This window comes from Salmo trutta, chromosome 3 (genome assembly GCF_901001165.1).
Source record: "Salmo trutta chromosome 3, fSalTru1.1, whole genome shotgun sequence".
NCBI classification, from domain to species: domain Eukaryota; kingdom Metazoa; phylum Chordata; class Actinopteri; order Salmoniformes; family Salmonidae; genus Salmo; species Salmo trutta.
Window position 1 is genome coordinate 42,541,719 of NC_042959.1, and position 71,760 is coordinate 42,613,478.

Consider the following 71,760-nt stretch of genomic DNA (forward strand, 5'->3'; position numbering starts at 1 on the left):
GCTAGATAGCATTTGGATGATCCAGAAGAGGATTGAGAGAATGTCATATGGTCAGATGAAACCAAAATATAACTTTTTGGTAAAAACTCAACTCGTTGTGTTTGGAGGACAAAGAATGCTGAGTTGCATCCAAAGAACACCATACCTACTGTGAAGCATGGGGGTGCAAACATCATGCTTTGGGGCTGTTTTTCTGCAAAGGGACCAGGACGACTGATCCGTGTAAAGGAAAGAATGAATGGGGCCATGTATCGTGAGATTTTGAGTGAAAACCTCCTTCCATCAGCAAGGGCATTGAAGATGAAACATGGCTGGGTCTTTCAGCATGACAATGATCCCAAACACACCGCCCAGGCAACGAAGGAGTGGCTTCGTAAGAAGCATTTCAAAGTCCTGGAGTGGCCTAGCCAGTCTCCAGATCTCAACCCCATAGAAAATCTTTGGAGGGAGTTGAAAGTCCGTGTTGCCCAGCGACAGCCCCAAAACATCACTGCTCTAGAGGAGATCTGCATGGAGGAATGGGCCAAAATACCAGCAACAGTGTGTGAAAACCTTGTGAAGACTTACAGAAAACGTTTGACCTGTGTCATTACCAACAAAGGGTATATAACAAAGTATTGAGATAAAATTTTGTTATTGACTAAATACTTATTTTCCACCATAATTTGCAAATAAATTCATTAAAAATGCTACATTGTGATTTTCTGGATTTTTTTTCCTCATTTTGTCTGTCATAGTTGAAGTGTACCTATGATGAAAATTACAGGCCTTTCTCATCTTTTTAAGTGGGAGAACTTGCACAATTGGTGGCTGACTAAATACTTTTTTGCCCCACTGTATGAAATAGACTCCATACCCATCACCGCTACAATGGTGTAAGCACAAATGCACACGTACAATGGAACATTTAATGATTATTTATGCTCGGATCACTCAAGGGTCCGAACAAAATACCGGCCTTTGACTTTACAGCTACAGTACTCACCAGTTTTTCCACAGAGGTCCATAGGTCATCCCTGTAGACTGCCCGAAGCTGGTGCCTTGCAGCTGTAGACTTATCATGTAGTTATCAACTTAGGATAGTGCCCTAAGCAACACACCGTGAATTGGGAGCGTCCTAGATATGACATTAGACAATGCCATGATAGGGTCATTTTGCTAAGACCTTGGATGTACAGTTGAAGTCAGAAGTTTAAATCAAATCAAATGTATTTATATAGCCCTTCTTACATCAGCTGATATCTCAAAGTGCTGTACAGAAACCCAGCCTAAAACCCCAAACAGCAAGTAATGCAGGTGTAGAAGCACGGTGGCTAGGAAAAACTCCCTAGAAAGGCCAAAACCTAGGAAGAAACCTAGAGAGGAACCAGGCTATGAGGGATGGCCAGTCCTCTTCTGGCTGTGCCAGGTAGAGATTATAACAGAATATGGCCAAGATGTTCAAATGTTCTTAAATGACCAGCATGGTCAAATAATAATAATCACAGTAGTTGTCGAGGGTGCAACAAGTCAGCACCTCAAGAGTAAATGTCAGTTGGCTTTTCACAGCCGATCATTGAGAGTATCTCTACCGCTCCTGCTGTCTCTAGAGAGTTGAAAACAGCAGGTCTAGGACAGGTAGTACGTCCGGTGAACAGGTCAGGTTTCCATAGCCGCAGGCAGAACAGTTGAAACTGGAGCAGCAGCATGGCCAGGTGGACTGGGGACAGCAAGGTGTCATCATGCCAGGTAGTCCTGAGGCATGGTCCTAGGGCTCAGGTCCTCTGAGAGAGAGAAAGAAAGAAAGAGAGAAAGAGAGAATTAGAGAGAGCATACTTAAATTCACACAGGACACCGGATAAGACAGGAGAAATACTGGAGGCTGAGACAGGAGGGGTCAGGAGACACTGTGGCCCCATCCGATGATACCCCCGGACAGGGCCAAACAGGCAGGATATAACCCCACCCACTTTGCCAAAGCACAGCCCCCACACCACTAGAGGGATATGTTCAACCACCAACTTACCATCCTGAGACTACAAATTATTAACATGGAACAGGCGCTAATAGATTTTTTTTCTCATGCTTATATGATATCTAATTTCTATTGAGGGAATTCATTCTGTATATATTAGCAAAGGTTATGTGAGTAAATACGCTCAAGGCCGTGAACCCACTCTCAGAGGGATATGCAAAAAACACATGCGTATTAATACACACTTGTATATGTGTGAAATAGGAAAAATATCAGCACCCACCAACCCTCTCCATAAAGGATACACTTACTCTACAAAAACTGAAGCTGTGGCTCTTAGTGACAAATTTGTTTTAAGAGTTTTTATGTGCATTATCATCAATGAACAGCTTTTATTAAAGCTAATCTAGTACTTTTTGGGGAATAGGTTAGGTAGTTTAGGCAGCACACTACAGCTCACTACCTCTTCCACACTCCATTCCCTCAGTGGGCAACAGCAACCTTAACTAGGTGGTGAGCCTGGTTGATAAGCACATCAGGTGCTGCCAATTAAGGATCGTCAGTCAGTGTCCCAGCTTGCGAGCCTGCTGGTTCATTTCGTGGCCATGAGGCCTTTCGTTTGGATTTTAAATCCTTAGTTTAGGCATGCATGTTTGTAGTTTTCCTTTTTGTAAATATCTGCATCCGTCACTATCTGAACATAATATTCCGCTTGAGCTCGGCCAACCCAAAATAGGTCAAGAGAGACAGAGCTGCCCCTGGACCAAGGTAAGGTTCCTGTCTCCCTAGGAACATGCACTTTCAACACCTAGGCACTGATTATTCACATAGATGCACATCTTAAATCAGGTTACAGACCAGTGAACTAGGTTTTGTAACATACTGAATACAAAATGTAGTCATCTAAACCAACCTTAAACTTGACAAGATATTAGCATACTTCTCCAATCAACTAGCTAATTGTTTGGATTTGACTACTAGCTTAGATCTCTCATCTCCTGGACCAAAGATTAAGAAGTGGCAGCAACTTTCCTCCACTACAAGGATTCCTCAGATGTTTTGAACAGATTTAAACAACCCTGTAAATATTTCCACCCACAACTGTGGACATACATTGTCACTGGTGATGTCCCTGTCTCTGACTTGGATGTCATCAAGCTAGGTGTCTCTTACAAGTCTCTGACCCCTCCAACTCCTCCCCAAAGAGGGACATTAAATTCCTCAACCTAAGGAAACTTAACTCATCCCTCTTCCAGGAACACATCCAGCTCACCTTTGAGTTTAATTGCAGTGAGCTGGCCCTCGATGACATGGTCAATCTGTATAAGAGCACTCTGAGTAATACCCTGAACATCCTTGCCCCTGAAAAAAACATGTGAAGTAACATTCCAATGCTCGTCCTCTTGATTCACTGATGAACTGTGCAGGATGAAGACTCATTGCTGTAAGCTTGAGAGACATTGGAGAAAAGGATGGTCTCACTGTCCCCCTATAAAGACCACCAGGCAAGCTACTCTGCTGCCTTAAAAGCAGCACAATTGGCAATATAACAGGTAACCCCAGAACCCTGTTCTCAACCCTTCAAACTCATCCTCTCCTGCAGCCTCATCTGAGCAGTGCAATCACTTCTCAGATGTTTTTTCAAGACAATGATTGACACCATCAAGGACAAACATCATGGCCTCTAGGACGACCTGCACCCCACCTCCTCAACACTCAACCAAGACTGCCCCACCCATCAGCAACTTTACAGAAGTAATTTCCTCTGCTGTGCAGTGAATCATGTCTGAAATGAAGGCCACCACTTGCTCCCATAACCCTACCCCACATCCCTACTCAAAACATGCTCATCTAGCCTGCTTATGTTTGTCACCACCCTGATCATCAAGTCCCTGCTGACCGGAGAGCTATCATCGATCTTCAAAACAGCAGTCACACCCTTACTGAAGAAACCCAACTTTGACCCGGATATCCTATCCAACTACAGGCCCATCTCCAACCTCCCCTTCTCCAATAGGAAGCAATACATCACTATGGGAGAGTCCAGATCTGAGTAGACTGCAGACATGCGGCATCCCACAGGGGTCAGTGCTGGGGCCTATCCTGTTTTTAATTTACATGCTCCCTCTCGGGCCAAATCCTCAGACTATTAACAACTGCTACGCTAACAATACCCAGGTTTACATTAACTCCACACTGGACACATCTCTGCTCCAGTAAAACTCAGCAGCTGCCTAGGGCATGGATGAGAGAGAACTTCCTCCAGTTGAACAGTAGCAAGACTGAGGCTACGCTTATTGGGCCACCCAAGCAGGTCACCAGTGCTGGAAACATTTGCCCTACAATCAACGGCCAGACCATCTATCTGTCCTCTCATCTCCAACCTGGGAGTCAGGTTTGAGCCTTTTCTGTCTTTCGATGCCCACATAATGAAATATTTTTTTATTTTTTATTTCACCTTTATTTAACCAGGTAGGCAAGTTGAGAACAAGTTCTCATTTACAATTGCGACCTGGCCAAGATAAAGCAAAGCAGTTCGACAACATACAACACAGAGTTACACATGGAGATATGTAAAGTATACTGCTCAAAAAAATAAAGGTAACACTTAAACAACACATCCTAGATCTGAATGAAAGAAATAATCTTATGAAATACTTTTTTCTTTACATAGTTGAATGTGCTGACAACAAAATCACACAAAGAATCAATGGAAATCCAATTTATCAACCCATGGAGGTCTGGATTTGGAGTCACACTCAAAATTAAAGTGGAAAACCACACTACAGGCTGATCTAACTTTGATGTAATGTCCTTAAAACAAGTCAAAATGAGGCTCAGTAGTGTGTGTGGCCTCCACGTGCCTGTATGACCTCCCTACAACGCCTGGGCATGCTCCTGATGAGGTGGCGGATGGTCTCCTGAGGGATCTCCTCCCAGACCTGGACTAAAGCATCCGCCAACTCCTGGACAGTCTGTGGTGCAACGTGGCGTTGGTGGATGGAGCGAGACATGATGTCCCAGATGTGCTCAATTGGATTCAGGTCTGGGGAACGGGCGGGCCAGTTCATAGCATCAATGCCTTCCTCTTGCAGGAACTGCTTACACACTCCAGCCACATGAGGTCTAGCATTGTCTTGCATTAGGAGGAACCCAGGGCCAACCGCACCAGCATATGGTCTCACAAGGGGTCTGAGGATCTCATCTCGGTACCTAATGGCAGTCAGGCTACCTCTGGCGAGCACATGGAGGGCTGTGCGGCCCCCCAAAGAAATGCCACCCGACACCATGACTGACCCACCGCCAAACTGGTCATGCTGGAGGATGTTGCAGGCAGCAGAACGTTCTCCACGGCGTCTCCAGACTCTGTCACGTCTGTCACATGTGCTCAGTGTGAACCTGCTTTCATCTGTGAAGAGCACAGGGCGCCAGTGGCGAATTTGCCAATCTTGGTGTTCTCTGGCAAATGCCAAACGTCTTGCACGGTGTTGGGCTGTATGCACAAGCCCCACCTGTGGACGTCGGGCCCTCATACCACCCTCATGGAGTCTGTTTCTGACCGTTTGAGCAGACACATGCACATTTGTGGCCTGCTGGAGGTCATTTTGCAGGGCTTTGGCAGTGCTTCTCCTGCTCCTCCTTGCACAAAGGCGGAGGTAGCGGTCCTGCTGCTGGGTTGTTGCCCTCCTACGGCCTCCTCCACGTCTCCTGATGTACTGGCCTGTCTCCTGGTAGCGCCTCCATGCTCTGGACACTACGCTGACAGACACAGCAAACCTTCTTGCCACAGCTTGCATTGATGTGCCATCCTGGATGAGCTGCACTACCTGAGCCGCACTACCTGAGCCACTTGTGTGGGTTGTAGACTCCGTCTCATGCTACCACTAGAGTGAAAGCACCGCCAGCATTCAAAAGTGACCAAAACATCAGCCAGGAAGCATAGGAACTGAGAAGTGGTCTGTGATCCCCACCTGCAGAACCACTCCTTTATTGGGGGTGTCTTGCTAATTGCCTATAATTTCCACCTGTTGTCTATTCCATTTGCACAACAGCATGTGAAATTTATTGTCAATCAGTGTTGCTTCCTAAGTGAACAGTTTGATTTCACAGAAGTGTGATTGACTTGGAGTTACATTGAGTTGTTTAAGTGTTCCCTTTATTTTTTTGAGCAGTGTATAATTTTTCCTTCTAAAAAACATTGCCCGGGTCATACCATCACTTTCCCAGCCAGATGTGTAGAAACTCATCCACACCTTTTTCTTCTCTCAGAACGACTAAGGCAACATGCTGTTTTGAGGGGGCCACACTACAGAGGCTCCAACTAATCAAGAACAGTGCTGCCAGGGTCCTGACTAGGACCAAGAAGTCAGACCATATCACCCCGATCCTGGTCCAACTCCACTGGCTACCGGTCAACTACAGGATCGACTTCAAAATCCTCCTGCTTGTATTTAAAGCCTTGAACGGATTGAGCCCTACCTATATCACCGACCTCACCTCATCAAGCCACCTTGCACTCTCCGCTCCAGCCAATCCCTACTGCTTCAAGTCCCCAAGACACGTCTCTGAACTATGGAGAACAGAGCCTTCTGCTCCCTTTACCCTCGCCTTTGGAATACTCTCCCTGTTCATCTGAGCTTTTAAAACGGGCCTTAAAGCCAAATTCTACAGACTCTTTCTCATAGTCCTAGTCCCAATCTGAAATGTATTTAGTGCCATCCCACTATTGCTATTTTACCTGCCTTGATTCTAAATGTGTTTTATTGGGGAATGGCCGTGGATGTCCGGCCTTTTCTGTGCCTCCTTGGGGACCAATGGGGGACGGAGAACCCACATCAATAGAAACCCTCCGAGCAGGGTGGGATGCTGGAGCCTCAGACACCCTCGAGGCCTGATGTGAGAGGGAGCCCAGGGGTAGAGGCTTTTGGTAGAAACCCCCTGGATCCTCAGGAGACAGGGTAGATGATGGAGCAGGAAAACTCTGGAAGCAGGTGAGCGAAATGGTTGGTCAGCAGGATGTCCAGCTCAGACATATTCCTCAATAAGCTGAGTTTCCACATTGGAAATTTGGCCAGTCAATTTTATCCCGGAACTGTGCAAAATAGATGCAGCTCCTACATGGGAAACGTTCACCGTAGCCTCGGAAGGTGGTAGCTGCCAATCTGGAAAAATCAGCATGATCATTACACAGGTGCACCTTGTGCTGGGGACAAGAAATGGGCAGTTTTGACAACGCCACAGATGTCTCAGGTTGAGGGAGCGTGCAATTGTGATGACTGCAGAAATGTCCACCAGAGCTATTGCAAGATAATTTAATATGAATTCCTCTACCATAACGTAGTTTGAGAATTTGGCCGCATGATTAACCGGCCTCACAATCGCAGACTACGTGTAACCATGCCAGACCAGGAGCTCCACATCCAGCTTCTTCACCTGTGGATCGTCTGAGGCCAGCCACCCAGATAACTGATGAAAGTGTGGGTTTGCACAACCGAACAACTTTTGCACAAACTGTCAGAAACCATCTCAGGGAAGCTCATCTGCATGCTCGCCATCCTCAGCCGGGTCTTGACCTGGCTGCAGTTTGGCGTCGTAACAGACTTCAGTGGACAAATGCTCACCTTAAATGGCCACTGGAACGCTGGAGAAGTGCGCTCTTCACGGATGAATCCGTTTCAACTGTACCAGGCAGATGGCTGACAGTGTGTATGGCGTTGTGTGGGCAAGCAGTTTGCTGATGTCAACGCTTTGAACAGAGTGCCACATGGTGTGGTTATGGTTTGGGAAGGCATAGGCTTCGGACAATGAACACAACTGCATTTTATTGATGGCAATTTGAATGCAGAGATAACGTGATGAGATCCTGAGGCTCATTGTTATGCCATTCATCTGCCGCCATCACCTCATGTTTCAGCAAGATAATGCACGGCCCCATGTCCCAGTTCTTCCATGGCCTGCGTACTCACCAGACAGCTACCACTTCCAATTCAAATGAGCTCGAAAAAAAGTGAATGACATTTGTTTTGTGTGACTATAGAGACACGTTCTAATTGAGTGAGGCGACAACCCGCCCGCCCGGCTTCAGTTGGGTCATTATAACTAAAAACAATACATTCTAAAATAAACCTTAGACACTCTCCTTTGAGTTTAGACCGTTTGTTTTTAGACTATCCATAGAAAGGCTTGCTGTCCGTGGTGCTGAAATCAATTGCTGAAATGCTGCATCTATCAACCAAAAACGCTAATTATTTGTGATGCTTTATTACACAGTATCTCTTTAGTAAACAAAAAATAAAATAACATTTCATTAAAAACCCATGCACAAACTGCACCCTGTACTTTTTCAGAGACAAATTGATATAATGGAACTTTCAAGTGAATGGAATAATCAATGCTGGATTGGGGGGGAGAATATTAAAATTAATTTTCTGAGTGAGATGGAGTGCAAATAAAACGCGCAAACCTTATTGCCTAGCACTAACAGAGGTGAGTAGCCAGTTGCTATCTAAAACGGCACTGTCTATTTATGAAGCAGGCAGAAAATATGGACACGCTTCAGAGCTATTATTATTGCCCTCATAGTATTTTGTGCACACATCAGGTCTTCAGTAGAAAGTGTCAGGTCAAGTCCATGGTAAGAAGTTAGAGTGCAGTGCCAGGCCCATAAGCCAATAGGAGATGAAGTACCCTAGAATCCATCGTGTGGGGATAGAGCATGTCTTCCAGCGGGACAGTAGATGAACAACGGGGTTTTGGGGTAAGTACAAGAAGACAGTCCTGGGTGTCCCCCGCTGCTGCCCCTTATTGGATGTGGGTGGTGACCTTCGCTGAAGGAGAGGCTCGTAGAGTAAGAGCAGGTGGGCACTGATCCAGAAAGGTACAGGGGAGGCGGAAGACAGAAACCGGGTCAAAACCTGGAGAAATCAGTAAAAGAGAACATTAATTGACTAGATGAGCTGCCTGTATTTCATAAATCTTCAAACACGCAATTTGTTTAACATTGTGATTGTTGTTCCCCAACTAGACCTGTTAAAATCCCCTTACATAAACATTTTCCACTGATTCGTTCCTTACCTGCACATGCATGCAGAATGTTCCAAATCCCAGGAGCATTGTAGCATGCACCACATATAAAAACACCCTGGGGCTGTAAAATCCAGGTGTGGGTTTGTCTGGCCGTTTGTTTGCCCCTCTGTCCCACAGCCCCAGTCTCAGACACCTGGCTGGGTTATCCCTATAGTACATGTAGGCTGCCACCACGCCCAGAGTTGCCATGGGCAGCGCCAGCAGGAAGTTGGGTATCTGCTTAAGCTGGAAGTAGCGCAGGAAGCCCACATCCCAATACACATCCTGGATATGGGTGTAGAGCAGGGGGAGGGGTCGCAGGCACCAGAGGGGTGGGGGTGCGTTTGTCAGGGACCCTGTAGCCTTTATCCACAGCAAGCTGGATGAGGGCAGGGTAAACCTGCTCCAAGGAGAGGGAGGGTGTACAGAACGCCCTGTACCCATAGTACTGGAAGACCAAGAAGGGGAGGGCAATAACTGCTGTGCCCAATGCAGCCGTGAACATGTGACGAGCGATGATCCAGATGTAGTGGAGGCATTTGCTGTGTCTGTTATTGTCCTTACGCAGTCCCCAGATCTTGTAGAGGGCCTGTTGCAGGGGCAGATACAGCAAGAATCCTACATTCACAAGTCCATTGGCTCGTGCAGCAGTGGCTATACTCAGAGCCAGGCAGGCTCGGAGGGTATATCCTCTCTCCAGGAGAAAGAGGCCCCCGAAGGTCAGTGCAGCAAACAGGCTCTCTGAGTAACCAGCCATCATGAAGACATTGGCAGGGGTGAGACAGTAGAGCAAACTGGAGACTAGAGCAAGACGCCGGTCCTGCAGCACCACACAGCCGAGTCCATACAGTGCTACCACACTCAGCAGGAAGAGGGCGCTGTTACCCAAGGCAACAGCCAGTAGCAGGCGTCCATGCAGTGTAAGACAGCCACTGAGGGGCAGTAATATAGTCTCTGCAAGGCCCCGCAGTATGACAGGGAACAGGGGGAAGAAGGCATAGTTGTGCTCATACAGGTAGCCCCTCTCAGCAATGAAGAGGAAATGCTCTGCATCCCAGTGGGAAAGGCCCCCTAGAAACCATTGCACTGCAGGGTCCAGAAGCAGAGGCTCCTCCTCTGCACGTGGAGTGAATGCATCAGCTTCGTGATCTGGGATTGCAGCATTTAGGAGAGCCTGAAAGGGAGGCATAGCAAACATGAGATGATAAGCACACACCAATGACACTTTTCTAATTGACTAACATCCAAGTCTTTAACTTTTGTAAATAAATAATAATTATTACTGACCTGTATTAGTAGTGACAAGCCTCTTGTGGTTGCGGCGAATTGCAGAACCGTCTTCACGTCCATCTGTCATTACTATGAACAGCCTTACCCATAACAATATCTAGCGCGAGCTAGCTTGGTGTGGATGGAACGAAGGCAACACAATTTAACCTCTACAAATACCTGAAATAGACGGTGGCAAATGACAAAACGTTGACATTCATTTACACAGGGCCTATTTTTTTGCTTAATTTTTTTTTTTTCACGTTACACATCTTTACCTTTTTGATTAGAGAAGCCAGGTCAGAACCATAGACCATAAGGTCGGAAACCTTCACAATCTATTGTTGGAACCAGTTGGTCCGCAAAATGTTACTTCCGGGGTAATTCTTCATTTCAAAATAAAAGTTGGAGTGAAAAAAGCGATCGTCTCAAGCTGTTAAAAAGGGGAATAATATTAGCTTTGAATGATGTTCAGTTATCATTATTGCATAATGAAATTCTACAATAACTTATGAACTTTCACACATCAACTAATTATGATACCGTATAGATTTATCATTTATCAACAATGGACTACTTTGTCTTGATTCAAATCCTAGAAACTAGTCATAACCAAGGAAGCTGAGACAAAGGGGGATTGCACACAAGTGTGCACGATTTTATCCCAGCCCAATACTAACAAATAACCTGATTCAGCTTATCGATTAGTTGAACCAAGTGTTATAGTACTGGGCTGGAATAAAAATACATGCACACCCAGTACGTTCACAGAGCCAGGGATTGTAGAAAAATTGTACATCTGAGAAAGACACTGCAAGTCCAATGGAACAAAACCAAACATCTTACGAAGATTTAATGTACATTTATTCTTACCACGTGGAACATATAGTATAAAGATTTCATACTGAATAAATGATATTCATTGAACCAAAAAAAGGGAAAAGGAGGAATTTACATGTTTTTAGCTACATAGCCTGAAATACAAATATCCATATCGCTGGAGAAAAGAATTGTCAAATGTGTTTCTCTTCATCTAGAGTTTTTTTGTTGTACCAGGAGAACAGATTTGATCCGAGTCTGCCGTAAGGAGCCGTGGAGTGAGAGGCCGGAGGAGAGAGGGTCTATCAGCAGGGACTGGATGACAGGAACCAAACTCATGGGTCACCTTCCATTATCAACAAAAAGTGTGGGAATAGTGACAGAGAAAGGAAGTGTAATGTACAACATCATATATATACACCACAGCAAAGCTGCATCTTTAGTTGAAAACCAGTCCTAAGAGGTGATTTATTTTACAAGGGTCAATTCATACAATCAAGGGCTAAAGAGAGGAGGTAAGGGTGTTGTAGTAGGTTCTCGGTACTTTGGGGAAAGCCTTTTTAGCTTTTAACGTCAAAACTAAAATTACTTTTTAAAACTCTAGTAGAGCTGCATTGTCAACGTTTTTCTGTATGAAACTTGTTTATAGAATGCCTGACACTCAAGAGCAGTACGGTACAGAAAATGCCCTACAATCTACTGCACAGGCCTCCCAGTGAAGGTTTTCTCAACAGCCAACTGAGTTGTAGGTTGACTGCTAAGCATCCAATTAGACACTATACCATCAGATCAGGCTGTTCCACCTCCAAACATGAACCAGAGTCTGACTCACTCACTGTGCTCTCGAGGAGAGAGCAAGGGCACACATTATGCACAAACTTACTGTAAACAAGACAGCAACTTTGGTTACAGTTTGTTTTTCAGCTATTTATTCATCTTTATTAAAAATACATCCCCCCCCAAACGTGTGGAACACTCCTAAACCCGGGTTCCCGCTCTGTCATCTAGTTGGCATTAATGTTGCAAGTTGTGTCAGTTTGTGGAGTCTCTGGTTTGTAAATCCACCACTGCAGCTTTGTGACGTCCCTTCTCCTTGAGTGAGAACAGCGAGAGAAGGCTCAGAGAATGGAATCTGAAGGGTTTGCATAAATTAAAAACAGTCACTTGAACTTCCCCTGCCCCCTACACACATACAAGCCAGGTTGTAACCAGGGGGTGACGAAACCAAGAGGAGGTGGAGCCAAAGCTCCCTACAGCTGTCATGACTGGCCAATCAGAAAGAGTACATCGCAGATGACGTGAGACACCACCGAGTTCATGAGAGGTGACACTGAGAGGTCAAGGAGGCGTGACTCGTAGAGTGTGAACTCTGAGTGGTTCTCCTCCACCTTGGCTAAGGCGTGCAGGGCCCGGGCCGCCCGCCGCATCATGTCATTACTGGTGGGCTCAAAGTGCATCTCCTGCAGGTGCAGCAGAGAGCTCTGGCTCTGTTGTAGCTGGGTGGCCGCCAGGCTGTCCTCCAAGAAGCCCAGGAGGTTACCCACGCTTCCCTTCTGCACGGCAATGGCGCGCGCTGCCATGCTGTCTCCCTGGGCCAGGTTGGCCAACAACACCACCGACATCTCCCTGCAGACGGCCACCTTTCTCTCCCCAACCAGCCGCACCAAGGTCCCATACAGCTTCTCTAACCGACCCAACGGCGGCGTGGCCAGGACCAGGTCCACATTGTTGTCTTGGACGCTCAGCTTACTGAGAGTCTCCAGGACCAGTCTCTGGGGGGACATTGCGCTGTGGGGCCCCAACGTGGGGAAGGGGTCCTGGGCCTCGGCCGAAGGGCACACCGCCCAGTGGAGGAGGCCATCCAGCAGCGGAAGGCAGATGCTCTCGGGGTAGATGGAGAGGTCCAGCTGGCCAGAGATGTTGGCAAGAGTGACCAGGCAGTTCTCCCTCAACAGCGACAGGCAGTCCCACCACCATTCGTCCCTCTGGCCAAGGCAGTCATCAGACTCCTCCTCCTTCTCGTAGGTGAGCGGGGCCTGCTTCCTCTCAGGGTGGCGGTGGTGCAGCAGCACTAGGCGACCCAGCAGCAGCATGAGGCCAGGGTGTTTGGACATCTCCTGGTCGTTGCCAGGCACGAAGGAGAGGCTGCGCACGATGTTGGAGACGCAGATGCAGCGGCGGGCTAGAGCGTCCTGCCAGTTAGCCAGCGTAAGCAGTGGGCCCTCGTCCTTGCTGTGAGGCTCGTCCTCCACCACACGCTGGGGGACTTGTTGACGAGGAGGGCCGCTCGGTTTGTCGTTCTCCTGCTGGCTCTGGGGCTCTTCCGTCTGTGACGTTTCCTCTGTCTCAGCGTCTGAGTGCTCGGACTTCCCCTCCTTACCGTCGGCTGAGGTGTCGGTTGTTGTTGAGGCCTTCTCTGTGGATGATGGCTGGGAGGGCCTCTGATCTCCTCCACCTTTCTGCTTGTCTTTCTCTGTGGGGGTAGCATTGTCCTTGTCCCCCACCATCTCTGTTTCTAGCCTTTTCCTCTTGGCTGTTGGGACGACCAGCACTCGTTCTCGTGGGACCAGAAATTCCTCCCTCCTCTCGAAGTGGGTCTGGATGTGTTCTGTGCTGTCTCCCCCACCGGCGCTCCAGTGGAGCAGCCCACTGTCAAACTCCTGCACTTTTCCTCTCTGGGTTGCCCTGCCTGCCGGAAACGGATCCTTCTTCCTTACCATCTTCAGGGGGAGCTTGTCGAACTTGCTAGCTTGTTTGGGTCTCTCCTGGGGGGTAGCAGGGGGGTCCGATGAAGAGCTGGGCTGCTCAAAGTTAGAGAAGCTCTTCTCCTCATCTTCAGCGTCCTTCTCTTTCAGAGTGTCCCGTTCTGAGCACAACTCCTGCTCATCCTCTTGCTTCACCGGAGCCTGTCCCTCGATTGTCGTCCCGGCCGGCTGTTTTGAACGCTGCACCACCACTTCTTCTTCCTCATCGTCGTCATCCTCCTCTCCGTCTATGTCCTCTAACCCTGATTCCTCATCTTCCGTGCAGCTCCAGTCTCTGTCCAGGGCGTCAGGATCCAGTAGAGTCCTCTGGCCGTGGTCGCCCACCTCGTACTCGCGCAGGATGCCGAAGATCTCGATGAGGCAGCGCCGGAAGTACTCCACCACCAGCTCCAGCAGGCCAGGCAGCTGAGGAGGAGAAAATGTAGGAGAAGATAAAAACTTTGCATTGTATGATATGTGCATGACAGAAAATATGGAAAAGGGCTTGGGAATAGGTAAAATTGTATAATTTGTGAAAGGATAAATGTAAAAACAAAAAGCCCTAAATAAGAAAATATTACACTTCTGATTGTATAGGTTTACCATGTAGGGTTTTTATTAAAACCTCTATCCCACATTGTGGCCAGTGTAATAATAATTTGGTGGGTGCTTATGTCTTATTTCACACGTGTAAATTGTTAAGTGTTTTGCATATCCGACTCTCCCCCAAGACACCGTCAGAGAGTGGGGTCACAGCTAGTGTCTGGCAAAATTAGGTTTAAGCACCTTGCTCGGGGATTCGAACTAGCGACCTTTTGGTTACTGGCACAAATATCTAACTGCTAGGCTACCTGTCTTGTTAGCTCACCAAATTGAGGTTGAAGGTGGAGATGCTGTTGTCGTCATACAGGAGGATGTTGATGGTGTCGAGGGCCCACGTGCTCTCAGCCAACAGTCCAGACTTGAGGGACATCATCACCCTCCAAGCCTCTGGGGTCCCTATGGAGATATACAAATACAGTATTTTAACTCATGCTGATACCCTTCACAGTACTGATGGACCACACAATACAAACACTTTCATAGAGAACTGAAGCAACCTATCATTGTAGTGTCCAAATGGGATCACTAAATACTGTATACTGCATGTATATTGTGGGTGGAGTTCTGGGTTGTGATAGCCATACCGATATCTTTCGTGGTGAGGCGTCGGCGTGGTTTTAGGACAGGGTGGGTGGCCTCCACTGAGCCTGGGGGAAAGGGCATATCTCTACGGATCAGAGGGGACTGCACAGACTGGGGCACTATGTGAGAGGCAGGGACCGGGGGCCCTGCCTTTTGCATCTTGACGCCACTGTGCATGTAGGGAGATTTACTGGGCGACGTCCGGCTCTCCATGGGGCCCCCGCGGGGCATGGGGGAGGGACTGGACACCTGTGGAATGTGGTTCTGCATGGCCTGAGTGGATTGGTAGTTGGACTGCAGGGTGCGGGTCATGGGCGGGCCCGTCCCTCCAGGGACGTAAGGGGGCTGCCGAGGGCCCATCTGACCTGGCCCCCATTGGCCCTCGTGGTTCATGCGCTGCTCCGATGACATAATTTCCTCCGAACCGCGGTTCATGCCGGGGTGTCCGGGTCCCTGGGCTGAGCCCCCTGGGGGGCCACCCTGCCGGTTGGGGTAATTGCCGGGATAGTTCATCTCCCCGCGGCCCTGCCACACACCACCCTGGGGGCCGTCAGGGCTTGGCTGCATCATCTGAGGGGGCATGGAGGGCTGGGCGTTGGGCCCAGTGGTGGCCTGCATGCGCTCTCTGTTGAAGGGGAAGGGGAACTGGCCCTGGGGACCAGGCAGGCGGCGGTCAGTGCCGGGGAAGGAGCCGCTGCTGTACTGTGGTTGGTACATCTCTGGCTGGCCAGCAGGGGGTGCAGAGGCCGCCCCTGGCTGCTGCTGCGGTTGTTGCTGCTGCAGCCCTGCACTGAAGGGCCCGCTGTACATCTCCCCCTCGTGACGCTTCGCTGGTGGGTAGCCCCCTTCCACGGGACGCTTGTAGTTCTGCACAGAGCAAAGATGTTTAGGTAGGCGGTGCCATTACATTGCATCAGATGAATGATGATGACTATTACTTTCCCCCCTATGGCTATTACTCATCTATACAGTAAGTACTACTTTTTGGGGTAATAACAGATGGCTACTGGTTACCACTTTACAGTGACGTCACACTTCCAGTGCATACACAGTGAGTTGGAGTCATCACCTGTTGTTGCTGTGGGTACATTCCTGGCTGTTGATTGGGATAGGAACCACCAGGGGGAGTACCATGGCCAGGATATTGATTACCATAGGAATCATTCCTGTAAACAACCACAACACATAAGCAAGACATTCCACATAAGCCAAGTGCCTAATATTGCTACAGTATACGGCTAGTGTGCCAATAAACCCTCATTGTGAAAAACAACCCATCTTTACAACATTGCAGGACTATAAATGCTGGGACAGTCAGTGCATGGTGTCTGTCTGCACAAGTCTGTGACAGACCTCGCCTGAGATAGAGGGGTGCTGGGTGGTGAACTGACCGTGGCTGCTGCTGTGATGGGTAGCGGTTTGGCGAGTACATCCCTGTGTCGGCGTTGGCAGGCATCAGGCTTGGCTGCGGTGCACCAGATCCCATGCTGCCCTCTGGACCCATCCCCTGCTCTGGCCTGGTAAACACCACAATGTTGGTTGACCACACTTAGTACAAATTATTTCCATTAAAAAAAGGAAATGAGCAGACTGCTACAGTCATGATGGTGTCTATAGAATTATACTCAATATGGCCGCCAGTCCACCCATCGTAGACACATTGACTTGAATGTGGATGTCCTTCCTAGTAATTATATTTCAACGGCCTATAAGCGTGTGTAGGGTCTTACCTCCTCTCGTAGCCTTGTCCGTAAGGGCCTGGTCCATACTGCTGTCTCTGAGCCATCGACATGTTCCCCATAGCACCTGGTGGAGGCCCACGGTTAAACTGTTGCTGCTCAGCCATCCCACTGTTAGGACCCTGACTGGCAGGCAAGAACTGCTCCCCAACTGGAAAGAAATACACACTCCGTCAGCAAGGGACCCAGCTTCCCAGCACCATCAGTTTCTAGGGATCTTTCTTGTAACCTCTTCTACCCACCTTTCCGCATGGCACCAAAGGGGTCTTTGTTAGGCCCTGGACCCTCATAGGGCCCTGGACCCATGCGACCTGGCATCTCTGGGGTGCTCATGCCAGACTGGTAGCCAGAGTTAGAGGTCATGGAGTTCCTTCTGGGGAAAGTAGGGTCACTACCGTCAGCAAATGGGTCCTGCAGCGCCACATTGCTCCTAAAAGATAGAGGGACGTTTAGTGGGTAAATAGGGGTTTATCAAAGCAGATAGCAGAGTTGGGGTGAATTCCATTTAAATTCATTAAGTCAATTAAATGTCCAATTGAAGAATTGAATCTCCTGAATGCAATTGATAACTCAAAGAGGATGAGATTGAAGCTCTGAGACTCACCTGGCCCCGGTTGGCATCTGGGTGGGGTGTGGGGTGGAGGCAGGTGTGGGGGGCTTGAGGTCGCTGCCCTCGGCCATGGAGCTGCTGGTGGACTGGGGGGTCTGAGGGCCCTGGAGAGAACCTGATCCAGCTACCGTTAAAAAAAACAAAAAAAAACAAGGAGGGACATTTCAGTTAGTTGACTTTCATCAGGTGGTTCGAGCCCTTGGATGCTGATTGTCTGAAAGCCGTGGTATATCAAACTATATACCACAGGTATGACAATAATGTCTAATTACATTGGTAACCAGTTTATAATATCAATAAGGCACCTTGGGGGTTCGTGCTATATGGCGAATATACTACGGCTACGCGTTACGTTGTGTCTAAAAACAGCCCTTAACCGTGGTATATTGGCCATATACCACAGCTTATTGCTTAATTATACAGGTCATTCAAATCGATATTTCTACCGAAACTAGACTGTGGCGACATTATCTACATGAACGCAGCTGCCACTTCATTAAAGCCGTTAGATACATTTAACATAGTGCACTTTTTTATTATGGCGTCAGGTTCAGTACACACCACTGCATTCTTTACCAGATAGTAAGCTGGTCCTCTGAATTCAAGTAGGTCGATTCATCGCTTTATTTTGGTTTATAAAGTTCTCTTACAAAAATACCCAGTCTCAAGGATGGCTAACTCTGGAAATCTCTTCAGCCTCCTCAAGAGTTAGGTAAATCTGCGTTTATTTTCTTTGCACCCATGTATGGAACAATCTACAGAGTTCCCTACAACTGGATGTTCTGGTGCCTCTCGGGCAGTTCAAAATGTTGATTGGGGACCTCTTTCCTGATGAATGTGATTTTTTTACAAAAATATATTTTTATATTGTTTTTTGTAAATGATGCGTATGCAGGGCTCCCTTGTGAAAGAGATCTGGGTCTCAATGGGACTCCCTGTTCAAATCAAATACATTACCTCCAAAAAAAGATTTAAAAAAAACAACTTTTTTGCAACAAAAATGAGCGTTTCACATTGGACAAGACCAGGTAGTCCCAACCAGTTTCAGTCCGCTTTCTAACGTTTGATGCCTAATAATTACGACCCACCATAGTGTGGATAACCGTCTGCACTGACCTGGGGAGGGTGGCTGGACCTTGGCCTGGTTGGCTTTCTTGTTGTCAGTGATAATCTCAGGAGGGGGGTCCTCCCCGCGTTCGATCTTGCACTCGAAGGCGTACAGACACTGGATGTACTGCTTCTTCAGGGAGCTGGCGGCGCTGCTTGATGTGCCAACGTTCAGGTTGGTGGACAGCTCACGCCACTTCTTGTTCTTGTTCACCTGGACATGGAGCATGAAGACAGGGACATTAAAATAGGGACCAGAGAAGGGGATGAGCAAATAAGAACCAAGAGATTGTGCATGGTGTGTTTGTGCATGTGTTATACTTATTTATTGAACCTACACTACCGTTGAAAAGTTTGTGGTCACTTAGAAATGTCCTTGTTTTTGAAAGAAAAGCACATTTTTTGTCCATTAAAATAACATCAAATTGATCAGAAATACATTGTTAACGTTGTAAATGACTATTGTAGCTGGAAAGATGTTTTATGGAGTATCTACAGAAGCCTATTATTAGCAACCATCACTCCTATGTTCCAATGGCACGTTGTGTTAGCTAATCCAAGTTTATAATTTTAAAAGGCTAATTGATCATTAGAAAACCCTTTTGTAATTATGTTAGCACAGCTGAAAACTGTTCTGATTAAAGAACTGACATTCTTTAGACTAGTTGAGTATATGGAGCATCAGCATTTGTGGGTTCAATTACAGGCTCAAAATGGCTAGAAACAAAACATTCTTCTGAATCTCGTCAGTCTATTATTGTTCTGAGAAATGAAGGCTATTCCATGTGAGAAATTGCCAAGAAACTGAAGATCTCTTACAACGCTGTGTACTACTCCCTTCACAGAACAGCACAAGCTGGCTCTAACCAGAATAGAAAGAGGAGTGGGAGGCCCTGGTGCACAACTGAGCAAGAGGAAAAGTACATTAGTGTCTAGTTTGAGAAACAGATGCTTTACAAGTCCTCAACTGGCAGCTTCATTAAATAGTACCCAGCAAAACACCAGTCTCAACAGTGACTTCGGGACGCTGGCCTTCTAGGCAGAGTTCCTCTGTCCAGTGTGTGTTATTTTGCCCGTCTTAATCTTTTATTGGCCAGTCTGAGATATGGCTTTTTCTTTGCATCCCGGAGTCGCCTCTTCACTGACGTTGAGACTGGTGTTTGTTTGTAGCCATTTTGAGCCTGTAATCAAACCTACAAAATCTGATGCTCTAGATAGTCAACTAGTCTAAAGAAGGCCAGTTTTATTGCTTCTTTAATCAGTACAACAGTTTCCAGCTGTGCTAACAATTGCAAAAGGGTTTTCTAATGATCAATTAGCGTTTTAAAATTCTAAACTTGGATTAGCTAACAACGTGCCATTGGAACACAGGAGTGACGGTTGCTGATAATGGGCCTCTGTAGATATTTTTTTTTTTTTAATTATTATTATTATTATTTTTTTTAAATCTGCCGTTTCCAGCTACAAAAGTCACTAACAATATCTACACTGTATTTCTGATCAATTTGATGTTATTTTAATACCCCAAAAATGTGCTTTTCTTTAAAAAACAAGGACATTTCTAACGGTTGTGTTTATTTATCCAGGAATTCCCATTGAGGTCAGAAGGCCTCTTTTATAAAGGGAAACCTGGCCAAGAGGGCACCTCAATAGGGACATAAATAGACCAAACACACTACAGTGCATGCATGCATAGTACAGCACAAACCTACACTGACCTGTGCGAAGCCTCCAATCTCCTTGACCGAGACGTAGAGTCTGAAGAGGTCTAGGGGCTTGCGGCCCACAGCAGGCAGGTTGGTCATGCCCATGGCTTTTTCCTCGATAAAGCCCAGGTAGCGGTCCACCCACATCTTCCTCTCGAGCTCGGGGCCCAGCTCGTACAGACGGGTGATCTTCTCGTTGGTTGTCGTGGAAGAGCTCGACTTCTAGAAGGCGGCAAGAGAGAGCCGTCATGAGGGAAAGGGTTGGGTTATAAACCCATTGGTCTTATTTCCCTTTAGTAGCTAGCTCATTGGCAACTGTAATAACCACGGAATAAAGTCAAAAGTACTATGGTAACGTGTGTTAACAGTTTACAAACAATATGGTTTATAACGTAGTTTCTTTTAACATACACACAAGCCCTTAAAAAAATTGTCCCAAGTGGACAGACAGACATTATCCTATCACCTTGGATTTAGTCGGTTCCGCTTTCGGTGTTCCATCCACTTTGTTGTTCATCTTCTGGCCCTGGTTCATTTTCCCATCCATACCAAACTCTGGACTTGGGGCCAAACCTAGGTACAAGGGTACATTGTGGGGTTGAGCACTGTTCAACAGCTTTTGAACAACAATTCTCGGGATCAGGACATATACCAAACAACTGCTGAACGACCAGAGGCAGCTGACATTTTTTTGTATTCTAATTTCAGAGCATTACAGACTAACAAAGATTCCCCTATAGAACATATTCATACCGCGGCAATTGTTCATTGACCAACGTTATCTTCAAACAGGATAGGAAGTGCTCTGGTGAAACCAATGCAAAACCTTTCCTCAAGTGTGACTTAGATTAACAACGACTGCACTAAAACAATATTTGTTTTGGAAAACTCATCCGTCTATGCTAGAACTTTCAGATGAGAAAGGTCTATTGTGAAAACACTGCAGACAAATTGCATCAAGCCTTACTTACTGGCCACCCCAAAGCAAACCTTTGCCACTGACCACCGTCCCAACCAAAGTCATCCTGCCATATCAGAAATACCTGGGGCACCATGGAGCAACAGTATTGGACAACAGTACTCACCACTGGAGTTATTGGCCATGTTGGCCCCCATAGGGAAAGGCGAGCCGCCCTGCGCGTTCATCATGCCAGGCATATTGTTCATGGGAGGGCCATAGGGGGCGCCAGGGCCCATCATGCCAGGGGGCATGTTGGGGTAGCCAGGCATCCTGAACAATGAGGGACAACCACACTTTTAACATGTAGCATGATTTCAGAGTGAAAAACATTCCTCTCCTGCTGAAAAACAGTTATGCAACAATATCACTAAATAAGAGTGCCATTGCAAGGGGGAATTCTTGTTCTTGATACAAAAAATGTCTAGTGATTTTGTACACCTGTGAAGACTGTATAAAGCCTAAAGAGAGAGAAAATATGCTGAATCTGCATCTGAAGTTTCCAATGCTTTTAATGTGTTTGGATGTAATGTGAGAGTCAGGTATTACTCGTAGTGACAGGGGCTGGAGAACATCTCGTCTGCCTCTGCCCATCTACCTCTCAGTGAGTCTGTCTTCATCTCATCTGCTCTCTCCTCTGTTCTTTATTTCCTGCTGCTCTAATCACTTCTCCTCTCACTGCCTTCACAGGACCTTCAACGTATAGGAAAATCTACTAGTTAGGACCAGATATCACATACTCAACACATTAACAATGATAAAAAAAGAACATATTGGGTGGAGGCACACACCTGTCTATATAAGGTCCCACAGTTGACAGTGCATGTCAAAGCAAAAACCAAGCCATGAGGTCGAAGGAATTGTCGGTAGAGCTCAGAGACAGAATTGTGTCGAGGTACAGATCTGGTGAAGGGTACCAAAAAAAGTCTGCAGCATTGAAGGTCTCCAAGAACACCGTGGCCTCCATCATTCTTAAATGAAAGAAGTTTGGAACCACAAAGATTATTCCTAGAGCTTGCAGCCCGGCCAAACTGAACAATCGAGGGAGAAGGGCCTTGGTCAGGGAGGTGACCAAGAACCCGATGGTCACTCTGATAGAGCTCCAGAGTTCCTCTGAAGATGGGAGAACCTTCCAGAAGGACAACCATCTCTGCAGAACTCCACCAATCAGGCCTTTATGGTACAGTGGCCAGACAGAAGCCACTCCTCAGTAAAAGGCATGCCAGTCTGCTTGGAGTTTGCCAAAAGGCACCTAAATGACTCTCAGACCATGAGAAATAAGATTCTCTGGTCTGCTTAAACAAAGATTGAACTCTTTGGCCTGAATGCCAAGCGTCACATCTGGAGGAAACCTGGTGGTGGCAGCATCATGCTATGGGGACGTTTTTCAGTGGCAGGGACTGGGAGGCTAGTCAGGATCGAGGGAAAGATGAACGGAGCAAAGTACTGATAGATCCTTGATGAAAACCTGCTCCAAGAGCGCTCAGGACCTCAGACTGGGGGCGAAGGTTTATCTTCCAACAGGACAACGACTAAGCACACAGCCAAGACAACGCAGGAGTGGCTTCGGCACAAGTCTCTGAATGTCCTTGAGTGGCTCAGCCAGAACCCGGACTTGAACCCGATCGAACATCTCTGGCAAAACCTAAAAATAGCTATGCAGCGACACAACCCATCCAACCAACAGAGCTTGAGAGGATCTGCAGAGAAGAATGGGAGAAACTCCCCAAATACAGGTATGCCAAGCTTGTAGCGTCATACCTAAGACTCAAAGTATTGAGTAGAGGGTCTGAATACTTATGTAAATGTGATATTTCAGTTCTTATTTGTAATAAATAATCAAACATTTCTAAAACTGTTTTTGCTTTGTCATTATGGGGTATTGTGTGTATCTTGATTAGGGGAAAAAAACAATTTAATCCATTTTCGAATAACATGCTGACCACATCCCCCACGTCGCATGAGCGAGCATTGCAAAATTAATAAACATACCGTAAATTCCGGACTATAAGCCGCAACTTTTTTCCCAGGCTTTGAACCTTGCGGCTTAAACAATGACGCAGCTAATATGGATTTTTCCCACTTTCAATGTTTTTAAAAAAAAAAAAACATTCTGTGACGTGCTCAGTTTTTTGGCGGCATGAAGCTTTCATTAGACCAATGAAATTGCCGAACGGGTTAAGGTCAAAACTTTTTTGTTTACTGTTTAGATTAAATCGAGCCCTCAAACTTCCCATCACTCTGATTACGGTAGTCATTTTGTCACCCTCATCATGGCAAAGACACGGAGAAATGCATATGATGCAGCTTTCAAGTTGAAGGCGATTGATCTGGCTGTTGGAAAAGGAAATAGAGCTGCTGCACGGGAGCTTGGTCTTAATGAGTCGATAAGACGTTGGAAACAGCAGCGTGAGGAATTGACTCAGTGCAAAAAGACAACTAAAGCTTACTGCAAATTTTTTATTACAAGCCGTGTTTCGTTAAAGCCTATTTATTTTTTTTGCTAGCCGTTTTTCGTTAAAGCCTATTTATTTTTGTTACAAGCCGTGTTTCGTTAAAGCCTGTGTAAAGTTCATTTGTTTCAATGTACCGGTAGGCACCTGCGGCTTATAGACATGTGCGGCTTATTTATGTTCAAAATAATAATTTTGTTTCAATTCAGTGGGTGCGGCTTATATTCAGGTGCGCTTAATAGTCCGGAAATTACGGTATACATGTTATTCAATCATTGCATCCAGACTGCTCGCGCGTGTCTGCGTAGCCAGACACTAAAATAGAACTTGGTTCTATTTGTGACGCTTGACGCACTGCAAGTCCTGCCTCTCCCATCTCCTCACTCACTCACATTGTATATAGACTTATTTTTCTACTGTATGTTTGTTTTACTCCATGTGTAACTCTGTGTTTGTATGTTGTCGAACTGCTTTGCTTTATCTTGGCCAGGTCGCAATTGTAAATGAGAACTTGTTCTCAACTTGCCTACCTGGTTAAATAAAGGTGAAATAAAAAAAATGGTTTATAGGAGCATATACCCACATGGGTGATTGAAAGATAGATGAGGTCCACACTCCAGTCCAGTTGGTAATGGTAATGCAACTTAAAGTTGCATATAAAGTCCAAAGAAGAAGCCTGAAGGATTACTAGAAAAAAATCTTGGTTTACCCTTTGGATTAATTGTCGGAGTAGAGGACCTTGTGCATTTCAGGTAGAATAACAACCCAATGTTTATATCCCAGGACACATTTTTATCCTTTTCGACCTGTCCCCAAATTAATATTGTTGGTTCAGAGTTCGTTTCGATATTTCAACCTGCGTGTCCTGATCGCGTCTAGTGCGGGTGGACAAAATCAACATGCGCACGAGCTGTCTGGTTAGCATGTAAGGCTGTAACGTAACACAATGTGGAAAAAGTCAAGGGCTCTGAATACTTTCCGAATGCACTGTACATGTGTAATATGGTTTAGTAAAGAGTATAGTGTACCTGCTGTGTATGGAGTTGGTAGCAGCGTGTTGCATGACTACAGCTGCAGCCTCCTGGGCCTTCCGGTTGAGGCCGGGGGGAGGGCACATCCCTGAGCCCACCTGAGGTGGCATGTTACCCATGTTGGGTGGCATGTTGGGCCCCACGTTGGGGCCATAGGGACGCACTCCCACCTGGCCCGGAGGCATTCTACCAGGGGGGATGCCTGCATACGGCAGCCCCCCTTGCCCAGACATGGGGTTGCCAGGGCCAGGGTTCATGGGGTTGCCCATGCCAGTGTAGTTGGCATTGGGCATGTTGTTGTATCCAGGTTGCCGGGGATAACCTGTAGTAGAATGGACAAAAACAATGTGTGTAAAAAATGTATGTTAAAATTAAAATAAACACTGCTCAGGTGACATTGGGAAGACTAGTTATATGCGCAAAACAACAAACTAAATCTTTAATCAACTTGGGGTTCTATTGTGAAAGGTGTACATGACTGCTAATGTCTGTTGAAGTTGTGCAAGGCACTATACCGAGCTGGCAGTGGATTTGTGCACACTGAGCTATGAGCCTGCCATCACAGTGGCAGCTCTACTGACAGGGGGGCTTTGCTATGTCAGCTGACTGTTCTCCATGGCTAAAAATAGCTGCGCTAGGCTCAGGGAGGGAGGGATAAGCTGATAGGAGGGAATTCCTATGAGGCAAAAATACATATTCCATGGATTTGGCTGGGGGAACAAACAAGAAGCAACTTGACAGGATGGTGAGATAATTAAGTGGGAAGCATTTATACATTGGCAGTCAGAGGATAACCAAAATGTTAAAGATCAAAATGATTAAAAGTCTATTTGGTATATCAACTGAGTTGTTATTTTTCAAGTGCACCAAATGTTGATATTTTGCCACCAGCCCCTTTCCTTTGTTGCACAGTGTAACCCACAGAACTCACCTTGTGGGCCATACTGCCCACCCTGAGGTCCGTAGCCCCCCATGGAGTTGTTCTGCTGCTGATAAGGTCCCATCCCAGGGTGCATCTGGCCTCCAGAGGCCTGTCGGGGTGACAGGGGAGAGGCAGACTGTGGTGAGCCGTAGGGGGGCATCTGGGGGTTTCTCTGCATGAACCCTGGCAGGGTCAGAGAAGGGAGAGTAAAAGAGATGTTAATCCTCCAACAAAACACTGGAAATCTCTCATAAGACACATCAGAAGGCTTCGGTACAGAAATTTGCCAGTATTTACTTAGAACGTACATGGTAAATGGCAATTACATGTAATATTGTTTGAAGTACCAGAAAGTACCTATTGTTACCACACAATTCTCTGGTAAGTACCAGGTACCATAAAATAAAGTGCAGCCTAAGTTTCATTAAAAAAGAACACTGTCAGTGGTCCCTACAGAGCGGGGTAGTACTGTGTGAGGGGATTCTCAGTTAGGGTGAACTCACCTCTGTCCTGGGCCATGGGAGACTGGCTCATGGCGGGGTGCAGACTCCCGTCAGACTGTACACTCGATGGTCTAGGGGGCATCTGGGTCACTAAACAACAGAAGGGTCGTTTCAGTATGTAAATAAGAAGTCTGAGTAGGAACAAGGCCACAAATGTCACTACTTAGTTAACAATATTTTAGGGACACTTACATTAATCCAACAAAATGACCATAGTTTGAAACAGTGGAGCTACTGCAGCCAAGCACAGTTTTCTGTATCGTTTTAAAAGATTATTGGCTGCAGTAGCTCCACTGTTTCAATCTATGGTCGTTTTGTTGTCATAGTGCATGTGTCCTAGTACATGTCAGAAAAACCCATGTATGTGTGCGCACTCGTGTACATGGGTTCACCTGGCATTGTGGCGGGTGAGAGGGGTCCCGTGCGGGAGGTGGTGGCACTGGCAGGGGAGCCGGCGGGCGATGGCGAGGGCCCTCGGATGCCTGGCAGATGGGGAGAGGTGTGGGGCGAGAAGGGCGACTGGGCCAGGTTGCTCTGCTCGCCCTGGCTGCTTGACACACCTGAAGTGCTCACGCCAGGACTCAGAGAGCCATCCGTGCCCGTGGGCAGGTCATCGATGGAGCCTGAGAGATCCTGCAGACACACAAGACAGGAGAGAACAGGGCCTATGGTGAGGAGACGCTGTGGAAAAACGCCAGCCTGATGGAATCGACATGACAGCCATTAGCTGACTGTACAGTTCGCAGTGAGACGTCTTGATAACGACTCCATGCACTTCCTGTAGCTCTGTCTACTAGCACAACGAATCACATACAGGATGCAAGCACAATTTAATCTCCTCAGTGTTGGAAAGCATGGCAGCACATGTTCTACTAGGTTTGGAGACATGTGACACACACAGTTATGGTTATTGATCTTGTCGAGGAAAAGAGGGAGCATATTAGAGCAAGGGGTTGTCATGGTTATGGTGGATGTGTGCCGACTCAGCACGGAGCAACCCTGCCATGTAAATTTGATACAATCTGATACCGTCGCTTTCGTTCTCGTTTTATCCAGGCCCGAGCTCTGCTCAAATTTACTAATATTCATCTCCCAGACTGGCATACAACCAATTTCTGCAAGTTTGCTACGCATGCCCAATGACATGTACAGACACACACACACTCAAATGCCATACAAAATAAACACGGGTAGCATTAATTAACCACAACACCAGTTTGATTATGTTAAGACAAAAATCGGTCACATGGATTCACGCGAACATGTTTCAATGCATTATGATTTCAGAACAATGTAATAATTTGATTTATAGACGTATAGTATACCTTTGCACAGGTTGGGTGAGGACTCACCGGTAGGCTGGACGGCCGGCCTTGCACGCTGACGTCCTCTGAGCCACTTTTGGGCTGGTTGGAGGGAGGGGCACTAGACTGGGAACTGAACGAGTCCTGGGATATCTCCTGGGGGAGAGAACGAGACAATCGGTATTGAAGAGCATTCACATACACACGTATGCGCACATGAGAATACACAGTGACAATACCAATGCCTTCCATCTGCTGAGCAAGTATGGCAACCGGTACTGCAAGTTCAATGACGATATCAAAGGTACCTCAATCATAAAACAATCACACACACACACACACACACACACACACACACACACACACACAATTCAGTTGTACCTGCTGTGGTGGAGGAGGGAAGCGTTGGTAAGGTGACTGCTGTGACTGTTGTTGTTGTTGCTGTGGAGGATTCTGGGAGTAGGATGCAGGCTGGACCTGTGGATGCTGGCTGTGACCTGGTGGTTGCTGAGGGGGTTGAGCGGGTGTCTGGGGTTGCTGCTGTTGTGTGGAGAGCTGCTGTGGGCCCTGCGTGGGTGGATAGCTAAGCTGGGGCTGCGACCCTGCTGGGACCTGGGAGCTGGCCTGCTGTGGTGGCTGGCTGGGAGGCCCCTGCTGCTGGGGGTAAGGAGGCTGACCAGACTGGGTTTGAGCCTGGGCCGGGACTTGGGAGTAGGGAGGCTGAGACTGCGGGGGCCCTTGGGATGGACCTGGCTGCGGGCCCTGGGACTGGGGGGGCATATGGGGCTGCGGATAGGGCGGCCCACCCTGGGCATGTGAGGATGACGTCTGTGAAGGGTGGGACTGCTGAGGGTAGGGTGTCTGACCACCCTGCTGTCCTGGAGGTACCTGGGGGTAGGGCCCTTGCTGCTGGCCTGGGTGTGAAGCCTGGCCCTGTTGGCTGTAGTAGGGCCCTTGGCCCTGAGGCCCATAGCCTCCTGGTCCCTGCTGTCCATAAGATTGCATCTACACACAAATGCATACCAAAGTTAGAAATCAAGCAAATGGGTAGGCATATGACAAGCAAGCCATATAGTAGTGTGTAAAGAGAAGGAGGGCTGATTTCTGTGTGAGATAATGTAGGAATAAGTCAGCTTGATGACACCACTGACCTGCTGCCCGTAATGCATGCCTCCCATAGCCCCAGGGGTGCGGCCCTGAATGACCACCGGGTATCTCTGGGAGCTAAGTGGACCGTAGCCTTGGCCTGGGTATGCATGACCCTGCTGGGCTCCTGGGGGAGGCCCCTGCCCAGGCTGTTGGGAGTATGGACTGCCCACCCCGTACGGCTGGCCTCTCATTTTAGCCATCGGATCCATTGCACCTGGGGGCTGTGTAGCAGAAGATCAAATACATGAACAACACTTCATAACATGAACACTATAAAAAAAAAAATATGAGAGGTGCGGGTGACAGGATGTACCATAGATCACAAAAGACTTGGATACGGGCAGATGACTACACTATAGTTTATAGGCACTTTATCTAGCAGGGGTCTCTCATGCAAGCCAACTCACACATTTCAAGCTTCTCAATACAGCAAGAGCTATAGACGCATTTTCCCATCCTGATAGGCACAAAACAAAAAATATGACAGAAGGCAAGTCCATAGAACACGTGAAAGCATTACTAGAGCAAAGAGAACAAGAGGAGATTTATTTATTACATTTTTCCCACGGTCATTAACCTTTTATGTGCCACAGTTACGGAGCTATATATATATATATACTGCTCAAAAAAATAAAGGGAACACTTAAACAACACAATGTAACTCCAAGTCAATCACACTTCTGTGAAATCAAACTGTCCACTTAGGAAGCAACACCGATTGACAATAAATTTCACATGCTGTTGTGCAAATGGAATAGACAACAGGTGGAAATTATAGGCAATTAGCAAGACACCCCCAATACAGGAGTGGTTCTGCAGGTGGGGACCACAGACCACTTCTCAGTTCCTATGCTCCCTGGCTGATGTTTTGGTCACTTTTGAATGCTGGCGGTGCTTTCACTCTAGTGGTAGCATGAGACGGAGTCTACAACCCACACAAGTGGCTCAGGTAGTGCAGCTCATCCAGGATGGCACATCAATGCGAGCTGTGGCAAGAAGGTTTGCTGTGTCTGTCAGCGTAGTGTCCAGAGCATGGAGGCGCTACCAGGAGATAGGCCAGTACATCAGGAGACGTGGAGGAGGCCGTAGGAGGGCAACAACCCAGCAGCAGGACCGCTACCTCCGCCTTTGTGCAAGGAGGAGCAGGAGAAGCACTGCCAGAGCCCTGCAAAATGACCTCCAGCAGGCCACAAATGTGCATGTGTCTGCTCAAACGGTCAGAAACAGACTCCATGAGGGTGGTATGAGGGCCCGGCGTCCACAGGTGGGGCTTGTGCTTACAGCCCAACACCGTGCAGGACGTTTGGCATTTGCCAGAGAACACCAAGATTGGCAAATTCGCCACTGGCGCCCTGTGCTCTTCACAGATGAAAGCAGGTTCACACTGAGCACATGTGACAGACGTGACAGAGTCTGGAGACGCCGTGGAGAATGTTCTGCTGCCTGCAACATCCTCCAGCATGACCGGTTTGGCGGTGGGTCAGTCATGGTGTGGGGTAGCATTTCTTTGGGGGGCCGCACAGCCCTCCATGTGCTCGCCAGAGGTGAGCCTGACTGCCATTAGGTACCGAGATGAGATCCTCAGACCCCTTGTTAGACCATATGCTGGTGCGGTTAGCCCTGGGTTCCTCCTAATGCAAGACAATGCTAAACCTCATGTGGCTGGAGTGTGTCAGCAGTTCCTGCAAGAGGAAGGCATTGATGCTATGGACTGGCCCGCCCGTTTCCCAGACCTGAAACCAATTGAGCACATCTGGTACATCATGTCTCGCTCCATCCACCAACGCCACGTTGCACCACAGACTGTCCAGGAGTTGGCGGATGCTTTAGTCCAGGTCTGGGAGGAGATCCCTCAGGAGACCATCCGCCACCTCATCAGGAGCATGCCCAGGCGTTGTAGGGAGGTCATACAGGCACGTGTAGGCCACACACACTACTGAGCCTCATTTTGACTTGTTTTAAGGACATTACATCAAAGTTGGATCAGCCTGTAGTGTGGTTTTCCACTTTAATTTTGAGTGTGACTACAAATCCAGACCTCCATGGGTTGATAAATTGGATTTCCATTGATTATTTTTGTGTGATTTTGTTGTCAGCACATTCAACTATGTAAAGAAAAAAGTATTTAAGAAGATTATTTATTTCACTCAGATCTAGGATGTGTTGTTTAAGTGTTCCCTGTATTTTTTGGAGCAGTATATATATTTGAAGTCAGAAGTTTACAAACACTTAGGTTGGAGTCATTAAAACTTGTTTTTCAACCACTCCACAAATTTCTTGTTAAACTATAGTTTTGGCAAGTCAGTTAGGACATCTACTGTGTGCATGACAAGCAATTTTTCCAACAAAAGTTTACATACACTAAGTTGACTGTGCCTTTAAACAGCGTGGAAAATTCCAGAAAATGATGGCATGGCTTTAGAAGCTTCTGATAGGCTAATTGACATAATTTGAGTCAATTGGAGGTGTACCTGTGGATGTATTTCAAGGCCTACCTTCAAATTCAGTGCCTCTTTGCTTGACATCATGGGAAAATCAAAAGATATCAGCCAAGACCTCAGAAAAAAAATTGTAGACCTCCACAAGTCTGGTTCATCCTTGGAAGCAATTTCCAAACACCTGAAGGTACCACATTCATCTGTACAAACAATAGTACGCAAGTATAAACACCATGGGACCACGCAGCCGTCATACCGCTCAGAAAGGAGACACGTTTTGTCTCCTAGAGATGAACATACTTGTGCGAAAAGTGCAAATCAATCCCAGAACAACAGCAAAGGACCTTGTGAAGATGCTGGAGGAAACCGGTACAAAAGTATCTATATCCACAGTAAAACGAGTCCTATATCGACATTACCTGAAAGACCGCTCAGCAAAGAAGAAGCCACTGCTCCAAAACCGCCATAAAAAAGCCAGACTACGGTTTGCAACTGCACATGGGGACAAAGATCGTACTTTCTGGAGAAATGTCCTCCGGTCTGATGAAACAAAAATGGAACTGTTTGGCCACAATGACCATCGTTATGTTTGGAGGAAAAAGGGGGAAGCTTGCAAGCCGAAGAACACCATCCCAAACGTGAAGCACGGGGGTGGCAGCATTATGTTGTGGGGGTGCTTTGCTGCAGGAGGGACTGGTGCACTTCACAAAATAGATGGCATCATGAGGAAAGAAAATGATGTGGATATATTGAAGCAACATCTCAAGACATCAGTCAGGAAGTTAAAGCTTGGTCGCAAATGGGTCTTCCAAATGGACAATGACCCCAAGAAAGAAATAAAAGCTGAAATAAATAATTCTCTCTACTATTATTCTGACATTTCACATCCTTAAAATAAAGCGGTGATCCTAACTGACCTGACAGAATTTTTACTAGGATTAAATGTCAGGAATTGTGAAAAACGGAGTTTAAATGTATTTGGCTAAGGTGTATGTAAACTTCCCACTTCAACTGTATGTGTATGCATGCATGTATGTATATATCGCTCATCTCAAATGGAGGGCAGTCTGCCCAATCTTAAACACATCCCAGCTGTGCTTCTGTTTGGTTCGGGGCCAAGCTGGTTTCCCGTTGGGGGGGGGGCAATTCTGGCTCTGAATGAATGACATCATAAATGGAGGGAGAAGTGGCCTACTCACTGTTATGATGCGAACACAACTATGAGTCAGGTATCATCTCAATGGAGAAAGGTTCCTTAAATCTCTAGGCCTCCATCTCATCAACATTATAATTTCACTCTATGTAAATGACTACCCTTAGGCCTATCAGTTTAACTTGCTCAACTCAAAACAACCTAAACAAGGGTCGTCAAAAGATTCCATGTCGATAACAACATTAATAACAACAAATTGACAAGTTAATGAAAACATAAGCATTCATTTACCATAGTCGATTCTTATGGGCTTGGATTCTTTATCTGTACCCTTGTCAATGCACACTGCTCTGAGACTTGAGACAGCTCTGGCACGTCACTGCTAAACAAAGGCCTTTAGAAACGGAGAGCAAAAAGCGTTTCTTGACATTTCCCAGCTTCCAGATAATTAATTGAAATAAATAAAAAGCAGCACATGGCTAATCTGCATAAGACAGAGTGGAGACTCCCTAGGCGGGGGAGAGGCGGCTGGACAGTCTCTGTGATTGGCCAAGGGGGTTAGAAGGAATTCTTAGTCACACACAGAGACAGAGTGGCACATGAGATACAGCAGCTACTCATGCCACACACACGGCTCATGTTCACCTCGCTATGCAGTGTCAACACAGGAATACATCTGTATGTCATTGATAGATGAACCCATCAAATGGGACATAGTGGATGACGTCTCCCTAACACGTTCACATTGGCATGCATTACCATTACCAACCTAACAAAGATCCTATTGATGACCAAAACATTGTCAGGTAGAAGTTTGTTAGGGAGAAGTAAAGGTGAGTGAGTATTACTGCTTTAATATGCTAGTGAGTAATGGCATGTAACCAAAGACAGCTGGGCATCCATCAGATAGGCCACACTGTAGTCTCGAAGCATGTATAATATTTCATGACAGTTGGTTAGTTCTGGGCGATATTCATGCGTAGATAAATCTGCTATGACGACCTCAGCTTTCCATGATAGTTAAAGTGGTCAAGCCCAAATATGATTGCGCCAGATTGTGTTCTCAGGTACTGCAGCAAGTTCTTGTTGAAGCCTACATAAAGGTTTCCCAAACTTAGTCCTAGGGCCCCCCCTGGGTGCACGTTTTGGTTTTTGCCCTAGCACTACACAGCTAATTCAAATAACCAACTCACCATCAAGCTGATTATTTGAAATCCGCTGTGTAGTACAAGAGCAAAAACCAAAATGTGTACCCAGGGATGCCCCAGGACCGAGTTTAGGAAACTCTGGCCTACAATGGGTCAAATTCAGTTGCTTCCAAATGTGAAAAACCCTGTCAAAATGGTCTGCGCAACCTGAACTTGTCAAATAATGTTAATTTAGCAATGTCTTTATTTCATTCATATCACACCCACACAGTCTTTGATCCTTCAAATTGTTATTGTGTTAAATGTTTACATTTTTGTGATGGATTGCTCATCTGGCATTTAGTGTACACATCTCAACCACCAAGAAAAATTCCTTAGTTTCAGATTTGTAGCTCATAAATGCATGGTGCAGATACAAAAACGACTTAAAAGGACTGTAATAATACATTATTAACTTGAGTGATTTACCTTGTCATTTTACTTTGATCCAAAATGAGAGGAGATAGTGGATGCTTAACAATGAGGGTCAAGATACTATAGCCATTTTCATCAGCCTTTCTTTATAGGATGGTGCAAATACGGTTACGAACTTATACGTGTAGGCTACAAAGTTCCGTAAACTCTTCTATTTGTCATGTTGGTCGCAGTTTTGTTTATGAATCTAGAAATTCAACAGGTATGGGTTAGGCTATACCATGTAAAACAAATAAAAATGAACAGTGGCACAGAAAATGGCACACAATATCAAACTGGATTGACAAAAGTTAAGTGACTAACTTGATCAATGGGCCAAACTCCGACCATCTCTTCTTATTATAGAATGCCTGTGGAAACTGGCATGTCATACGTGTGGGAAACAGATGATTGCAAAGTAGTAATTTAGAGAAATTGTCAAAAATGTGTTAAGTATGAGCAGTCATGGATTTGTGCAGTGTGGAGGAGTGAACTTATCAGGATGTTTTTTTTGTTGCTTTACAGCATATGCAATTATAAATGGCCAAGAGCACAGGATGAGGAGCCAATCAGATCTCAGCTAGCACGTCAAACCAAGACCAACTGTCTACTGGGTTTGACAGCAGGATTTTTACCTCCACAATTCAAATCCCAGAGCAAAGCAACCTGCAGTCAGTCACTCAAATCACTAGGCCAATGTTTACAAGCAGAATGCAGTGGTGGAAGCAGTTCCTGGCAACAGAGGCGCCAAATTACACTCATAAATAAATAGGCCAGTGTGTGTTGATTAAAATGTAACATTTTACATCATTTAGTTACTCGTACAGTCCACTTAAAATCACTTTCAAACACACGTGTACGCTTTTGAGTATAGGCAACATCGGTGTTCTGGGCTTGCAAATTATGTGCATTTCCTTCACAATTTCCATAATGATCAAAACAGACTTGTGGACATAAAAGATATAGTCTATTCATAAACATTAAACTGTATTGCAAAACGACTAACGTTAGCAGTGCAAACGATAAGAAATACCCTATCAAGGAATAACTGTTTAATTACGTTATATACCGTCCTGCCGAGAAACAAGTCTGAGTAATGAATATAGGCCTTTAGAGCTTTTTCAACTCTTTCAAGATTCGGGCCTCCATTCTCTGAACGTTCGAAGTTCAATCTCAAAAGGAGGATTGCCGAAGAAGAGTTGCCTGAAAGTGATAAAATTCATACCAACTAAATAAATACTGTTTAACGAGGTGGTGTTGGAAAAACGAGAGGCAGCCATTTTAGAGTGTCTTTGCAAGCGAACTGGCTCGCAACAATGGCTGGCCTGCTACGTTGTGAACTACATACATAATATTACACCAAATGTACAGTAATAAAGATTCGGTGGAACATGGGCCTTTACCTGGCTTCTACCTAGGGATTGCCCTGTACTTCCAGGGCTCATAGGCGGCGGATGATGGGTCCTTTGTTGCCAACCCGGATTCCCCCCTCCATACTGACCGCTACTGCCCGTGTCTGTTGGTCCCTTACTAGCTCCTTCCTGATTACTATATTCACTAGATGGGTAATTTGGATATACCCGCGTGGAGCTTGGAGAGGTTAGGAGCTGGTTGAGGGTTGGGGTAGACGTTGGCTGTGGATTCCCCATATTATATCTCTGATTGTTGTACGATGCAGCCATTGCTGTGGGTCCTCCTGCCGATTGCTGCTTAACGTTAGCTGGCTGTCCCCCAGCTGCCGGAGCCTGGGTATTACGCGAGGGGTTCATGCCGTATCCTTGGCCAGAATAGGGAGTTCTGTTCGGGAATGGATTGTAATTGTTAAACTGGTGGTTAGAAAAGCCATGGTCGTGTGAATTGGGTTGATATGGGTCCATCATATTGCTCGACTGCACGGCTGGACCTGCAGCAGCTGCCATGCCAGGGCTTTGTTGTCCGCCATGTTGATGAAAAGGGGCCCGGCCGTAGTGTTGACTGTATCCATAAGAAGGTGGAGGAAAACCGGACCCATGGTGGTGTACCATCCCGGGATGGTTATTCCCCTCGGATCCGATGGAATCATTCTGATTATTAATAGTCCTGGACGGGTTCCCGTTCCCGTTCTTCATCTCAGGTTCCCCTCCTCCCCCTGCATTTCCAACATCGGCCCCGTCCTGCAGATCCCCCCGGCCCGGAGATCCGCGCTCTAATCCCGACTGCTTGTTTTCCTGCTGCTTTTCCCCCAGTATAGAATCCTCATTTGGGTCTCGATCCGGCTTCTTTAGTTCGGAAGGCGGGCTTGTGTTGAGAGTGGCGGCGCTGGCGACCTGAGCGGCCATAATACCCCCCTCTCTCGGCGAGTCAGTCACAAGCAAACGCTAGCATTGAATATAAATAATTGTTTATAACCATTTATCCTTGTCCCGACTCATTCCCACCCCTTTCACCGGACCGAATCCGGTTGTCTCCTGATTCCGATGTGAAAATAATTGGACACGTAATAATAAACCTCAAGGATGCATAAACAGACATATATTCTGGGGGTTCTATTACTGAGCGAGAGTAGACGCAAGGAACGGAGCGAACCAGCACGAGGCTCCGCGAGATACAGCCATTTTACTGAGCCGTACAGACAGAAGTAAAGTACGGATTGGAGCTCAGTGGGAACACGGAGTGGATTCGTTCATTTTTACATTGCATACGGGCACAAGAGTGGTTGCATTTGTAAAGTGATGTTTGTGTTTTAAATGTAACTATTCTCAAAACATGCATTATTTCTTTGTTCCATTCTATCAACAGTTTCTGAACATAACATGCGTCAAGCAGGCACCTGATGATTGAGTAATTATGTTTCATGATTTGGAAGTCTGAATAAGGGCAAGGACTGAGGGGGTAGCCATTTCACCAGTGTGGATGTGTCATCGTGTGCGAACTGCGGAGCGCATACTATGGGATGAGGTCGCAAGAATGAATGAGGAAGTGAAAATAATTAATAAGATAGTCCCACAATTCAGCTACAATCTGGTCATGTTAGCATGTTCTAAATATCAAAATTCAGTTGGGCCTAAAATTAATTTTAGCTCAGAATTTTAGAGGGAAAACCTTGCCTGAACGAGACTAATGCACCCTCTCACTAATTCCACGCCCTCTCCCTACCCACCCCCTCTCTGTCTGTCTGTCTGTCTCTCTATCTCTCTCCTAACGGCAGCCGCGCAAGCAGAAACACTCCTCTTGTGAGTGTGGGGGATGGGCAGTGAACACAGCTTTCTCAGCCGCCAACGTTGCACTACGTTGGCCAACCCTGACCTTGCCCTGAGGTGGGGAATCCCACTCACAAGAGTTAGTCCATTTTTTTTAAATTAACATTTTGAGTGTATTGTTCTTTGAGTATATCAACATTTCTTAAGGGGTGGGGGGTGAATTGGGTTGTTGCATTTAAGGCATATTCTGATCAATGTGAGGTTAATCTACAGTCCCCCCATGCACACACAGTTGTAAAGGGAGAGCTAATGAAAAAGGCAGTAAGTGGCAGTCAGGAGGCACAATCACATGTATAAACATTGACAACACACTTCATGAATGATGGTATTTTGCCCAGTACTCTAAAATTAACAAAATCCCTTGAGCAAGGCACTTAACCCTAATTTGCTCCAGGGTTGGCGTACTACTATGGCTGATCCTGTAAAACAACATATTTCACTGCACCTATTCGGTCTATGTGACAATAAAATATCTTCTAGATTTGTATACCAGACAAGCTAAGTTACTTCTATGCTTGCTTCGAGACAAGTAACACTGAAACATGCATGAGAGCATCAGCTGTTCCGGACAACAGTGATCAAATCAAAAACTTTATTTGTCACATGCACCGAATACAACAAGTGTAGACCTTACCGTGAAATGCTTACTTACAAGCCCTTAACCAACAGTGCAGTTCAAGAAGAGTTTACCAAATAGACTAAAGTAAAAAATAATAATAAAAAGTAACCCTAAGAATAACAATAACGAGGCTATATACAGGAGGTACCGAGTCAGTGTGCGGGGGTACAGGTTAGTTGAGGTAATTTGTACATGTAGGTAAGGGTGAAGTGAATATGCATAGATAATCAACAACGAGTAGAAGCAGTGTACATGGGGGTGTCAACACTGCTAGCTACACTGCTAGCTAGCCAACCTCTACCGACTAGCAGCACTGTAGAAACTATTACATTACAACGGAACGACTTGATTAGTGTAGTGTTAGTGTTAGTTAGCTAGCTACATAGTTGTCTTTGCTGTCTTTGTATCAAAGATAATTGTGTAGTCTAGAGTAATTATCGAGGTTAGCTAGCCAGCCGCGACGCCTTGTCCAGACTTAGTCAACACACCTAGTCATCAAGCCCACTGCTAGCTAGTGGGTTTGCTAGCTAGCCAACCGTTACCGACTAGCAGCGCTGTAGATACTAATACATTACAACGGAACGATTTGACTAGTGCAGTGTTAGCTAGCTAGCTACATAGTTGTCTTTGTCATAGCTTGATAATTGTGTAGTTTAGTAATTATCGAGGTTAGCTAGCCAGCTATTTCCGTCCCCCGCGACGCCATTGTTCCATACCTAGCCAACTATTACCGACGAGCAGCATTGTAGAAACTAAATACATTACAAAGGAACGTCTTGATTAGTGTTATGTTAGCGAGCTACAAAGTTGCTTTTGTATCATGACAAGGTGTAGTACTGAAACTATCGAGGTTACCTAGCCAGCTACACGTTCAAACAAAGTCAACAACGCAGCCACTGCTAGCTAGCCTACTCCACCAGCCAGCAGTACTGTATCATTTGTCATTTTCGTCAATAAGATTTTCGCAACATAAGCTTAACTTTCTGAACATTCGAGACGTGTAGTCCACTTGTCATTCCAATCTCCTTTGCATTAGCGTAGCCTCTTCTGTAGCTTGTCAACTATGTGTCTGTCTATCCCTGTTCTCTCCCCTCTGCACACGCCATACAAACGCTTCACACCGCGTGGCCGCTGCCACTCTAACCTGGTGGTCCCAGCGCGCACGACCCACGTGGAGTTCCAGGTCTCCGGCAGCCTCTGGAACTGCCGGTCTGCGGCCAACAAGGCTGAGTTCATCTCAGCCTATGCTACCCTCCAGTCCCTAGACTTCCTGGCGCTGACGGAAACATGGATTACCACAGATAACACTGCTACTCCTACTGCTCTCTCCTCGTCTGCCCACGTGTTCTCGCATACCCCTAGAGCATCGAGCCAGCGGGGTGGTGGCACTGGAATCCTCATCTCTCCCAAATGGACATTCTCTCTTTCTCCCCTGACCCATCTGTCTATCTCCTCATTTGAATTCCATGCTGTCACAGTTACCAGCCCTTTCAAGCTTAACATCCTTATCATTTATCGCCCTCCAGGTTCCCTTGGAGAGTTCATCAACGAGCTTGACGCCTTGATAAGTTCATTTCCTGAGGATGGCTCACCTCTCACAGTTCTGGGTGACTTTAACCTCCCGATGTCTACCTTTGACTCATTCCTCTCTGCCTCCTTCTTTCCACTCCTCTCCTCTTTTGACCTCACCCTCTCACCTTCCCCCCCTACTCACAAGGCAGGCAATACGCTTGACCTCATCTTTACTAGATGCTGTTCTTCCACTAATCTCATTGCAACACCCCTCCAAGTCTCCGACCACTACCTTGTATCCTTTTCCCTCTTGCTCTCTTCCAACACTTCTCACTCTGCCCCTACTCGGATAGTATTGCGCCGTCCCAACCTTCGCTCTCTCTCTCCCGCTACTCTCTCCTCTTCCATCCTATCATCTCTTCCCTCTGCTCAAACCTTCTCCAACCTATCTCCTGATTCTGCCTCCTCAACCCTCCTCTCCTCCCTTTCTGCATCCTTTGATTTTCTCTGTCCCCTATCCTCCAGGCCGGCTCGGTCCTCCCCTCCTGCTCCGTGGCTCGACGACTCACTGCGAGCTCACAGAACACGGCTCCGGGCAGCCGAGCGGAAATGGAGGAAAACTCGCCTCCCTGCGGACCTGGCATCCTTTCACTCCCTCCTCTCTACATTTTCCTCTTCTGTCTCTGCTGCTAAAGCCACTTTCTACCACTCTAAATTCCAAGCATCTGCCTCTAACCCTAGGAAGCTCTTTGCTACCTTCTCCTCCCTCCTGAATCCTCCTCCCCCCCCCCCCTTCTCCCTCTCTGCGGATGACTTCGTCAACCATTTTGAAAAGAAGGTTGATGACATCCGATCCTCGTTTGCTAAGTCAAACGACACCGCTGGTCCTGCTCACACTGCCCTACCCTGTGCTTTGACCTCTTTCTCCCCTCTCTCTCCAGATGAAATCTCGCGTCTTGTGACAGCCGGCCGCCCAACAACCTGCCCACTTGACCCTATCCCCTCCTCTCTTCTCCAGACCATTTCCGGAGACCTTCTCCCCTACCTCACCTCGCTCATCAACTCATCCTTGACCGCTGGCTACGTCCCTTCCGTCTTCAAGAGAGCGAGAGTTGCACCCCTTCTGAAAAAACCTACACTCAATCCCTCCGATGTCAACAACTACAGACCAGTATCCCTTCTTTCTTTTCTCTCCAAAACTCTTGAACGTGCCGTCCTTGGCCAGCTCTCCTGCCATCTCTCTCAGAATGACCTTGATCCTAATCAGTCAGGTTTCAAGGCTGGGCATTCAACTGAGACTGCTCTTCTCTGTGTCACGGAGGCTCTCCGCACTGCTAAAGCTAACTCTCTCTCCTCTGCTCTCATCCTTCTAGACCTATCTGCTGCCTTTGATACTGTGAACCATCAGATCCTCCTCTCCACCCTCTCCGAGTTGGGCATCTCCGGCGCGGCCCACGCTTGGATTGCGTCCTACCTGACAGGTCGCTCCTACCAGGTGGCGTGGCGAGAATCTGTCTCCGCACCACGTGCTCTCACCACTGGTGTCCCCCAGGGCTCTGTTCTAGGCCCTCTCCTATTCTCACTATACACCAAGTCACTTGGCTCTGTCATATCCTCACATGGTCTCTCCTATCATTGCTATGCAGACGACACACAATTACTCTTCTCCTTTCCCCCTTCTGATAACCAGGTGGCGAATCGCATCTCTGCATGTCTGGCAGACATATCAGTGTGGATGACGGATCACCACCTCAAGCTGAACCTCGGCAAGACGGAGCTGCTCTTCCTCCCGGGGAAGGACTGCCCGTTCCATGATCTCGCCATCACGGTTGACAACTCCCTTGTGTCCTCCTCCCAGAGTGCTAAGAACCTTGGCGTGACCCTGGACAACACCCTGTTGTTCTCCACTAACATCAAGGCGGTGACCCGATCCTGTAGGTTCATGCTCTACAACATTCGCAGAGTACGACCCTGCCTCACACAGGAAGCGGCGCAGGTCCTAGTCCAGGCACTTGTCATCTCCCGTCTGGATTACTGCAACTCGCTGTTGGCTGGGCTCCCTGCCTGTGCCATTAAACCCCTACAACTCATCCAGAACGCCGCAGCCCGTCTGGTGTTCAACCTTCCCAAGTTCTCTCACGTCACCCCGCTCCTCCACTGGCTTCCAGTTGAAGCTCGCATCCGCTACAAGACCATGGTGCTTGCCTACGGAGCTGTGAGGGGAACGGCACCTCCGTACCTTCAGGCTCTGATCAGGCCCTACACCCAAACAAGGGCACTGCGTTCATCCACCTCTGGCCTGCTCGCCTCCCTACCTCTGAGGAAGCACAGTTCCCGCTCAGCCCAGTCAAAACTGTTCGCTGCTCTGGCACCCCAATGGTGGAACAAGCTCCCTCACGACGCCAGGACAGCGGAGTCAATCACCACCTTCCGGAGACACCTGAAACCCCACCTCTTTAAGGAATACCCGGGATAGGATAAAGTAATCCTTCTAACCCCCCCCCTTAAAAGATTTAGATGCACTATTGTAAAGTGGTTGTTCCACTGGATATCATAAGGTGAATGCACCAATTTGTAAGTCGCTCTGGATAAGAGCATCTGCTAAATGACTTAAATGTAAATAGTCCAGTGGCGATTTTATTAATTGTTCAGCAGTCTTATGGCTTGAGGGTCCGGTACCGCTTGCCATGTGGTAGCAGAGAAAACAGTCAATAACTTGGGTGACTTGAGTCTCTGACAATTTTATGGGCTTTCCTCTGACACCGCCTATTATATAGGTCCTGGATGGCAGGAAGTTTGGCTCCAGTGATGTACTGGACCATACGCACTACCCTCTGTGGGGCCTTACGGTCAGATGCCATAGCAGGCGGTGATGCAACTGGTCAGGATGCTCTCGATAGTGCAGCTGTAGAACCTTTTGAGGATCTGGGGACCCATGCCAAATATTTTCAGTCTCCTGGGGGGGAAAAGGTTTTGTCATGCCCTCTTCACGACTGTCTTGGTATGTTTGGACCATGATAGTTTGTTGGTGATATGTACACCAAGGAACTTGAAACTCTCAACCTGCTCCACTACGCTGAGCTGTAGTCAATGAACAGCATTCTCACATAGGTGTTCCTTTTGTCCAGGTGGGAAAGGGCATTGTGGAGTGCGATTGAGATTGCGTCATCTGTGGATCTGTTGGGGAGGTATGCAAATTGGAGTGGGTCTAGGGTGTCCGGGAGGATGCTGTTGATGTGAGCCATGACCAGCCTTTAAAAGCATTTCATGGCTACAGATGTGAGTGCTACGGGCGGTAATCATTTAGGCAGGTTACCTTCGCTTCCTTGGCACAGGGACTATGGTGGTCTGCTTGAAACATGTAGGTATTACAGACTGTCAGGGAGAGTTTTAAAAGGTCAGTGAAGACACTTGTCAGTTGGTCCGCACATGCTTTGGGTACACGTCCTGGTAATCCGTCTGGCCCAGTGGCTTTGTGAATGTTGACCTGTTTAAAGGTTTTGTTCACATTGGCTACTGAGAGCGTTATCACAGTCATCCAGAACAGCTGGTGCTCTCATGCATGCTTCAGTGTTGCTTGCCTTGAAGCGAGCATAAAAGGCATTTAGCTCGTCTGGTAGGCTCGCTGTCACTAGGCAGCTCGCGTCTGGGTTTCCCTTTGTAGTCCGTAATAGTTTTCAAGCCCTGCCACATCCGACGAGCATCAGAGCCGGTGTAGTAGGATTCAATCTTAATCCTGTATTGATGCTTAGCTTGTTTGATGGTTCGTCTTAAATCTTAAGTCATACATTTTATTTTCCAATGATTGCACGTTAGCAAGAAGAACGGATGGCAGTGTTTACTCACTCGCCTACGGATTCTCAGAAGGAAGCGCACCCTCCGCGGACCCTTTTATTCAAGCAAATGACGGGGATCTGGGTCTATTCCAGTGAAAGCAGTATATCCTTCTTGTCGGACTCATTAAAGGAAAAAAAGTTTATTGCAGTCCGCGGTGAGTAATCGCTGTTCTGATATCCAGAAGTTATTTTCGGTCATCACGCTCTCCACAGCCGATGTGAGTAAGACCTTTCAAATAAGTCAACATTCACAAGGCCGCAGGGCCAGACAGATTACCAGGATGTGTACTCCGTGCATGCGCTGACCAACTGGTAAGTGTCTTCACTGACATTTTTAACCTCTACCTTTCTGAGTCTGTAATACCTACATGTTTCAAGCAGTGCCCAAGAACACTAAGGTAACCTGTCTAAATGACTACCGACCGGTAGCGCACACATCTGTAGCCATGAAGTGCTTTGAAAGGCGGGTCATGGCTCACACCAACACCATTATCTCAGAAACCCTAGACCCACTCCAATTTGCATACCGCTTCAACAAATCCACAGATGATGCAATCTCTATTGCACTCCACACTGCCCTTTCCCACCTGGACAAAAGGAACACTTATGTGAGAATGCTATTAATTGACAACAGGTCAGCGTTCAACACCATAGTGCCCTCAAAGTTCATCACTAAGCTAAGGACCCTGGGACTTAACACCTCCCTCTGCAACTGGATCCTGGACTTCCTGATGGGCCGCCCCCAGGTGGTAAGGGTAGGTAACAACACATCCACCACACTGATTCTCAACACGTGGGCCCCCTCAGGGGTGCGTGCTCAGTCCCCTCCTGTACTCCCTGTTCACTCATGACTGCACGGCCAGGCACGACTCCAACATCATCATTAAGTTTGCTGATGACACAACAGTGGTAGGCCTGATCACCGACAATACAGCCTATAAGGGAAGAGGTCAGAAAACTGACCGTGTGGTGCCAGGACCATAACCTCTCCCTCAACGTGATCAAGACAAAGGAGATGATTATGGACTACAGGAAAACGAGCATGCCCCCATTCTCATCGACGGGGCTGTAGTGGAGCAGGTTGAGAGCTTCAAGTTCCTTGGTGTCCACGTCAACAAACTAACATGGTCCAAGCACACCAAGACAGTCATAAAGAAGGCACGAGAAAATCTCAGGAGACTGAAAAGACTGAGGGTAGTGCGTATGGCCCAGTACATTACTGGGGCCAAGCTTCCTGCCATCCAGGACCTCTATTGCAGGCGGTGTCAGAGGAAGGCCCTAAAAATTGTCAAAGACTCCAGCCACCCTAGTAATAGACTTTTCTCTGCTACTGCACGGCAGGCGGTACCAGAGCGCAAAGTCTAGGTCCAAGACGCTTCTAAACAGCTTCTACCCCCAAGCCATAAGACTCCTGAACATCTAATCAAATGGCTACACAGACTATTTGCACTGCCCCCCCCCTCCCTTACACTGCTGCTACTCTGTTATTATCTATGCAAAGTCACTTTAATAACTCTACCTACATGTACATATTACCTTGAGTAACCGGTGCCCCCGCACATTGACTCCGTACCGGTATCCCCTCTATATAGCCTCGCTATTGTTATTTTGCTGCTTCTCTTTAATTATTTGTTACTTTTATTTCTTATATTTTGGGGTATTTTTCTTAAAACTGCATTGTTGGTTAAGGGCTTATAAGTAAGCATTTCACTATTGTATTCGGCACATGTGACAAATAACATTTGATTTGATTATAACGGCAGTCGGGATATGACCTTTCAAGGTACTACAGTCTGCCATTATTTTTCCAATGTTAGCACCATCTGTGTCTGCGCCTACATCCCCAACTGATATGAGAAGAGGTGTCTATATAGAGGTCCATACTAAATATCAATCTTAAACGGCCATTTTTAATACCAGGGAATAATAGCAAAAAAACCTGGAAGGATTTTGACCTTTCACTAAGGACAAAAGGTCTCAGAGGAGACATGGAAAGAATTGTCCCCGTTCTCTCAAAGCCACTATACTGTTAATACATAAGGGAAGAGGCAGGAGTTTTTGTCCCTTTGGAAGACATGCAGGGCCTTCCCATCCCAGAGAACAGACACAGGGCCAGTTGTGCAGAAACACAGATTTACTGTGGCTTCCTCTCCCCTCCTGACTTAAGTTTTTTTTTGCTTTGGCCACCTGTAAAAGCTGGAGTATAATTTTTTAAGGGATCTAGGGAAGGGGATTTGGATACACTGGTGCCATCTCCTGGCCAGAAAGAAACTTAAAACAAATACAGTACCCAAGATCTCCTATTTATACTTAACAAAAATATAAAATGCAACATTTAAAGTGTTGGTTTCATGAGCTGAAATAAAAGATCCCAGAATTTTTCCTTACGCACAAAAAAGCTTATTTCTCTCAAATTTGTTTACATCCCTGTAAAATAACATTTCTCCTTTGCCAATATAATCCACCACCTCAACAGGTGTGGCCTATCAAGAAGCTGATTAAACAGCATGCTCATTACACGGGTGCACTTTGTGATGGGAACAATAAATGGTCACTCTAAAATGTGCAGTTGTCACAACACAATGCCACAGATGTCTCAAGTGTTGAAGGAGCGTGCAATTGGCATGCTGACTACAGGAATATCCACCAGAGCTGTTGCCAGATAATTGAATGTTCAGTTCTCCACCATAAGCCGACTCCAACGTTGTTTTAGAGAATTTGGCAGTACGTCCAACTCACAAGCACAGACCACGTGTAACCATGCCAACCCAGGACCTCCACATCCGGCTTCTTCACCTACAGGGATCGTCTGAGACCAGCCACCCGGAAAGCTGATGCAATTGAGGAATATTTATGTCCGTAATAAAGCCCCTTTGTGGGAAAAAACTAATTCCGATTGGTTGGGCCTGGCTTCCCAATGGGTGGGCCTGGCTCCCAAGTGTGTGGGCAGGCCCACCCATGGCTGCGGCCCTCCCCAGTCATGTGAAATCCATAGATTAGGGCCTAATTTATTTATTTCAATTGACTGATTTCCTTATATAAACTGTAACTCAGTAACATCTTTGAAATTGTTGCATGCTGCCTTTATATTTTTGTTCAGTACACATAACTGTAAATAAAGGTATATTGTCACATTAGACCAGAGTTATGCTTGGCCGTCTCCTTCACCAGCCATGTGTTTTATCAAATCAAATTGTATTTGTCACAGGCGCCGAATACAACAGGTGTAGACCTTACAGTGAAATGCTTACTGACAAGCCCTTAACCAAGAATGAAGAAAAAACATAAAGAATGTATTTACTAAAATTAACAGAAGTAAATAAAAGGAGCAACAATAAAACAAGAGTAGCGAGGCTATATACAGAGGGTACCGGTACATAGTCAATGTCAATGTACGGGGGCACCGGTTAGTCGAGGTAATATGTACAAGTAGGTAAAAGGTAAAATGACTACGCAAGGACAGAGTAGCAGAAGCGTAAAAATGGGGGGTGGGGACAATGCAAATAGTCCGGGAAGCCATTTGATTACCTGTTCGGGAGTCTTATGGCTTGGGGGTAGAAGCTGTAAGAAGCCTTTTGTACCTAGACTTGGTGCTCCAGTACTGCTTGCTGTGCGGCAGCAGAGAGATAGTTGCAGAGGGAGGTGTTTAGTCCCAGGGTCCGTCCTTAGTGATGAGCTTTGAGGGCACTATGGTGTCGAACGCTGAACTGTAGTCAATGAATCGCATTCTCACATAGGTGTTCCTTTTGTCCAGGTGGGAAAGGGCAGTATGGAGTGCAATTGAGATTGGGGTAGTATGCAAATTGGAGTGGATCTAGGGTTTCTGGGATAATGGTGTTGATGTGAGCCATGACCAGCCTTTCAAAGCACTTCATTGCTACAGACGTGAGTGCTACGGGGTCGGTAATCATTTAGGCAGGTAACCTTAGTGTTGTTGGGCACAGGGACCATGGTGGTCTGCTTTAAACATGTTGGTATTACAGACTAGGTCAGGGACAAGTTGAAAATGTCAGTGAAGACACTTGCCAGTTGGTTAGCGCATGCTCAGAGTACACGTCCTGGTAATCTATCTGGCCCTGCGGCCTTGTGAATGTTGACCTGTTTAAAGGTCTTACATCAGCTACGGAGAGTGTGATCATACAGTTGTCCAGAACAGCTGATGCTCTCATACATGCTTCAGTGTTGCTTGCCTCGAAGCACGCATAGAAGTTATTTAGCTCGTCTGGAAGGCTTTTGTCACTGGGAAGCTCCCAACTGTGCTTCCCATTGTAGTCCGTAATAGCTTGCAAGCCCTGCCACACCCGATAAGCGTCAGAGCCGGTGTAGTACGAGTCGATCTTAGTCCTGTATTGACGCTTTGCCTGTTTGATGGTTCGTCGGAGGGCATAGCGGGATTTGTTATAAGCGTCCGGGTTGGAGTCCCACTCCTTGAAAGCAGCAGCTCTTCCCTTTAGCTCAGTGCGGATGTTGCCTGTAATCCATGGCTTCTGGTTGGGGTATGTAGGTACGGTCACTGTGGTGACGACGTCATCGATGCACTTATTGATGACTAAGTAGGGTTAGTTTTGACTGCCAATATCCTGATAGTGTTCTTGTTTTTACATGGAATAAAGGTTTACAAGAAAGCAATTCTCCATGGATAAAACATATCAACATTCATCTATTTATTGGTTTCCCAACAAGCCTCTGGACACTGCTGGTATGAACTGTTTTCTGAGCATACAAAAGTCAAGATTACTTCTACCTTTCTAGATGTACAGCAGCATTCGTTCCATTTGATCTGACTCAAGCTCCAATCTGAATTCTCCCTCTGCCTCATCTAAATGTGTCACAGGTCTGGGGTAGATAGGGAGATAATGCTCAGTTTGAGATAGTCCACCTCACCCTCTCCTGGTCTGCACCTATTACACAGAGCTATAGGTCCACACAAACACACAAGAGGGCACATCTGTAAATGTCTGTTATACATGAATGTAAGTCCAACTCTTCAAACTTTATTCATTTAAAAAACACTTATTAACAGTTGATTTTGCTGATCTGCAAAGGGATTCATACCCAATGTACACACCTTACAGACTGAAGGGCTGACCAAACTGCCCTCACACACCAGGGTATTTCTCATTACAAAAAGTATATCATTTCCTGTAGTCCATAGCTCCTGGATTTGTCCATGTTTTTCAATGGCAGAATAAGAGATGAGCATTTGCATCCAACTAAACAACACACTGTAGTCTGTATTAACACTGAAATAATAACCTAGCCACAAAGCCAAGGATATTTCGATTCAAATTCTTAACCCAGATTGATCCAATTCTTGGATTGTGGGGTAAGAAGCAGTTGGCTTGGATTCTGTTTACAGTCTGATGCTTCTAACCCTTTCTCCTCTATATAACCAGAACCAGCCATATCAAGCTAAAATAGTGATCATTTACGTGTTCAGTCAAAAGTGAAAGAAGAATAGCATTTGCTGCATTTGACACACCACTTCCACTGGACAAATGTACTGTCAGTCCTTTGCTGGCCCAGTGCAAGCAACATGGAGGTCAGCAGCATCCATTGATTGGTGTCTGGTGATTTACAGATCCATCATCACCTCCTCCACAGTCTTTTCACCATCTCCAACATACCCGTCTTGCACTCCTAGAGTTCTAGGGGTAAAATTTAAGAAAATCCAATCAAAATTATATTTGTCACATGCACCATAAAACAACAAGTGTAGACCAACAGTGAAATCCTTAGGAGTGTAGACCAGTCATCTATGGTAAGCAGCACTCTACAGGCAGATCTGTTAAGAACAGAACACACTATTTAAACTCAAATAATTGTCATCACTTGCTGAGAGTGCTTGAAAAAAAAGATCAAAATGCAACTCGCACAATATCAAATCCTTTCTGGGTAACTATTAAGTACCTTACTGAGAATGTTTCTTTTTTTTACAATTTTTAAATAAAAACAAAAATAGATTCTTAGCAAAGATCAATTTCTCAAGCAAGAATTTTGCGAGGACTGTCTGGGAGTGGTCTAAGTGGGGAGGGGAAAATAGAAAACTAGCTGTTATTGGCAGAAAGGTTTGAAACTCTTATTGGTCTATTTAAGTGATAATGCCCGAGAAGCCGGTGTTTGGATTAATGATAATGGTGCCGGAGGAGATGGCTACCTTTTTATGGTCCCCTAACCAATTGTGCTATTGTGTGTTTTTTCACGTTATTTGTGAACATAACGTTATTTTGTACATAATGTTTCTGCCACCGTCTCTTATGACCGAAAAGAGCTTCTAGATATCAGGACAGCAATTACCCACCCCGTACTTTAAGATTTTTTATTTAACGAGTCGGACACAACGGATTTACTCCAGACACCTGACAAGGCCCTTATCCCCGTCATTCGCTGGAGACAGAGATATCAAGGACGTAGGTCTGGGTGCCTTGCAAGGATCAGATGGCGAGTGGGTAATCTGCCTTTACCATCGGTCCTATTAGCCAACATACAATCACTGTATAACAAAATAGACGAACTACGAGCACGTATATCCTACCAACGGGACATTAAAAACTTGGTTTGAACGACGATATGAATAACATACAGCTAGCGGACTTTACACTTTTTCGGAAGGATAGAACAGCCGCCTCTGGTTAGACAAGGGGTGGCGGTCTATGTACTTTTGTAAACAACAGCTGGTGCACAAAATTTAAGGATATCTGGAGGTTTTGCTCACCTGAAGTAGAGTATCACATGATAAGCTGTAGACCACACTATTTACCAAGAGAGTTTACATCTATATTTTTCGTAACTGTCTATATACCACCACAAACCGATGCTGGCACTAAGACTGCACTCAATGAGCTGTATATGGCCATCAGCAAACAGGAAAACGCTCATCCAGAGGCGGAGCTCCTACTGGCCAGGGACTTTAATGCAGGGACACTTAAATCCATTTTACCTAATTTCTACCAGCATGTTAATGTGCAACTAGGAGGGGGGGGGGGGACTCTAGACGACTTCTACTCCACACAGAGATGCATACAAAGCTCTCCTTCGCACACCATTTGGCAAATCTGACCATAATTCTATCCTCCCGATTCCTGCTTGCGAGCAAAAAATTAAGCAGGAAGCACCAGTGATTAAGTGCATCGATGACGTTGTCCCCACAGTGACTGTACGTACATACCCCAACCAGAAGCCATGGATTACAGGCAACATCCACACTGAGCTAATGAGTAGAGCTGCCGCTTTCAAGGAGCGGGCGACTAACCCGGAAACTGAATCCTGGACTTCCCGACGGGCCGCACCAAGATGGTAAGGGTAGGTAACAACACATCTGCCACGCTGATCCTCAACATGGGGGCCCCTCAGTGGTGCGTGCTCAGTCCCCTCCTGTACTCCTTGTTCGCTCATGACTGCATGGCCAGGCTCGACTCCAACACCATCATTAAGTTTGCTGATGACAACAGTGGGAGGCCTGATCAACGACAACGATGAGACTGACCTCCTCCCTATAGGCTGAGACCTGGCCATGTGGTGCCAGGACAACAACCTCTCCCTTAACGTGATCAAGACAAAAGGAGATCTTTTTGGACTACAGGAAAAGGAGGACCGACCACGCCCCGATTCTCATCAACAGGGCTGTAATGGAGCAGGTTGAGAGCTTCAAGTTCCTTGGTGTCCACATCACCAAAAAACTATCATGGTCCAAACACACCAAGACAGTCAAAAAGAGGGCACGACAAGATTTGGCATGGGTCCTCAGATCCTCAAAACGTCATACAACTGCACCAGTGAGAGCATCACTGCCTGGTATGGCAACTGCTCGGCCTCTGACCGCAAGGCACTACAGAGGGTAGTGCATACGGCCCAGTACATCACTTGGGCCAAGCATCCTGCCATCCAGGACCTTTATAGCAGGCAGTGTCAGAGGAAGGCCCTAAAAATTGTCAAAGACTCCAGCTACCCTAGTCATAGGCTGTTCTCTCTGCTACTGCACGGCAAGCGGTACCAGAGCACCAAGTCTAGGTCCAAAAGGCTTAACAGGTTCTACTCCTAAGCCATAAGACCCCTGAACAGCTAATCAAATGGCTACCCAGACTATTTGTATTGCCCCCTCACCCCCCTCTTTTACGCTGCTCCTACTCTGTTTATTATCCTTACATCCTCAATTTAACTCCACCTACATATTACCTCGACTAACTGGTGCCCCCGCACATTGACTCTGTACCGGTACCCCCTGTATATAGCCTCGCTATTGTTATTTTACTGCTGCCCTCTAATTATTTGTTACTTTTACTTATCAATTGTTACTTATCTATTGTTTACTTTATTTTCTTAAAACTGCATTGTTGGTTAAGGGCTTGTAAGTAAGCATTTCACTGTAAGGTCTACACCTGTTGTATTCGGCGCATGTGACAAATAACATTTAATTTGGAGAGTATATTGGCAAGATGCTGTTAGGCCCGAGACGAAGTCGGCAAACCATGCCAATATATCCTCCAAACACCGCCTTCAAGGGCATTATCACTTTTATACAACGGGTTACCAACATATTAAAGTAATGATATATATATTTTTTTTTAAATTGGGGGATTAATTTATTCATATCATTTCATCCTTCCACGAGATATAGTCCTGACACAAATCTAGGGTTTGCTCCCCAAGTCGTTAAGTCTTTTTGTTCTGTATCAATGGATGCGACCCAGTCATTATATTGCCATACTGGCTTGCAACGTTCTTATCCCTTGCTTGCTAGCTAGCCAACTACGGCTAACTTAGTCATGTCAAACAGCACAGCCATAATAAACAGCAAAGTAGCTGTATTTGCTTAAGCTGTTTTTTTGTGACATTTATTTGGATACATTCATAAGACTGAGCTAATGATGCTCGATTTAACCTGGCATAGAAAATGTGCTCTCGTCAGAACACTGTTGTTTAGAGGAGTTAGCCTAACGCGTCGTCCGGGTTAGGGTTTGGCTGGGGTAAGCATCATTGTAACAAATTATTTGTTCTTAACTGACTTGCCTAGTTAAATAAAGGCTAAACTAAAAAAATAACTTTAACTTCAAACTGAAGCTGAAAAGACCACAAACTAGCTGCATTTCATTTCACCTGTTTTCTATTGACATTTCTTTGTATATACCCATATAAATGATGCCGATTCATGATTGACTGGCTGAGAAAAGCTGGCTGCCTGTCTCGTCCCCACCCCTGAACGTTCATTACTATGGGACTGCTGAAGATCAAATTTCAATATTGAAACAACGTTGCAAATGTCAGAGAGACAGACAGCAAATCTCCATTATTGAAAACCAATTGCTAGCCTAAAAGAAATAAGCGATATTGTTTTCATGCTTTTTACAGTGGAGACCAAGTTTATAAATTGTCTGGCTGGGCTGATGAGACACTGGATTGAGCAGTGAGATGGAACAGAGTAAATAGGCATTTCAACATCATAGCTTTAGCCAGTGGTAACTTGTGGAATAGACACCGGCTGGAATGCGGTTTTAACCAATCAGCATCCAGGGTTAGACCCACCTGTTATATAATAACTAATAAACCACCTCGTGCTGTCACCAGGCAGACTAACATTCCATCCCATCAAAACAAGCTGACATTTCAGGTGGTCTTTTCAAACAGCTCTTACATTAAAAGGGTATTATACTTTTACAGTATTATTCCAACCTCAGTGTGGAAATATGTGGAGTATCTTCCACCTTTAAATGGACCAGAACTCTTGACATACAGTACCAGTCAAAGGTTGACACAACTACTCATTCAAGGGTATTTCTTTATTTTTACATTGTAGAATAATAGTGAAGACATCAAAACTATGAAATAACACATATGGAATCATGTAGTAACCAAAAAATGTTATATTTGAGAATCTTCAAAGTAGCCACCCTTTGCCTTGATGACAGCATTGCACACTTTCGGCATTCTCTCAACCAGCTTCATGAGGAATGCTTTTCCAACAGTCTTGAAGGAGTTCCTACATATGAGCACTTGTTGGCTACCTTTCCCTCACTCTGCGGTCCAACTCATCCTAAACCATCTCAATTTGGTTGAGGTCAGGTGATTGTGGAGGCCAGGTCATCTGATGCAGCACTCCATCACTCTCCTTGGTCAAATAGCCCTTACACAGCCTGGAGGTGTGTTTTGGGTCATTGTCCTGTTGAAAAACAAATGATAGTCCCACTAAGCGCAAAGCAGATGGGATGGCGTATCACTGCAGAATGCTGTGGTAGCCATGCTGGTTAAGTGTGGCTTGAATTCTAAATAAATCACAGTGTCACCAGCAATGCACCCCCACACCTCCTCTTCCATGCTTCATGGTGGGAACCATCCGTTCACCAACTCTGCGTCTCACAAAGACACAGCAGTTGGAAGCAAAAAAATCTCAAATCAGACCAAAGGATAGATTTCCACCAGTCTAATGTCCATTGCTCGTGTTTCTTGGCCCAAGCAAGTCTCTTCTTATTGGTGTCCTTTATTAGTGGTTTCTTTGCAGCAATTCGAACATGAAGGCCTGATTCACGCAGTCCCCCTGAACAGTTGATATTGAGATGTGTCTGTTACTTGAACACTACGAAGCATTTATTTGGGCTGCAATCTGAGGCTGGTAACTCTAATGAACTTATCCTCTGCAGCAGATGTAACTCTGGGTCTTCGTTTCCTGTGGCGGTCCTCATGAGAGCCAGTTTCATATCACTTTTTTATTTATTTTACCTTTATTTAAATAGGCAAGTCAGTTAAGAACAAATTCTTATTTTCAATGACGGCCTAGGAACAGTGGTGATTTTTGGTTTTCACGACTGCACTTTAAGAAACTTAACATTTTTTCATTTTTCCAGATTGACTGACCTTTATGTCTTAAAGTAATGGTGAACTGTCATTTCTCTTTGCTTATTTGAGCAGTTCTTGCCATACTATGGACTTGGCCTTTAACCAAATAGGGCTATCTTCTGTATACCACCCCTACCTTGTCACAACACAATTGACTGGCTCAAATGCATTAAGAAGGGAAGAAATTCCACACATTTACTTTTAACAAGGTACACCTGTTAATTGAAATGCATTACAGGTAATTGAAATGCATTACAGGTAATTGAAATGCATTACAGGTAATTGAAATGCATTACAGGTAATTGAAATGCATTACCTCATGAAGCTGGTTGGACCGCAGAGTGAAGGAAAAGCAGCCAAAGTGCTCAGCATATGTGGGAACTCCTTCAAAACTGCTGGAAAAGAATTCCAGGTGAAGCTGGTTGAGGGAATGCCAAGAGTGTGCAAAGCTGTCATCAAGGCAAAGGGTGGCTACTTTGAAGAATCTCAAATCTAAAATATATTTTGATTTGCTTAACACTTTTTTGGTTACTACATGATTCCATATGTGTTATTTCATCACTAATATTCTACAATGCAGAAAATAGTAAAAATAAAGAAAAACCTTTGAATGAGTAAAATTGCTTTGTTTCATAGGTTGAGAATGTGAAATAGACTGGTTTAATAACAAACACATAAATCAATACAGCAGCTGTGAGTAAAGGATACAAGGTGAACTTAAAGTCTGCTCCCACAGCGGCTGACATCATTGCATGCCAGGTTCCTCCCCTCCAGGTCTCCGAAGCAGTAGACATTGGCTTTGTCCCCTGTCCGCAGGACCTGCGTCATACTCTCCCTGTCCAGGAGATAGAGCAAAGTGCAGGATGTCAGTGGTTAAGTGGCAAAACATGTAAATGCAAGCTTCATCCTCCAGGTTAAGACTAGTGTTTTACCCTTACATTACCTTCTAAAATGGACCAATATTTATTAATTAATTTGTATTTCGCCTTTATTTAACCAGGTAGGCTAGTTGAGAACAAGTTCTCATTTGCAACTGCGACCAGGCCAAGATAAAGCATAGCAATTCGACACAAACAGCAACACAGTTACACAAGGAATAAACAAAACATAGTCAATAATACAGTAGAACAAAAGAAAGCAAAAAGTGCAAATTAGGTAAATTAAGGCAATAAATAGGCCATGGTGGCAAAGTAATTACAATATAGCAATTAAACACTGGAATGGTAGATGTGCAGAAGATGAATGTGCAAGTAGAGATACTGGGGTGCAAAGGAGCAAGATAAATAAATAAATAAATAAATAAATAAATAAATACAGTATGAGGATGGCGTAGGTAGATAGATGGGCTGTTTACAGATGGGCTATGGACAGGTGCCGTGATCTGTGAGCTGCTCTGACAGCTGGTGCTTAAAGCTAGTGAGGGAGATATGAGTCTCCAGCTTCAGAGATTTTTGCAGTTTGTTCCAGTCTTTGGCAGCAGAGAACTGGAAGGAGAGACGACCAAAGGAGGAATTGGCTTTGTAGGTGACCAGTGAGATATACCTGCTGGAGTGCCTGCTACAGTGGGGGGGGGGGGGGGGGGGGGGCAGTGAGAGACAGAATAACAAAAAAAAATCAAGAAAAACGCATGCCAAAAATGTTATAAATTGATTTGCATTTTAATGAGGGAAGTAAGTATTTGACCCATCTGCAAAACATTACTTAGTACTTGGTGGCAAAACCCTTGTTGGCAATCGCAGAGGTCAGACGTTTCTTGTAGTTGGCCACCAGGTTTGCACACATCTCAGGAGGGATTTTGTCCCACTCCTCTTTGCAGATCTTCTCCAAGTCATTAAGGTTTCGAGGCTGACGTTTGGCAACTCGACCCGTCAGCTCCCTCCACAGATTTTCTATAGGATTAAGGTCTGGAGACTGGCTAGGCCACTCCAGGACCTTAATGTGCTTCTTCTTGAGCCACTCCTTTGTTGCCTTGGCCGTGTGTTTGGGTCATTGTCATGCTGGAATACCCATCCACGACCCATTTTCAATGCCCTGGCTGAGGGAAGGAGGCTCTCACCCAAGATTTGACGGTACATGGCCCCGTCCATCGTCCCTTTGATGCTGTGAAGTTGTCCTGTCCCCTTAGCAGAAAAACACCCCCAAAGCATAATGTTTCCACCTCCATGTTTGAAGGTGGAGATGGTGTTCTTGGGGTCATAGGCAGCATTCCTCCTCCTCCAAACACAGCGAGTTGAGTTGATGTCAAAGAGCTCCATTTTGGTCTCATCTGACCACAACACTTTCACCCAGTTGTCCTCTGAATCATTCAGATGTTCATTGGCAAACTTCAGACGGGCATGTATATGTATTCTTGAGCAGGGGGACCTTGCGGGCGCTGCATGATTTCAGTCCTTCACGGCGTAGTGTGTTATTAATTGTTTTCTTGGTGACTATGATCCCGGCTGCCTTGAGATCACTGACAAGATCCTCCCGTGTAGTTCTGGGCTGATTCCTCACCGTTCTCATGATCATTGCAACTCCACGAGGTGAGATCTTGCATGGAGCCCCAGGCCGAGGGATATTGACAGTTCTTTTGTGTTTCTTTCATTTGCGAATAATCGCAGCAAATGTTGTCACCTTCTCACAAAGCTGCTTGGCGATGGTCTTGTAGCCCATTCCAGCCTTGTGTAGGTCTACAATCTTGTCCCTGACATCCTTGGAGAGCTCTTTGGTCTTGGCCATGGTGGAGAGTTTGGAATCTGATTGATTGATTGCTTCTGTGGACAGATGTCTTTTATACAGGTGACAAACTGAGATTAGGAGCACTCCCTTATAGAGTGTGCTCCTAATCTCAGCTCGTTACCTGTATAAAAGACACCTGGGAGCCAGAAATCTTTCTGATTGAGAGGGGGTCAAATACTTATTTCCCTCATTAAAATGCAAATCAATTTATAACATTTCTGACATGCGTTTTTCTGGATATTTTTGTTGTTATTCTGTCTCTCACTGTTCAAATAAACCTACCATTAAAATTATAGACTGATCCTTTCTTTGTCAGTGGGCAAACGTACAAAATCAGCAGGGGATCAAATACTTTTCCCCCCCACTGTACGAGTGGGTACTGCTATGGTGACCAGTGAGCTGAGAAGGCGGGGCTTTACCTAGCAGAGACTTGTAGATAACCTGTAGCCAGTGGGTTTTGCGACGAGTATGAAGCGAGGGCCAACCAACAAGAGTGTACAGTTCGCAATGGTGGGTAGTGTATGAGGCTTTGGTGACAAGACAGATGGCACTGTGATAGACTGCATCCAGTTTGTTGAGTAGAGTATTGGAGGCTATTTTATAGATGACATCACCGAAGTCAAGGATCGGTAGGATGGTCAGTTTTAAGAGGGTATGTTTGGCAGCATGAGTGAAGGATGCTTTGTTGCGATATAGGAAGCCAATTCTAGATTTAATTTTGGATTGGAGATGCTTAATGTGAGTCTGGAAGGAGAGTTTACAGTCTAGCCAGACACCCAGGTATTTGTCCACGTATTCTAAGTCAGAGCCGTCCAGAGTAGTGATGCTGGACGGGCGAGCAGGTGTGGGCAGTGATTGATTGAATAGCATGCATTTAGTTTTACTTGTATTTAAGAGCAGTTGGAGGCCACGGAAGGAGAGTTGTATGGCATTGAAGCTCGCCTGGAGGTTCGTTAACACAGTGTCCAAAGAGGGCCCAGAAGTATACAGAATGGTGTCGTCTGCGTAGGGGTGGATCAGAGACTCACCAGCAGCAAGAGCAACATCATTGATGTATACAGAGAAGAGAGTCGGATTACGAGTTTAGACAAAGTGTTATCACGGTTGTATTCACTAGTAGGCACGAAGTGGAATAAAAATATCTGAAACAGAGCGGTACTGAACTTTATGTCCCATATTAAATATGACCGAGAAACAGCAGATGCCCAAGAACCAGTGAACTTCTAAAAGGTAGCAGCAAAGTCTCACCTGCACATTGAGAGGCACAAAAGAGACAAGGCCGTAGTCTTGTATGACCCCTGCGAGTTTCTCAGTTTGAGGAACTTCCTAAAGAAAGGGTCAGCAGCCAAGTGATCCAGCAGATATGTCAGGTCCATAACATCTGTGTAGAAGTCCAGGTTGAAGGCTATCCCAGAGACAGAAAGTGCAAAAATGAAACAAATCCCCCAGCTAAAGACAAACTTTCAAATCAAACACTTCTGAGGGAAACTGAGGGAATATAGCCATACAAAGCACATATTCATCATCACTCAGGACGTCTCATCAAATCAAAATGTTATTGGTCACAAACACATGCTTAGCATCTCACCCAGTTTGCCGTACTGCTCGATGAGGTCCATCCTGGAGAGGACGTTGACGTGGGGTAGCTCCACCAAGATGAACTTAGCTGGGTCAGCGCAGTAATGAGAGTCCACAAGGTGCACTGCAGTCAGCTGAGAGTGTTTAAAGAGGGAGTGTTAGTGAGACAGTGCAGGGATTCAATTATCTGGCGCAGGTTATCCCGGTGGGGCGAGTTTGCACCGGGTGAAATGTGATGACATTTGTTTTTGAAACGGGCTCCCCTATCGGAGGTGAGCCAGGTGCCCTGTTCAAAGCCTTGGCTAGATTATTAAGCATGTGGAGTAATGAGTTGGCTTCTACTTTTATTAAAAGCAAAAAAGTGATTGCTTTTAATAAAAATGCTTTATCTGCCTTCCCAATGAAAACTACTTTGAAAATTCAAACATATTTTATGGAAAGAGATGCGTTTCTGAACAATGAACCATGCTGTTCGAATTGAGCTCCTCCCTCACCGATTTTGCCCATTAACATCACAGGCCATTGACTGGTGCACCGCTGCTCAGGTTATTAGAACTCGCTCAGTGATATGAGCACAACCTATAGGCCCTATGACTCAACACTAATAAAGCACATGCCCATAAAACACCAATACAAATAGCTAGACCTACTTGTCAAAGCCCCAAATTCTCCATCAATACAGCAAACAATACATTTCTTAAGTTAGGCTAAATTATACTGAATGTGTCTTGCGTGGATTGACATACTACACTGAGTGTTTATTTTGGGGAATCGTTCATACTAGGAATCACAACATTCCAGCACCAATGGGCACAAACATCTTAGAATCCTGAAGCATCTCACCCTGAAGTTCCACTTGGCCAGCTGAGAAAATATGTTTTTCACTGAGTTCTGGTGGGTGTACAGCTCCACCTGACCAGGACAGTCAAACAGGAAGTAACAGTCACTATGTTCCTCTAACTTGGATTCCAGCCAGTCCAGATTGGCCTCCAGGTACTCCATGCAGTACAGGAGTCCACCGTTGGGCCCCAGCTTCAAACCCTCCATCTAGGGAGGGTGACCAGCTCTGAAATATCCATGGCATAGGAGCCCTTCATTTGCAGGGTCCATGTTCACCACAACTACCTTCCGTCCCAAGTGACTCAAGAACTCCTGCATCCCCCAGCAGTATGTGGTTTTACCTGAGCCAGGAGGTCCAATGACCACCTGGCCAAAGCATAAGGATGGAGGCTGCGGGGGCTTGGTGGCCATGATTACTTCTCCAAAACTGACTTGTTAGGTTCCCATCCGAGGAGAAAAATTGCACATGCCCATCACTGACCCCTGTCCTGAGCCACTAACCACCACATATGGTCCTTGCCTCAGGTTAGCCCATTCATAGAAGCTAACTCCATTTAGCACCTATTAATGATAGTATCTTCTGGCCAGGGGAGTTTTGTTAGGTGCCCCGACACTTGTTCTGAACATTAACATGCATCATTTACAGTACGGTTTTTGGAAACATAAAAAGGTATGCATCTTTCATATCAGCAAGAAATTATTTTATTTTCAATAAATGAAAGGCTAAATTACTACGCACCTTTATAGGGTTGCGCTGCAAAAACACCGACAGCGCCATTGCATTTTGGTACACCAGAATTATTCATTCCCAATGAAAGACCGAGTTTTCCTTGCGTTGCAGAGGCAGTCGCAGTGCGTTCAGTCGTTGGATTTATCGAATGTGTGCGTCAAACTGTATGCGTAGACTGCTTGACAAACGGTAGCAGAAGCTGAATGTTGAACTTTTCTTGCATACATATCCTGATGATACTGCATACCATTTTGCGCAATGACGCTGTCGGTGTGTTAAATAGTCTATTATTGGGCTAGCTTGTGTTAAATAGTCTATTATTGGGCTAGCTGAGGAACGCTCAACTCAGTTCTCTTATATCGAGGCGGAGTTGAGTTTTGATAACTTTTGATAGCAACAACAACATCCGCCTCGATTAAAGAGAACGGAGTTGAGCGTTCATCAGCTATAATGGGCCTAGCGCAGGGTTTCCCGAACTCGGTTCTCGGGACCCCAAGGAGTGCACGTTTTGGTTTTTGCCATAACACAACTGATTCAAATAATCGTCAGGCGTTGAAAAAAAAAAATCAACCAATTATCAGGATTTGTATCGGCTGTGTAGTGTTAAGGCAAAAACCAAAACGTGCACTCCTTGGGATCCCGACGTGGACATAATATGTGGAATGTTCCAACAACGTCGTAAATAACAAGGTTGCCAACAAACAACACAAAGTTGTATAAAGGCAGCATAAAATACCAGGTAGGGAGTGGGCAATATTGTTGAGTTTTTCCACACACCACGTTTATTCCGAAAAATGTCTGTCCTCACTCTGGTAGCCTATGGACAAACAATAAGAATAAAATACGTGGTGAGTTGATGCCTATTCGGCAGCTAGTTAGCTAGGTGAATTGATCATGCTACTTTGTATGCGTTTGTTGGCGTCCTTGTTATTTACGAAGTTTTTGAACAGATTCCTGATGGAACTTTCCACAAATTATACCTACCCTGGGAAACTTGCCAGGTTAGCGCAGAAACGTGTAAACATCTTTTACAGACTAACATCTTTAATTTAATATGCACATTTTATAATTTTGCTAGTTAGTACCAGTGGTGGAAAAGTACACAATTGTCATACTTTAATAAAAGTAAAGATACCTTAATAGAAAATGACTAAAGTAACATACTACTTGAGTAAGTCTTCAAGTATTTGATTAAATATACTTTTCAAAAGTAAATGTAATTGCTAATATAGTTAAGTATCAAAAGTAATCATTTAATGTTCATTTTAGTAAACAAACCAGATAGCACATTGTTTGATGTTTAATGTATTTTTTTAGGAATGTAGTGAAGTAAAATTTGTCAAATCTAAAAAGTACAGATACCAGCCAAAACTATAAGTAGTACTTTAAAGTAATGTTACTCAAGTACTTTACAACACTGGTCAGAATAGCATTCAATGCACAATGTCATGCGAAGTGATGCGCTAGCTAGTTATTCATATTGCAGCTAGCTTGCTAATTAGCAGCGTTGTAAAAGTATCAAGACAATAAGTTAAAATAGCTAGCAAAATGCTACTCAAAAGACATAAGCACAAATAAGTGTTGTAAATGTTACAGTACGAGTGAAATGTACTAACCAGCACCAACTTCGCCACCTCCCGCCGTTAAATTTGGTTATTGGAAAACCTAGACAACACTGCTGTGTAATAAATAACTACTTCTGGGTCACGGTTTCCGGAATCCTTCAGAATAAAAGTCCCACCCTGTATACTTAGTAAAGGAATAGTTAGGGCCAAAATTAACACAATTATCGATATCTTTGACTTTTTATCATACAAAGAACTACGTATTTCTATAAGATATTATGCAAGAAAAAAATGTTCAAGCCTAAATGGTCAACGTTTTGTGTGTACGTGTATCAAAATTGCAACTTTAAAAAAGTATATTGTAATGACCTGACTAGATCATAAAGGAACACTTGTCCAGACAGAGGATTGAGTTTACGAATTTACGGTTTATTAACCCAACTTTACACAGGCTACTGTTTGGCCGTAGCCCACGCCAAATAAATGAAAGATACCCCACAAACCAACCGTGACCTTCTCTTGTGAAGCCCAGACGTAAGAGAGAGAACAATGGCTAAACCTGGTCTTAACTTCCAATGCGCCATTCCCCTGCCCAACCCCCCTCCACGCCACTCCGCCAACCACCAGGATGCCCGGCATCTGAACATTCCAGGCATTCCCGTGATTGGCAGATAGCAGGTTGATTGGCATGTCTGACCCCGCGAACACTGGGTACTGGTAAGTACAACACAACCAACTAATAGCCTAACACACAGCTGTCTGTACGGGTCGCTACAATATGTATATGTTGTATCGCATTAACTCTGAACTTCAATGGCTAGTCCGAAATCTTTTTTTTTTCTTGTGCTTTATGCTATTTGCCTCATGACTCCTGCGTGCTTTGTTAACTATGAACTTGCTTATTTAGCATCACTACTCTGGACTGTTCTGACCTAGAATATGTGGATAACTACAAAAACCTAGGTGTCTGGCAAGACTGTAAACTCCCCTCCCAGACTCATATTAAACATCTCCAATCCAAAATCAAATCTAAAAAGTAAAACTAAATACATGCTATTCAATCGATCACTGCCCGCACCTGCTCGCCCGTCCAGCATCACTTCTCTGGACGGCTCTGACTTAGAATACGTGGACAAATACCTGGGTGTCTGGTTAGACTGTAAACTCTCCTTCCAGACTCACATTAAGCATCTCCAATCCAAAATCAAATCCAGAATCGGCTTTCTATTTCGCAACAAAGCCTCCTTCACTCACGCCGCCAAACTTACCCTAGTAAAACTGACTATCCTACCGATCCTCGACTTCGGCGACGTCATCTACAAAATAGCTTCCAATACTCTACTCAGCAAACTAGATGCGGTCTATCACAGTGCCATCCGTTTTGTTACCAAAGCCCCTTATACCACCCAGCACTGCGGCCTGTATGCTCTAGTCGGCTGGCCCTCGCTACATATTCGTCGCCAGACTCACTGGCTCCGGGTCATCTATAAATCTATGCTAGGTACAGCTCCGCCTTATCTCAGCTCACTGGTCACGATAACAACACCCACCCGTAGCACGCGCTCCAGCAGGTATATCTCACTGGTCATCCCCAAAGCCAACACCTGCTTTGGCCGCCTTTCCTTCCAGTTCTCTGCTGCCAGTGACTGGAACAAATTGCAAAAATCGCTGAAGCTGGAGACTTATATTTCCCTCACTAACTTTAAACATCAGCTATCTGAGCAGCTAACCGATTGCTGCAGCTGTACATAGTCCATCTGTAAATAGCCCACCCAATCTACCTACCTCATCCCCATATTGTTTTTATTTACTTTTCTGCTCTTTTGCACACCAGTATCTCTACTTGCACATCATCATCTGTTCATCTATCACTCCAGTGTTAATCTGCTAAATTGTAATTACTTCACTACTCAGGCCATTTGCACACACTGTATATAGACTTTCTTTTTTTTTCTTTCAATTGTGTTATTGACTGTGCTTGTTTATTCCATGTGTAACTCTGTGTTGTTGTTTGTGTCACACTGCTTTGCTTTATCTTGGCCAGGTCGCAGTTGTCAATGAGAACCTGTTCTCAACTAGCTTACCTGGTTAAATAAAGGTAAAATAAAAATAAATACATTTACCCAACCGTGGGACAGACTGTTTGTTCCCACACTCGAGACCCTGACTCTCTATTCTAACCACCTCTCACTGGCTTTGTCTTCATGTTACCTGATGAAATTGCTGTACAATATGATCTTGTTGCCATCTAATACACATTCAAATGTCATAAATCATCACTGCAGAGCTCTCCCTGTCCTCTGCAGTGCCCTGATTGTATTACTGCTGATGCTATCGGGAAATGTGCATCTACACCCTGGCCCATCTACTGTTGCTAGCCCCAATTATAACTTGTGCTCTGATATCTGCTTCACTGATTTCTGCTCTTGTAAAAGCCTGGGTTTTCTGCACGTTAACACTAGAAGCTTAAACTGTATCAATTGAAAGTGTGGGTTCCCAGCTCCAGTCCAGATGTGTTGGTCATTACTGAGACGTGGTTTAAGAAAGTGTTTTGAACACTGATGTTAACCTTTCTGGTTATAACCTTTTTCGGCAAGACAGATCTCCCAAAGGTGGTGGACTGGCAATCTTTACCAAGGAACACCTCAGCGCTCGGTTGTCTCAACCAAGTCTGTCCCAAAACAATTTGATTTGCTGGTTTTAAGCATTAAACTTTCAAATAGCTCTTTGTTGACTTGCGAACATAGACAAGCGAAAGCAATTTACCCACACATTGTACTCTGTCCAGCATACATAGCAAGCACACATATGAATTGCCTACTGTAATCACATTTTCAGATAAATATACATATACAAGATGTACACCAAATGATCCAAATCTCCAGTAGCTTATACCTTTGAATTAGTCAAACATTTATTTTCTGAAGCTTCATTTGTTGTGGTAGCATATAGAAGAACACAGAGCACAAACATACAGAATTTCCATCGATGCGATGACAAACATTCACCTGGTGAAATTCCCAGTCCACCTAAGTGCCTACCATCGCCACTAACGAGAGAGGATTATGATACAATAAGAAATGGATTCTGGTTTAGTGGTGGGATTAAAGATGTTTACAACGATCAGGTGACATCTCACAATAATTAAAATAATGTATGAATGGCTACTGTTTCTTTTGTTAGCCAAGAATTACTTAACCTCTATTAGCAAACAGATGTTCTGACAAAGGTCTTAGGAGCAGTGTTCAATTGGTGGTGTTTTGAGGTAGTGATAATACCTGTGAATGTGAAATCATCACATTGGGTAGCCATAGCAATTGACATGAAAAACAGAGTGACACATGGTACAGCCATAACATTAAGTTGTAGAATAATGGACTCCTTACAGCTATATGAAATGGAGCTTGAAGACGTTATGCACTGACTTCAAAAATACCTGACATGTCATGGAGTTGTGGTGGATATTAGCCTCAACTATGAATTCTGTCATCAATGCCCTACATTTATAAAACAGACCGATGGCAGAATTTCTGATATCTATGAATGTTTGTTTTCCAAAGCATTCCCTTTGGAGGAAGTATTAATCGATTTTGTCTCAAGGGTAAGAGAGAGTGTATGTTGTATGAGTTGATGGAAAACAAAGTACTTAGAAAGTTGGAGCTAAATAGTGAATGAAAGCTCTATACTTTCATATGAATTTAAGATAACTTATTCATTTTGAATGACTTCAATGAAATAAGTCACCTTATGAATTTTTGTTTTTACAAAAGTTATTAAAAGCATTTATTTTATTTATTACTAATGAGTTCAAGGAAGCCATGAGTTTGAGGACAATCAAATTTTATGGAATGCCTTTTGTGCAATGAAAAATCATCTTATCAATTATATTGGAGGGTTTATTGAAAGACAATCTTTATGGATATATTCTGGATTTGAAATAATAATAATCTGTTAAATGTTATATGGTGCATGATTCTCAAAAATGTAATTTTGTCTTTCAGGAACTGAAAGCCTGGGACATTTGAGACGCGATGTGCCTCGCCAAGGGTATTTGCTGAAATCAGAAAAAGAACCAAGTGGAAGTTGTTGATCTTTTTGTAAATATATTGTTTAAATTCATGAGTATTATTTTTAATAAATTAGCAAAAAATTCTAAAAACCTGTTTTTCAATTTGTCATTATGGGTATTGTGTTTAGATTGAGGGAGAAAATGAATTGAATCCATTTTAGAATAAAGCTGAAAGTAACAAAGTGGAAAAAAGTCAAGGGGTCTGAATACTTTCCAAATCCACTGTAATTTGTAATTGATGAAATATCAGTACTTCAGTGTTTTGGAATTAGTTGCTTATTAGGCTATAAATCGATGTGTGCCCGATACCGCCCTTCATCTCTGATTCTCTGCTGGGCACACAATATCAAGTGCGTCCATAGCCGTGGGAAGATGTTTGGGGATAGGGGTGCTGCACATTTTTTGGTCCGTGCTATATCGGTCCGCTAATACAGGACTAGTAAAGGCCCAGTGCACTACTTTTGTGAGAGAAAAAAATCATATATACAGTACCAGTCAAAAGTTTGGACACACCTACTCTTTCAAGGGTTTTTCTTTATTTGACTATTTTCTATATTGTAGAATAATAGTGAAGACATCAAAACTATGAAATAACACATATGGACTCATGTAGTAACCAAAAAACTGTTAAACAAATCAAAATATATTTTATATTTGAGATGCTTGAAAGTAGCCACCCTTTGACTTGATGACAGGTTTGCACACTCTTGACATTCTCTCAACCAGCTTCATGAGGAATACTTTTCCAACAGTCTTGATGGAGTTCCCACATATGAGCACTTGTTGGCTGCTTTTCCTTCACTCTGCGGTCCAACTCATCCCAAACCATCTCAATTGGGTTGAGGTTGGGTGATTGTGGAGGCCAGGTCATCTGATGCAGCACTCCATCACTCTCTTTGGTAAAATAGTCCTTACACAGCCTGGAGGTGAGTTTTGGGTCATTGTCCTGTTGAAAAAAAATGATAGTCCCACTAAGAGCAAAGCAGATGGGATGGCGTATCGCTGCAGAATGCTGTGGTAGCCACAATGGTTAACTGTGCCTTGAATTCTAAATAAATCACCGACAGTGTCATCAGCAAAGCATTACCACCTCCTCCATACTTCATGGTGGGAACCACACATGCAGAGATCATCCATTCACCTACTCTGCATCTCACAAAGACACGGCGGTTGGAACAAAAAATCAAAAATTTGGACTCATCAGACCAAAGGACAGATTTCCACCGGTCTAATGTCCATTGCTCGTGTTTCTTGGCCCAAGCAAGTCTCTTCTTATTGGTGTCCTTTATTAGTGGTTTCTTTGCAGACATTTGTACATGAAGCCCTGATTCATGCAGTCTCCCTTGAACTGTTGATGTTGAGATGTGTCTGTTACTTGAACTCTGAAGCATTTATTTGGGCTGCAATTTCTGGGGCTGGTAACTAACGAACTTATCCTCTGCAGCAGAGGTAACTCTGGGTCTTCCATTCCTGTGGCGGTTCTCATGAGAGCCAGTTTCATCATAGAGCTTGATGGTTTTTGTGACTGCGCTTGAAGAAACTTCCAAAGTTGTTGACATTTTCCGTATTGACTGACCTTCATGTCTGAAAGTAAAGATGGACTGTCATTTATCTTTGCTTATTTGAGCTGTTCTAGCCATAATATGGACTTGGTCTTTTACCAAATAGGGCTTTCTGTATACCTTGTCACAACAACTGATTGGCTCAAATGCATTAAGGAAAGAAACACACCTGTTAATTTAAATGCATTCCAGGTGACTACCTCATGAAGCTGGTTGAGAGAATGCCAAGAGTGTGCAAAGCTGTCAAATCTAAAATATGTAGATTTTTTTTAAATACTTTTGGTTACTATATGATTCCATATGTGTTATTTCATAGATTTGATGTCTTCACTATTATTCTACAATGTAGAAAATAGTACAAAAAGAAAAACCCTGGAATGAGTAGGTGTGTCCAAACATTTGATTGGTGCTGTGTGTCCAATATGAAAAACGTATTGCATTTAAGGTGATAGGCCACTTTAAGTGCCACAGAAAGAGCAGCGACCCTCCTTGGGTTGTACACTATGAATTTGGAAACTGGAAGTGCTCCTGTCCTGATTAGAATTGACCCCCCTTTTACTGTGACACAATGTTCAGGAGATTGTGTACTATGGTGCAGTATGTCCAATATGAAAAATGTTCTGAACATTGTGCAAATTGAATAAGTTCATTAACAATGGGATTTAAGTGTTTTCTAAAGTTGATTATAATATTATTAATAGCATTATGTCTTATTTGTGTTACTGTTACCATGATATCTAGTAATTTACTTTTAATACTGTTAAAAATGTCATTGCTATAATATGTGCTACCCTTATTCCTTCTTTCATATTGTTAAACAAAATTCTAAGTCTACCAACATTTCCTCATAAAATGTTACAAATTTCGACAATTGGTATAAAACATTTTACCATCATTGCGGGACTTTTATTTTGAAGGAAAATCGCTGAGGTCACGGCCTTATTCTTGCAGGTGGTAGGCAGGTCTAGCCAACTACTACTGGCTAAAATAATGACTTCTGGTTCAATCATACTATGGTCAAATTTACAAATGTGTAATTCATTTAGGAGACAAGATAATATAATTTAAACAAATTCAATGTATGATAAATGCTTTAATATAAACAAAGCATGAATTCTAATGGGAAAAAAAAGGTAATAATAGCAATAAGAAAAATTATCAACTTGTAAATACAGTGTTGTCATCTTTTTGGCCCAATGCTTCTACCTGGCTGCCAGCCTCTGTACTTCAGGCTGGTTTTGGGATGGTGTCTCAATAAGAGATCTCCTTGGTCTGTCTTTGGGTTTATCATACACCGTGGATATGCACAAGACTGGTTTGGCCTTTTCACAAAGTAGGAGCTCAGCTTCTCTCCATGGTACCTGCACAAAACAGCATATTGTAATCAGGGTTTTTATTTGCCTAGATGTCAACAAGAATAACTTGTAATATCCCTTAACTTTTTGTTACTTTCCTACATATCCAAGTTACAAAGGCCATAGATTTAATTGTTATTGTAATTATTGTGATAGTAAATTTTGCACTCACCCAAAGCCCCTCTTGCATTTGGGATGCTGTCCTTCATTCTCCAGGGCTTCTGGAATCCCTGCCTGACTCTTACCCAGGCCCTTTCCCTCCTTCCAGCCCTGCTTCTCCATCACCGGCAACCAACACCCTAGACAACGACAACAACATACAAAGATCAGTACTAGTCCTTGTACCAGGCTGTGGAAAAAGCCATTCCTGCTTTTATGAGGAATTCAGACCACACCAGTTACATTCTGCCCACTAAATGAGAACAGAGTAATAGGTAAATGGGTAGACATTCCAGCAAATGCCATTGGTAGACATTCCAGCAGTACCTGATGCGCCTTAAGGTCTCAAAATGGCCCCTGGAACATAATGGTTAAACAATGAGTAGAATTTTTTTTTTTACATTTAAAACGCATCTCCTGCAATTCTACACAGTTTGACATGACTTATGTCTCGATGAGTATATGGAGGGGTATTTTCAAAACACAGTATAAGTGGAAAGCCCCCTCCCCCCTGAATATTGGATATATTTCCCCCAATCCCCCTTGGCAATTTCGCATATGCTTCAGACACACTATGTGCTGAGTAAAAAATTTTCAGGCCGAAAATGCAAACATAAGCTTTTCTCGGCAGTGGCTTTTCTACCAAAACCAAAGTGTGGATTGCAGTCACTCCTTAGAGCAGTCTAATCTTGGTTTGCCCAGAAAGTCAGTTTGTCCAATTTCTGCCCTGCTAGAGCTACCCTTTTAACTGTAAATGCTGTTATTTAGAAGTCAAAACATCTAGGAGCAACAACGGCTCAGTCGCGAAGTGGTAGGCCACACAAGCTCACAGAACGGGACCGCAGAGTGCTGAAGCGCGTACAAATCATCTGTCAGGTGCAACACTCACTACTGAGATCCAAACTGCCTCTGGAAGCAACGTCAGCATACGAATTGTTCGTCGGAAGCTTCATGAAATGGGTTTCCATGGCAGAGCAGCCGCACACAAGCCTAAGATCACCATGCGCAATGCCAGCGTCGGCTGGAGTGGTGTAAAGCTCGCCGACATTGGACTCTGGAGCAGTGGAAACTCGTTCTCTGGAGTGATGAATCACACTTCATCATCTGCCCCAATGCATAGTGCCAACTGTAAAGTTTGGTGGAAGAGGAATAATAGTCTGGGGCTGTTTTTCATGTTTCAGGCCACTTTCTTCCAGTGAAAGGAAATATTAATGCTACAGCATACAATGACATTCTAGACAATTTTGAGCTTCCAACTTTGTGGCAACAGTTTGGGGAAGGCCCTTTCCTGTTTCATCATTACAATGCCCCCGTGCACAAAGCTAGGTCCATACAGAAATGGTTTGTCGAGATTGGTGTGGAAGAACTTGACTGGCCTGCACAGAGCCCTGACCTCAACTTCATCGAACACCTTTGCCGACTGCGAGCCAGGTCAAATCGCCCAACTTCAGTGCCCGGCCTCACTAATGCTCGTGGCTGAATGGAAGCAAGTCCCCACAGCAATGTTCCAACATCTAGAGGTGTCCACATACTTTTCGTTATGTAGTGTAGTTCCTTTAACATCCTGTGTTGTGTGTTTTACCATTGATATGCTCTAGGCTTTTTGAGACCTTAAGGAGCATCAGGTACTGCTGGAATGTCTTCCAATGGCATTTCCATTTTTTTTGTGAGAAATTACTGGTCAGTCAAAACATTTATAAAGTATAAATTGCCCACACTTTAGATAAGGCCACGCAAAAAGACTTAACTAATGATTAGTAAACCTACATTAAACATCTTATGAATGGAGTAATCATTAATAAATAAACTATTTACTAATCCATTATAAATGCTTTATTAAGTGGATTGGCACAAGGACTTCCCTACCTTAGAACTTCTCAAAGTTGCCGATTGGCTGATCTTGTCCTCCAGACCTGTCCTCCAGACCTGTCCTCCAGACCTGTCCTCCAGACCTGTCCTCCAGACCTGTCCTCCAGACCTGTCCTCCAGACCTGTCCTCCAGACCCTCCCTCAGCCTCTTCTCATACCGCATGCGGACGTAGTCACGGGAGTCCACGTCACCCCATCTGTGTAGAGAGAGTGGCCCCCACGAGATGAATTCTCTATGTACACCATTACTACTTTTTTGCACTTTGTGCTGTTGTCTGTGCCTAACAATGTCTGTACCATGTTTGTGCCGCTGCCATGTTGTGTTGCCACCATGTGTTGTCGTTTTAGGTCTCTTTTTATGCAGTGTTGTCTCTAGTCTTGATGTGTGTTTCGTCCTAAATTTTGAATCCCAGCCCCATCCCTGCAGGAGGCCTTTTACCTCTTGGTAGGCAATCATTGTACATAAGAATTTGTTCTTACATTGGACTTGCATAGTTAAATAAAGGTTAAAAATGTTCCTTCAAATGTCTTAAGACAGTGGGCCTACCTAGTTCACTCGGATTTCAAATCAGTCAACCACGTTTCCATCCAGTTTTGCCAGGAAAGTCTCAACAGCTGTGATGGAAACAGTAAGTTTCGGTACAATTTTATAAAATGCCAAATGATCATTTGTTCGTTCGACTTGGTGGGATCTTTTTGTGTTGGTAATATTAATTATGTGAGAAATGGAGGAGGAAACGCCTTTAAGCGCAAATATTGATATTGAATTAAACTTGGAGTCACGCGAGGACATGGTGTGTGGTTCTCCCACTACGGTTCAAAACCATGAAGTTTAAATTAGGATACAGATTAAATAAATTATAATGCAGGTGCTTCTACACTTGCATTGCTTGCTGTTTGGGGTTTTAGGCTGGGTTTCTGTACAGCACTTTGATATATCAGCTGATGTAAGAAGGGCTATATAAATACATTTGATTTGATGAACTTCACAGGGCGGTGAAAGTGCATGGTATGAGCTTGATGCTCCACTCCAATAAATATTAAGGGTCTTATTCCAGTGACATGGTGATCGATGCTTGACTGCCGTTTTAACAAATCAAAACATTCTCGCTTTAATCTCATCATGTAGACTAGCCTACCTGTACTGTATCTGCAAACTGTTGGCTTGTGCCAAGACCTGAGTAGGCGCATTTGCTATTTAACACAACATTTTTGTGACAAAACTATGCGATGGAAAGACATTGAACGTTACATTTTTTATTCGGTACATGAAAACTTAAGTGAAAAAGTACATTTTGTGTGCACTACTATAATCACGCACTGATTTGTATCTACAGTGTAATGGAAACATGCTAAAAATCGCTTAATCACTTAATACATTGTGGCCCAATTTTATATACACCATCCCAGCAGCATAAAAACTCATGAAGGAAGTACATTTTCTTAGAAATATTACTTTGGCCTGTGCTTTTTCCGAGCACGCTATTCATATAGCCTATGCCTATAGCCTATAGTGTAGTCTATGAATCATTTGATTGAGACTACACTAGGCGCACATGATATTGT

General features: G+C 45.0%; 1 protein-coding gene, 1 long non-coding RNA gene and 2 pseudogenes across 6 annotated transcripts; all 4 read right to left on the minus strand.

Moving 5' to 3' along the window:
• Positions 1-8,199: 8,199 nt before the first annotated feature.
• Positions 8,200-10,756, minus strand: LOC115175468 (GPI mannosyltransferase 2-like; annotated as a pseudogene).
• A 379-nt stretch (positions 10,757-11,135) lies between these two features.
• On the minus strand, positions 11,136-36,309 carry LOC115175474 (AT-rich interactive domain-containing protein 1A). Of its 5 annotated transcripts, none has more exons than XM_029734746.1 (20): positions 35,114-36,309; positions 28,521-28,739; positions 27,751-28,374; positions 27,418-27,525; positions 26,458-26,698; positions 26,066-26,155; positions 25,572-25,745; positions 24,638-24,962; positions 21,284-21,429; positions 20,665-20,771; positions 20,211-20,420; positions 18,502-18,706; positions 17,380-17,509; positions 17,018-17,205; positions 16,767-16,926; positions 16,428-16,553; positions 16,106-16,202; positions 15,039-15,903; positions 14,720-14,850; positions 11,136-14,277 (listed from the first exon to the last, which is right to left on the minus strand). In XM_029734746.1, exons 1-20 carry the CDS (start codon positions 36,026-36,028, stop codon positions 12,367-12,369), a joined length of 6,972 nt encoding a protein of 2,323 aa, XP_029590606.1. In that variant the 5' UTR covers positions 36,029-36,309; the 3' UTR covers positions 11,136-12,366. The 5 variants fall into 5 exon arrangements, with proteins under 5 accessions (XP_029590606.1, XP_029590597.1, XP_029590589.1 ...); XM_029734737.1 differs by having other exon boundaries at positions 20,205-20,420; XM_029734729.1 differs by having other exon boundaries at positions 27,391-27,525.
• Positions 36,310-47,867: 11,558 nt separating this feature from the next.
• LOC115175497 (GPN-loop GTPase 2-like) lies at positions 47,868-59,318 on the minus strand (annotated as a pseudogene).
• An 8,373-nt stretch (positions 59,319-67,691) lies between these two features.
• Positions 67,692-68,492, minus strand: LOC115175504 (uncharacterized). The gene is made up of 2 exons (XR_003872047.1): positions 68,339-68,492; positions 67,692-68,172 (listed from the first exon to the last, which is right to left on the minus strand). It is a non-coding gene; the product is annotated as an uncharacterized LOC115175504 (long non-coding RNA).
• Between the last annotated feature and the right edge of the window lie 3,268 nt (positions 68,493-71,760).

Bases quoted from the DNA above. Each gene is read 5' to 3' on its own strand.
- LOC115175474 (XM_029734722.1), bottom strand. From the start codon at position 36,028: ATGGCCGCTCAGGTCGCCAGCGCCGCCACTCTCAACACAAGCCCGCCT. The intron at 15,904-16,105 runs GTGATGACTCCA...TGCTCTGTGCAG, and splicing joins TGTACCCACAGCAACAACAG to AACTACAAGCGTCCCGTGGA. The intron at 14,851-15,038 runs GTATGGCTATCA...ATATCTCCATAG, and splicing joins CCTCACCACGAAAGATATCG to GGACCCCAGAGGCTTGGAGG.